We start from the raw sequence: 72,089 nt of genomic DNA, 5'->3' as shown, positions 1-72,089 counted from the left end.
TTTGCACGCGCTCTACAAATGCTATTAAATAAATAAATAAATAAATCAGCAGCCACTAGAAGATCATCAACATATTGTATTAAAGCAGAACCAGGAGGAAGTACGAAGGAATCTAACTGGCTTTTTAATGCTTGACTGTAAATGGATGGGCTTTCACAATAGCCTTGTGGAGCGCGTTTAAACCTGAAGCTTCGTCCTCCTAGAGAGAAACCGAAGATATCTCTGCTTTCTTCGGCTATCGGAATGCTGAAAAAGGCATTTTTCAAGTCGACAACCGAAAACCATGCTGCTGTGGCAGGAATCAACGTTAACAATGCAGTAATGTCTGGAACCACAGGAAACTGTGGAATCACAATTTTATTAACCTCTCTGAGATCAATTACAAACCTATATACTGGAGGTTTTGTAGGGTCAGTTCGTTTCAAAATAGGCAGTACAGGACTATTACAGACATTACCTCTAGTTTCTTCTATAACGTCTTTCTCAATCAGATCATGCACTATCAGTAGGAGCGCACGCTCACCTTCACTAGAGATTCTGTATTGTGGAATTCGTGGAAGTTTGACATTTGCTTTCAAAGTTACTACATAGGGTGGAATTTCCAATAGACCTACATCATTAGGACCAGTCGCCCAAAGAGTATCAGGGAGTGAACGCAGCTCTGGTGGGAGCGCATCCATCGACAAGTACATCGGAGAGATTATTCTTTTACCCAACGTAAGCTGTACTCCTGCTGGAGAACAGTACAATGTCGCGTACAGGCGTTTTAACAAGTCTAAACCAAGCAGATTTTCATTACAACCTGTCGTCAAAATCAGGGGTGCTTTCACGTGGCAGGGTCCAACAGAAATAGACAAAGGACCAGAAACAGGGTTATGAACAGGGGCGCCCGAAAAACCTACTGAAACGTTTGTTGAGCCAGACAAAGGTGCGCCAGGGAGTTTCGCATGTATGATAGAACTTTTTGCTGCACCAGTATCCAACAGAAACGGTTCGACTATACCTGATGTTGCTACTGCGACATAAGGCCCACTCTGATCTACTGGAACTGATACTACTCCCTCTCTTTGTCCATGGCTGTCCTAGTACTCACTTTGCTGAACTTCCTCACTAGCTTCATAATAGTCTTCAACATGATATTGTGGAGACCTATTCTGTTGGGCAGATTGTCCATTTCGCTGGTCGAAATAATTAGAAGGGCGATCACTCGTCTGCGGAGGCATAGCACCTCGTCCTCGACCTCTAGAGTTTTGCATGGAACTACCACGACCTCTCTGAGCTGCCGCAGCATTATTTTGTGCCCGAACTGGACACTCATTTTTGTAATGACCTTCCACTTTGCAATAAGCACATTGATTCCATTGGTATTGTGGCCTTTGAAAATTATAATCCGTTCTTTGATATGACCCTTGCTGCATATTAGTCTGATTCGTGCGAGGCGGATAAGCTTGCTGTAAAAGTACTTTAGTTTTTAAATCTTTCGTCTTTTTTTCTGATTTTTCCTTCTCTTCTTTATCCCTATTTTCATAGTACTGGGCAGTCGCAAGTATTTGCGCAGTCGTAGACACAGCCCACGCACTTTCAGAATTCTTTAATTTAGCACTAAGTTCTGGCAACAGATTGTGCACAAATTTATCAACAAATAATCTCTGGCCTCCTTCTGTGCTCATATCCTGACCACTATGATCCACGAAAGTCTCCTCGAATCTTGTGAAAAAGTCGGAGACGCTTTCGTCTTTCTTCTGTTTGCACGCGGACAATTTGTCCCAGTTAACGCGTAATGCTGGCATCAAGGTTTTCATTAAATCGATTATCCTACCAGGCAAATTAGCAATTAGGGGTTCTGGTTTGGAACCACCTATTTGTTGACCATCCGCTGCAATTATAGCCGCCCAGTCACCACCTAGGGCAACTGGATGATTCTCTTTACGAATTTTAGCCCAAATTGGTTGCGGTACTACATTACCAAATAGCAGATCTATGTCAGCAAGATTCAATACACAAGCGTCAACTGTTTGAGCCAACTCTTTGTAGTACCCTGCAGGATTTTTACGCGGATCTGGCAAGGCCTGTTTCACTGCTAATACTTCAGCTCGCTTCCATGGAATATGTATCCATACTCTCTGGAATTGGGCCGGAGCGGCTGCAATACCAAGGTTTGCATTAGCTTGCACAGCTTCACGCCAAATTGGTGGAACCTCTCTCATTGGGTATTGACGATTTTGTTTCGTACTGCGTTTCTCTAACTCTCTCGGTGAACGAAGGGATGAGTCGGTCCTATAACTTAGAACCAGTTCCATCGCTTCTTTTATATTTTGACCGACTATCATACCTGCAGCAAACTCTTTCTGAACATTAATTAATTCTCCTAGATTTGATTCAGGGTCATCCTCTTCCAATTCCTCACGTAGAAGGAAACACATTTCATCGAACACATATCGTTGTGTCGGTTCATTCCATTGCATAAATGTATCTAATACATCTTGTACATTATATCTTCCAACTTTCGAAACCCATCTAAGAGCAGTGGAATCTAATATTCCTCTTTCTTCAGTACTGGGAAGCTGACTACGCCTCTGTACAGAGTCAGAGGTAGGAGTCTTAATCAGAGTTTTATAGAAGGGAGATAGAATATTAGAGACAGAATCAGTGATTCTCCGACGAACAGAAAGTGGAGTCATAATATTAGCAGAGGCAGTAAATAGAGTAGCAGTTGGAACAGATAGATTAGGAACAGTAGGAGTAGCAGGAAAAATAGCTTGTGAACTAGCAGGTGTGAGCGACACAGGCATAGGTAAAGAAGCCGGCAACCCTAGAAGAGGGGTTGTCGAAGGAACATTAATATTGACCACAGGAGGTACAGGAACTTGATTCAGGGGAGCGGGAACAGGGACACCGGGTTGTCCAGCAACCGGTAATTGAACATTCGGTATAGGTGGAGCCATAGCACCCTGTGCATACGGTGGGGGTGATCGTAACAAGTAAGACAACAGGGGATCCTTTTCAGGGTCCTCTACTATCTTAGCCGTACTCGATGGTAAAGCAGGATAGCACTTGTCTATCGCTAAATTACGCTCTCTATTGGCCACCTCCATCGCTTTCTCAGACTCGTTGAGTTGCAGCTGCCTAGCAGACTGTTCTAAAGTCAATTCTTGCTCTTTCTGTTCTTTCTTCAACTTTTTAATTTCTCTCTGTTTAGATTCTTTTCGCCAATAACGGAAAGAATCAAACATTGCCGGCCGGCTTTCTTCTTAAACAACCTTCTTTCTAGATTATCGAGAACTTCAGGTTCAAAACTACCATGTAGTGGCCAACTAAGGACACCATCTTTCTCTGTGAAGCGGATCCATACCTCGTTATAAGAGATAGGGCCCACACCAAATTTGCAATATAGATCATAAAGGGGAGTTCCAATCGGAGGAACCGAACACGAGTCCTCCAACTGGGAATCACTGTTGCAACTAAAACAAGACAACATACAATTTTTCCGACTTACCATTTTATAATCCGGAACACAAAACAAACAAGACACAAACAGAAAAGATGCGCACTCGAACCAAGAACTTAGGCCTACCAGAACTGATAAACGTATCGATACCTGAACTGAACAGAATGATTATCGTAACCAGAATAACCAGTGATAATCTTACAGAACTGAACTGAACTGAGAACTAAAAGGATTATCCAAACAGGAGCAACCCTCACAAAATACTTAACTGAGGTACTGAAGACGTCACCAAGGAGAAACCCGTCACGTCTCGCCGTACTAAGGACTGCACCTCGGGTCCAAGACAGGGCGACGGTCAAGGCAACGGACCACTGCAGCCGTCTGAACGGGAACCCTCGCGGAAGAGAACGTTGGGGCCACTTTTGCGATATGCCGGGATCGATGAAGTGGGGCGCCTCCCTCTGAAATCTTCACACGAAGCTCCTCGAACTCTTCAGGCTTTTGGACCGGTACCGAATGACGTCGGGCCCCACGTTGGGCGCCAATTGGAGTTCTGGACTTTTTGGTTCCGTCCAGAGGTGTCAGGGAAAACACCCGAAGACCCCGGAGTTCAACCTGTCTCGGTGCACAAACAAACAGAAACACGGGCTTCTCGATGGTGGTGTCAAAGACCAAAGGTTTATTACTGCAGGGACACAGAAGTCACAGAAACTGCACACGGGCAGTGTCTAGGAGCCTGTTCAATTTGTACAAAGAGGGTTGTTCCTTATATACTAAATATTCTGCTCGGGGCAAATTCTTTACATGTTACCACAGTTCTAAACATTCGTGTCTTAAACAATAAATATTTGGCGTTGCACAGGAATCGTCAACAGTATCTGATGTCAAAACATTACGAATGAGGGGTTCCCACTAGTCCATCATAATCCCATGTCAATTCTTCATTCAAGACCCGGACCGCCTCATCGTAAATTTCGTTACCTCCCCCTAATAAAGGCCCAGAAGGAAAGGAGCAGAGCCAGGTGTGGAAGATAGAAAGACAGGATAAGAGATGTTTGTGGGTCGTAAATGGGCACGGTTACCAGCTTCGGCCGCCTAATCATGATCAGGCCAACGGACACAAGAACCAGTATAGCAGGACTGGCCTCAGGCTGGGGAGGCAGCTCTTGCCGAGTCATGCTGCCACAGCGTTGCTGGCCTAAGGTGCACGTGTCACTCGCAAGGTGAATCGCCGGTTAAAGCCTACGTGTCCTTAAATGAAAAGAGGTCATTGCGTGTCCATTGACTATGTGAGGGCAAGGAATACAAAATGGCTTCCGTGTCTAAGATGGATGCCATGGGTAGAACAGAAATGTGTTTGTAACAGGAGTGCTCTTGCTCGTAGCATAGCGAAAACACCAGGATATACTAAATGGATCATTTGCGGTTCACTGATACCAAAATTATGTATTTACGACAATGTTACAAACACGAGCAAAATCGTCACGGAACCTCAGGAAGAGATGAGGAAACTCCAGGTACTTCAGAATATTTACAATCAAAAGAAGAATTAATTCGGCAATTAACTAAAGGTATGGAAGCAGTAACAGTTCCAGTAACTATAGGTCCTGTTAAACCTGTATTCGATCAAGGAGAAATTAGACATCCAGGTTTGACTATTCCATTAAATGCAGAAATTCAGAAAGTGGCTGAAAATTTTTACTCAGTATTAACTGAAATACATCGAGAAAAAACAAAGATGCCTGATTTAACTTTTAATCCAGGTTCATTATGTAGAACACCAATGGGTGCAGAATCAGATACCAGAAAAGAGTGTTGAGAAAACAGATTCAAGCTCAAAGCTTGATGTCGCAAAACTTAAAGCAGATTTGGAGGATTTAATCATTGGCACAATTGGTCCTGACAGTTTAAAGCATTATCAAGATGATGAACTGTTGTTCATTTGCAAAAGCATACAATGGAAAACGAAAAATAAATATGAACAATTAGAAGAATTAGCTATAGAATTAGAAATTGATTTGAGTAAGCAGAAAAATCTGACAAAACATTACAGATTAGATTTTACTGAAAAGGATATTGGGAATTTTAATACAATGGGAAGAATTATGCATATTAAAGATTTGATTGTGTACATCAAAAATTAGGTGATTTGAGTAAATGGAGAGTGAAGTGGACAAAGAAGAGAGAGGAAGAAAGGAGAGAAAGGTGCTCGTTGACTAATCAGTACCCAATGAGAGAAATAGCAGGAGGTGGTTATGTGCATGTTCCATGGACTAGACAGGACATACTGTTGTTTACAAATGATTTTCCTAGGTTAAGGGAGAAGCCAGTGGAATGGTATCGGCAAGTAGACAGGTTTATAAAAGTTTCAAAAGTTCTGTGGATTGATCTGGATGGATTCTTTGACATTGTTGTCCCGTCAGATCTTTGGACAGAATGTAAAGTTTCTGTAAGTTGGCCAAAGGTAGAACCTGCTCGAGATACAGTAACAGGTGCTCCATCATCAGAAGTCATGGGTCTGTATGATAAGGTGATTTACTGGTTAAAAAACAAGATTCCCCCAAAGAAGTAGATTGGGTTAAAATTGACAGAACAAATCAGGAGCCAAAAGAGTCAGTACATTCATTTTATGAAAGACTACTGTTGGTTTTTAAACAGTACAGTGGTTATGAAAAATTAAGTGAAAAGGACATGAGCCATTTTATATACAGATTTGTTTATGGCCTGAGACCTGAAATTGGAGAGATGATTAGAAACGGGATTGTCGGCTGGCAATCACTTTCAGTTGATGACATACTGAGGAAAGCAAAATATTGCAGTGATGAGATAGATGCCAAGCAAATGAAACTTAAGGAAAAGGCAATGTGGGCTCAGGTAAAAGTAGCTGAACAACAAATTGCAAGCTTAGAGAATAAAAATGTAAACTTTAACCAGAATCAGGGTCAGGGAAAATTTAAGGGCAGTTACAATAAACCAAAATTTAATGTTAACATTGAAGAGCTGAAACAAAAGTTGCCTTGTTTTAATTGTGGAGAAATTGGACACTGGAAGCGTGAGTGTAAAAATCCGCCCAGAAATTTTAAAAATCAATCATTAAATCCACAGATGCAGAATGATGCAAATCTGCAGCAACAGCTACAGCGACAAATTAATGAGCTGAATCTTCAGCAACAGCTACAGCGACAGTTAGCGAATCAGCAGAGTCAAATTCCACAGCCTCTCTCCCGAGTTGTATGAGTGGTCAGAGGTATAATTCGGAAACAGGATTCAGCGAAGGTGATCAGGTAATAAGAAAACAAAGAGTGAATGTGCCAAATGTTTCTCGACAATTTTTGATGACAGAAAATGGTGGAAGTGATTCTGAGGATTACTTATGACGGTGCCTGAGAGAGGGGGAAGAGTGTGTGCTTGGAGCCACTCTTGAGGTTGACCAGTCAGGTCCATTTGTAAATGGTAAAGTGAATGATGTAGAAATCACTTTTCTTGTGGACACTGGTGCTACCCGTTCTACTGTTAGATCAGTGGAAATAGAAAACCTACCTCTCTCTGGTGAAAGCATCCAAGTAGTTGGTGTAGCAAATCAGCAGATTAAAACAAATTTAACGGAGCCTGTTAAAATTGAGATCAGCAAGTTCAAAGATAAACACAGATTTGTAGTTTGTAACAGCAGTCCTGTAAATTTGCTAGGGAGGGACATCCTTTGCAAAATGAATTGCAAAATATATTGCTCACCAGAGGGTATTGAGCTTCAAACATTAGAGGAAGACAGGCTTTACAGATTAACAATGTTAATGGTTGAAGCGGAGGAAAGCAAAATATTTCCTGCATTTGACAAAGATAATCTTCCAGAGGAGTTGAAGGAGACAGTTAAAGCTGAAATTTGGGATTTGACAGGAAGTGAGATGGGCTTGATGAAAAATGTTGATCCAGTTAAAATTACAGTAAAACAGGGAATAGATTTTCCAAACGTTCCACAGTTCAAGATGAAAGCAGAGACAACTGAAGGTGTCATTCCTGTAATTGACAAATTCATAAAACAAGGTGTTTTGAAAGAAATTGAGAGCAGTCCTTGTAATTCACCGATTATGGGGATCAAAAAGCCAAATGGAACGTACAGGATAGTTCAAGACCTGAGAAAAGTTAACCAGATAGTTGTTCCTTGTTGTCCAGTTGTTCCAAACCCAGCAGTGATCCTTTACCAGATTCCCCATGATGCAGAATGGTATACTGTCATTGATCTTTGCAATGTGTTCTTTACTGTTCCATTGCATCCAGACAGCCAGCAAATTTTTGCGTTTAGATTCCAAGGTCGCACACTAGCATGGTGTCGTATCCCTCAAGGGTATACAGAGAGTCCATCTATCTTTAATCAGTTGCTAAAGAAATCATTGGAGAATCTAAATTTACCTGGAAGATCAACATTAGTCCAGTACATTGATGACTTGCTGGTTGCAGCAAAAACACAAGATAACTGTGTCACAGATACAATTACTCTTCTGAATCATCTGGCAGATGAGGGACATAAAGTATCACCTGCAAAATTACAGTTTTGCAAACAAGAGGTAGAATATCTTGGTAACAGGATTCCAAAGGGAATTAGACAAGTAACAATTGAGAGAATTAAAATGATACAGGGAATGCAACCGCCAAAAACACAGAGACAGGTCAGAATGTTCCTAGGAATGGTTGGTTATTGTCGCCAATGGATTAGTGGATTTTCAGTAATTGCAAAACCATTACAGAGATTAACAAAATCAGATATAAAAGATCCAATTGTTCTGACAGAAATTGAGATGGAGGCTTTTGAAAAACTGAAAAGAAGCTTATGTGTAGCACCTGCTTTAGGTATGCCAGACTATGAAAAGAATTTTGAGCTGTACTGCAGTGAAAGGGAAGGGTGTGCATTGTCTGTTCTAATTCAGAGGCATGGAAATCTGAGAAAGCCAATTGCATATTTCTCAGCAGTGCTTGATCCTGTTGCAAAGGCATTACCAGGCTGCTTAAAGGCAGTAGCTGCAACTAGTGTGAGCCTTGAGCAAAGTGAAGGAATTATAATGGGATTTCCTGTAAAAGTCTATGTACCCCATTCAGTTGAAATTCTTCTTACCAGAAGCAAGACGCAACATCTCACAAGTAACAGACTTACTAAGTACGAGAAAATTATTCTGGGATCAGATAATGTCTCGATAGCAAGATGTGTGAATTTAAATCCTTCCACATTATTGCCTGATGGTGTTGTAACAGAAATCAGAAATGAAAATGATATTGATCATGAATGCTTGGATGTTTTGGAATATTGCACCAAGCCAAGGCAGGACATTAAAGATGTTCCCTTGCCTGAGTCAGATTATGTTGACTTTGTTGATGGTTCTTGCCTAAGAACAGAGGAGGGTTTTCTGAGAGCAGCATATCCAGTCTGCACAGTTGCTGATGTAGTAGAAGCATCATGTCTTGAAGGAATCCGTTCAGCTCAAGTAGCGGTACTGATTGCTTTGATTCGTGCATGTGAAAGAGCAGTAAATGTAAAAATTACCATAATAACAGACAGCCAATACGGGTACGGAGTTGTGCATGATTATGGACAACTCTGGTCTCAGAGAGGTTATTTCACCTCTGCTGGTTCGCCCATCAGAAATGTAAAATTGATTAAAAGATTGATTGATGGCATTCAGTTACCAGAAAAGATTGCTGTTGTAAAATGTGCAGCACACAAAAAGGGAGAAGATTTTATTACAAAAGGAAATGCCTATGCAGATGAGATTGCTAGGTATTGCGCAAAAAATAATTGTTCATTAAACCGGGAGAAGAAAAATGAACATGTTTTGAGTTCACTTATGCTGACATCAGTAGTTGAAACATGGCAGGGAATAAAGGATTTTACAAGATGATGCAAGTGATGAGGAGAAAAACACATGGTTGAAGGCAGAATGTAGACAGCGAGATGAAGATGGAATTTGGACTTACAAAGATGGTAGAATAGTTTTACCAAATAGCATGATTGCTGACATGGCCAGGATGTATCATGGTCAGGCACACATTGGAAGAGATTCTATGATCAGACTTTTTAAACAGACTTGGTTCAATACAAAGTTTAGGACTATTGCAGAGTCCCTTTGCCAAAGGTGTCTGACTTGCCAACAAATGAACCCTATCAGGAAAACAGTTGTGGGCACGGGAACCATAGGACGGGAGGGTGGTCCATTCACTAGGTTGCAAATGGATTTTATTGAAATGCCACCACATAACAAATTGTGTTATGTTCTCGTAATAGTCTGTATGTTTTCAAGATGGGTTGAGGCGTTTCCTACACGCCATAATGACGCAATAATTATTGTTAAGAGAAATAATACCAAGATACGGCTTTCCGGTGATTCTGGAAAGTGATCGAGGAACACATTTTGAAAACAGGTTGCTAAAATTGATTTGTGAAGCTTTACACATAGAGTAGAAATTGCATTGTGCATACAGACCAGAAGCATCAGGTGTTGTTGAGCAATTAATGAAACAATTAAGAATAGACTAGCAAAAATGTGTCTAGCTACAGGTATAAAGTGGACTGTTGCACTTCCACTTGTTTTGATGTCTCTAAGAAGTACTCCTGATAAAAAGACAGGTTTAAGCCCACACGATATTCTTATGGGAGGGTCATGAGACAGATATTCATACCAGTAGGGAAATTGATGACTATTAATGATAGCGTCATTTTGGAGTACTGCAGAAATTTGTCTGACGTCGTGACTTCTGTATCCAATCAGGTGGGAACTGAAGTTCAAACAAGAGAAAAAGAACAAGCACATGATCTGTTACCAGGTGATTGGGTAAGGACAAAAATTCATCGAAGAAGAAATTGTCTGGTACCCAGGTGGCAGAAAGCAAAACAAGTCATTTTGGTCACAACAAACGCAGTAAAGTGCAAGGGTCTGAATAGGTGGATCCATGCAAGTCATACAATTCGTGTGCCTACTCCTGAAAATTCTGATGAAGAAAGTGACACCACGGCTGATTCAGATTCTGAGGAAGAACCTGAGAGAAATCCAGATCCTGAAGATCGACAAGTAGGTCCACATCTGGAAAATTCAACGGTGAATGAAGAATTGAATGAAAAAGATTTGGAAATTGTGATTGTAGACTCTGAAAATGATGAGGATCTGCTAGGAAAAGAAGCAGAAGAAGAGTCTGATCAAGTTGTGATTCAAGACCAGGAGAGTATTGAAAAGCAGAAGAAAAACTCTGAAAGCAGGAACGGAAATCTTGAAACTGGGAAGTTGAAGGTAATTGAAGAAGAAGAAGAAGACGAATTACCAAGTACCAGCTATAAGGATAGAGTTCCTAACGGAGTGAAATTGCTGAATATAGAAGTACCTGAGTCGAAAATTCAAATTTTTGACAGTGAAACTGAAGAGAGTGATGAAGATTCTCAGATAAGAAACTTCAGAAAGAGGGCTTGGAGAACAGAGTGTAATGTGACCGAGCCAAAGAAGAAATTACTGAGAAAAGGTGATAACTGGCCAAGTGATAATGAAGGTCTGAAATTCAAATTGATAAAGAAATCAAAAGAGAAAATAAACGAAATTTCAAGTCAAAAGGATCCTGAAAAGAAAAGTGAAGCAGGGAAGAAAATAGAAGTCATTAGTGGTAGGGTAAAAATAATTGTAAATCTAAACCAGAAATATAAGTCCCCTGAGTGGACTTATATCATTATTCCACCTGTAGTGGAGGTCAACAGCAGTAGTCAGGAAGAGATAGAAGACAATAGTGACAACGATTGAAGTATTTTCTGTTCAAATTTAGGGTTTTCGTTTTTGGCGTAAGGCTGAAGAAATTGTGTTAGGTGACACAAGGTCGAAGAAATCTTGTTAGTTGGAAAACAAATTGTGACGCAAGGTCGAAGAAAAGCTGTTAGGAAGTAGGGCTTTGTTTTAAAAAAACAAAAAATTTAAATAGGGGGGTGATAGAAATTTAGAAAATTTAGACATTTTAATTTTTTGTTTTGTTTTCTTTTAAGGCTTTGTTTAAAAGAGTGAACATGCCTTATGTTTTTGTTAATAATAGTTCAAGGTGTTCCATTTTCAAAAGATGTTGTAAGATGTCTTCAATTTGTGTGATTCTAATATTTTTGCTTTGGTTAGTTTTAGCTGTCATTTTCACTTTTGGAATTGATAAGGAAAAGTATAAGGTCAATATGACAAGCAAAGCTTCAGTTAAACATGATAAACATAGTGCATCAAACAAAACTAGCAGAGTGATTGATCATAAACCGGAGATTCATCAAGATAGATCTGTTGGTGATTTTTCTAGCAATACTTTTTCAAGACTCTTGGCTGAATATGTAAAGGTCATGGAAGTCAAAGACTGTTATATATGTGTGAAATTGCCTGCTTCTGTTTCAGAGGGAGTGACATATAATATGCTTCCTCTTACTTATGGCATAACATGTAGTGTAATAGCTAGCTTATTTTATCGACTGGCCGTTTGGAGAATTATTACTTTAATTATGATGAAATTTTTGCAAACCTGAAAATTGAGAAAAGCTTAAACAAGCACAAACAAGCTAAACAGATGAGGGAATTCTTCATTGTGACAAATGAACTCACCTATGAGTATGCTTTTAGAAATAATTTGACATGTAAATTGAGAGCTGAGGAAAGGTCTTTCCTGAATTTAGTTGAGGAGAGAAGAGCAATTTATAAAATAAATGAGATGATCAAGCAGACCAAATCCAAATTCTGGCAATTAGAGGATGAAAAGTTTAATGGTAAATCATTTGAGAATGTTGCTATACACATAGACAAACCAAGTAGTGGTAAATTTTGTATTAGGAGAGATAATACCTTATTTGACAATTATTTTGTGGGAGCAAGCCATTGTGAGGACACTTATCAAATCATGGGGGGTTGGGGATTCAAGGGTGGCAAAGACCCAATTTTTCCTGGAATGTATTTTGTTTGTGGAGACAAAGCCTACTATAACCTCCCAGATCACTGGTATGGGACGTGTTTTGTTGGACTTGTTTTTCCAAAAATATTTCATGTTGACAGAAATGCAGAAGGTTCATTTGAAATTGGTAACCATGTAAATAGGTTTAAAAGAGATAGTTTCACAGAAATTCTGGGAGACATTTTTGAAGCAGTGATACCTTTAGTAGGTATAACCCTAAATGCAGGTAGAATCAGGAAATTGTCTACAATTGTTGACAGATTATCAACTGACACAGCTAGTGGTTTCCAGTTAGTGGATACTGAGGTCATTGCTATTCGGTCCATGGTAATGCAGAATCGTCTTGCTTTAGACATTCTGTTAGCAAAAGAGGGAGGAGTTTGTGGCATCTTGCATGTCTAACACTGCTGTACTTACATCCCAGATGAAAGTAAGAACATTGAAATGTATATCAAAAATATCACTGAGTTGCAAACTGAAATTGTACCCTTGGAAGAAGATGATTTTTCAGACCGTTTATACAAGAGATTTGCAGCGATCAGATCTTGGTTTCAAGAGATTGGTGGTTCAATTCTTGGCAAAATACTGACACCTTTATTAGTTATAGTTTTTGTGATACTGTTGTTAAAAATTTGTTGCATACTACACAAGAGAAAGAAATACCTGAGGGAAAAGAAACGAATATACAAGATCAGGAAGGAACAGGAGAGAGAGATAGAACTGGAAGAGTTCCGTAGAACTTAATATGAGAGTTGCAGATAAACAGCTGAGACAAGTCTTTAGAAATACTAACATAGTGAAATTGAAGCATGTTCATCTATGAGATAAAATTTTGCTAAATTTTTGGGTGTGGTTTGGTGATTTTGAAATCACCAGATGAGGGAGTTGATGGAGCGAGATTTGGAAATATATTTATTTCAACTCGCAAAATTAAACTTCCATAATAAAATAATAGTACTAATGTGATTGAAGTGAATATTACTAACCAACCTAGAGTAAAATTGCAAATCATTACACGCGGGAAACTAATATATGTGCTCATATATGTGCTTTATGTTGCAAATGCATGTTTGTGTAAAATAATAAACTAATTTTGTCTATCGATTTTGTCAGAATTAAATGCGGCTGTTTTATAATGGCATGTGCTTATTTCTGTTTGCTCATGTTTTGTTTTTCTGTCTTAAATGTGCATATTTCTGTTTGTTGCTTCATCTGCTTCTGCTAGGTAACATAGATTAATGGGTTAATAATTAGCAAGGTGGGTCGGTAACAGAATGAACTTTATTTCTCACATTAATCGGTGTTTTGTGTTTGTTTATGCATTAGTTTTGCGAGTGGGCCTAAAGAAAATGGCTGCCAGCACTGCAGCCTTCGAGACTTGACCAGAGTGAACTTTCACATTTGCGCAGAACATTTTGCTGAGCTGACAATGTTTATGCAGAAGAAATTCTGGTCGAATTGAATGTGTTCTTGGTGACATTTTCCAAGGACAGGACGGATGCTGTTAGGCCTGCCAAGATTAGGAAGTAAATGTTTCCTCCGTCAAAAGTATCGTTTTGAGGAAAGAAAGAGGATGGTGAGACTAAGAACAATAAGGGCTATGAAGAAGCCCCAGACTTGGTCAGGAGCGTGTGACCTCAGAGTGGACTGTCGTGGCTTAACCAATGAGACGTTTGGATTGACAGAAAAAATATACGATAAAGTTACTTTAGTTAGTTAGAAAGGTATAAAAACTGTCCCCCTGGGAGGGAGGGCGTTCTTGCTGCTCATCTTCTCTTGACACCAGTTGGGCGTGACGTGCTGATGGACTTTCTTGGAGCACGTAAGAATCAATAGGGCTAAAAGACTTTACTTTATTCTTTAGGTGAAGTGGGTTTAGACAGGGATGTTAGGGCTTAGGTGAGAAACTGTTTATTCTTCTTTAGAACATGCTAATTGATTTTGCTTGAAACTGTTGATCCTATTTGCTAGTCCTCAAATAATGATGCTTGAATAAAAGATTCTAATTAAATGTACTTTCCTCGAATAAATAGTTAATAAATAAGATTTTCTGAAAGACAAGCTGGCCTTGTTATTTCATAAGTCGTTACCATTAGCAGATCCTTTTGCCTTTGTTTCTTAATTAAATGCAAAGCTTTACAGATACCATGGTGAAATTATTATTCTGCAGTTGTATATAAAAGTGTATATAAATTGTGAATAGGGTTTTGCTAATTAGGTCACATGATTCAGTTGCTCAAAATATGTCATGTTAGTTTATGGGTCTTGTGAATGATTTATGATTAATGGTGAGTAATGTGAATTTGGGTAGCATTGTTTATGGCATATTTTCTATAGGGGCGCTGGATCAATAGCATTAGACTGGCCCCCTCAAAACTCTAGGTAAATATGTGGGTAATAGGGAGGCTTGTTTTAGCAGGTTAGTCATTGACGACTACTTGAACATGGATGGGGGACTTTCTATACCGTGGTTGAGGCACGTGCGTAAATCTCTAGTCTAGTTGATATGGGCCTTCCAGAATTGTTCGATGCCGCTGGCTTGATTCATAAAGCCACCCAAAAAGTGCTCAAGCAGAGCTTTGCAGGACATATTTCCCCCATACGGTTACAGGAGATCGCTAGTAAAAATCCTGTCTGCCATATTAGTCTATGTTGGTGGAGCGCAGGGTTCAGTCAATCCCGGCTCCGGCGGCAACTCAGCTCAGCACCATGTGACTCTGGGCAATAGCTCACTGAGGGCCAGATGTAGGTAGCCTAATACCGGTCGGTAACGGCCGAAATTCGGTAATTTTGGCAGTTACCGATCGGTTTTTGGAAAAGGAGATGTAGGAGTAAAAAATCTACCGATTCGGAAAATATGAGTCGGTATTTTACCGAATCGGAATTCACCGAATTCTTAGTTACCGATTTCCTATTTACCGAATCGGTAAACAAGAAATGGTAAAAAATGTCAATGGACAAAAAAATACAGAATTCCATGAAATTCGGTATTTAAGAGTCAATATTTACCATGGATTGGAAGCAGGTGGTAACCTGGTGCAGGCTATAAAATAAGGCCCCAAAATGCAACAGTGTAACCAGAATGGCGGCATTCTACGTCATAGCAAGGCGGCTACAGTCAGGAGGAGGGAGGGTATGGAGAAGGGAGGAGCAAGTGTACAGGCAAAGGATAACTCTCTTCCAATTGACTGAGCTAGAGATACTGCAAAGGTACAGGCTACACCCCAGAACCATCCTGGACTTGATCAGGGACCTGCACCCACTACTGGATCACCCAACACCAAGGGCGCACGCCATCCCACCCCATGTGCAGGTGCTGTGTAGCCTACACCTGCTTGCCTCTGGTAGTTACCAAAGTGTGATTGCTGCAGTAGGTGGTGTGTACCAGAGCTGCTTGTCCCGTTTCTCTAGGAAGTTCCTTGAGGCCATGATACACAGAATGCATCATTATATTCGGTTCCCTGACACACCTACGGAACTTGCAAAGACCAAAACAGATTTATATCAACTGGCACACTTCCCTCACGTGATAGGCTGCATAGATCGCACCCACATCCCACTCTGCCCATCTTCAGCCACAGAACACATATACAGGAACCGGAAGTCAACGCACTCAATCAATGTGCAGGTGATATGCAACGCTGGCAACATCATTACAGACATTGTGGCTAAATTCCCTGGGAGTGCCCATGATTCATACATATTCCAGAACAGTGGGATATACACACACCTTGTTGCTGGAGAGTTTGGGGAAGGATACCAGCTAGGTAAATGACTGTACACACCCTGATAGTTATAGCAGATGAGTATGTAACTAATGGCACTCTCTTTTCCACCTAGGCGATAGCGCATATGCCCTGCGGTCCTTTGTGCTCACCTCCTACCTCAATCCATCTACCAGGAGTGAGAGATGTTACAATGTGGCTCACAGATCGACTCGCAACGTTGTTGAACACACATTTGGACTCCTCAAAAGCAGGTTTCGCTGCCCCCACAAGAGCGGAGGTGCACGCCAGTATTCTCCAATCCTGTGCTGAAAGCGACCTGTGCCACGTTGCACAATCTTGAACCAAGGAAGGCACAGAGGTGGAGCTCACACATCATGAGGACATTGATGATGACATAGAACAGGCAGAGCCCTATGCAACAGGAGCAGCACCAGCAACAGATGGGAGACTGAGACGGGCAGAGATCACACGCCGATATTTCTAAGTAAGTAAGGAGACACAGACAGGCTTAGTATTTGAAGTACGTAGTTTAATTGTCACTACGGCATTTAAATGATACCACACCATGGTACTACGATGTCTATTTTTCTGACTGGGTGGTCACAGTTAACCTCACCGTGACCTGTCCTGTGGGTTCAGAGCATTTTCAATGTTTGCGCCCACGCACTACAGTGCGGGATGCACGAGGCTGGGTCTCAACGCTTTCCATGGTGCCTGAGTCAGCATATTGGCGCCTACTGCTACTAGGCATGTCAGGGACAGGAGTGCTAGAGCCACTCCTGCTTGTGGAGTCTTCAGTTTCACCAACACCTGTGTCTCCAGCATTGGCTGCCTGGTTTGTGAGCATCAGATCCATAGCAGAGGTGACTCTCCCCATATCCCTTGACAAATCCGTGCAGCAGTGCACAATTGCATCCTGCATGGCGACAGAACGCCGGCACAGCAGGGAGGTTGCTGTAGCAAAGCGGTTCAAGGCTTTTGACTGTTGCCGCATATATTGATGATTTCTGCGCCTCTTGCAGTGGTCTCTATCTAGTTTGTCGCAGAGAGCACTCATGCACTGTGTCATGTCTGTCATCCCCTTTGCCATGGACTGCATGCTCTCAGTCATGTTTCCAATGCCATGGTCTATGTTTGACATCTTGCAATTTATACTGCGCACCTGCCTGTGAACTGCTAACATTGCCTTTGCCTGCAGGCGCTGGACTTTTACCATGGTGGCCTCAAGACCACAGAAGACCCCCTCTCTATCCTGGCCTTCGCCTCTCTCCCGTGCCCTTCGGCCTCGGACACTGGCCCGCACAGCTCAAGAGGTAGTCTGATGCCCAGCGTTGTCAGCCACAGGTGGATTACTTGGAATGACACCCTCCTCATCTTCCTCATCTGACGTTTGCAGAATCCTGAGAGGGGGCACATCAAGCCTCCTTGCCCTTCCCTGCACAGATGACTGTGATGTTGGTGTGGGGGAAAGTGCTGCTGGTTCCAACTCTTGTGTCCCAAACAACAGAGGTGACTGAGGCTGTGGTGTGGTGGGTCGCTCAGGTATAGTGGCTTCCTGTGCTGTGGTGTTGTCTTTCTAAACAGCGCTATGACCGGCTCTTTCTTTTGTCTTCTCCCTCCTCTCAGTTGTCGGTGCCCTCTCCTCCCTTTCCTGTGCTTTACTGCGCGATGACTCTCCTGTGGACAGATATGGACATTGGGTCAGTGGTGCAGTTCACCTGTGTGTCATAATTAAATCACATTTCTATCACACAATTGCCTAGTCTTCATCAGCTTCTGGAAGTAGTGTGTGGCATGCCTTGCTGAATTCTATGGTGACTGCATTGATGTATGTACCTATGACAACGTCTCCATTGATGCATTGCTGGACATAAGTGAAACCTGTTCTTGAGTGTGATGCTGACACACACAGTGGGGAAGGGAGACAGGGAAATGGATGGGGATTAATGTCCATGCATCTTACCTTGTTTCTTTGCAGCTCTGGCATAGCTGTCACCGTCCCTAATCCTATGGATACTCTCCGGCTCCAGGGTGGGTTCTACCAGCTCCTCAAGGTCTGTCAGTCTTGGTGCTCTGTTTTTTCCTCTACCTGTGGCTCCAGCTTCTTTTCTCTGTGCTGCAAGTTTTTCCTTGCTGATGATCCGCAGATCGTACCATCTTTTTTTGAGGTCATCTATGTCCCTGTTTAAGACCCCAATGGCATTAACCTTGGACTGGATGTCAAGCCAGGTGCTACGTTTGACAGACTCTGCAACATGCAGAGACTGTTTTCCAATGATTTTGGTGTTGTGTTTAACCACCTCCTCAACCAGCACCTGCAGTCTGTTGGGCTGAATTTGATTTTCCGCAGCTGCATCCTTCTGGCCATCCTGGGACTCCATTCTGCTCATCAGGTAAGCTCAGGGAAACCAGCTCCTCTTTGTTTCCTCCTGCGCTCCAAACAGTTCAGTTGCTCTGCACCTGCATGGGTGTGGCCACTCTCAGGTACTGGGGAGGGGTGCTTGCATCTGATTGGTTGGTTACTCTGTGGCTTTGTTGTGGGGTGTGGTGGGTGTTCCTGATTGTTTCACAGGCTCACATGGGTTATTTTTAAAATTACTGATTCGGTATTTACCGAATCGTTTTTTTCTGAATCGGTAAATACCAAATTGGTAATTCCCATTCATTCCTATGGGCCAGGAGGACCATAGGAATGAATGCGTATTACCGAATCGGTATTTACAGATTCGGTAAATACCGATTACATATTCCGAGTGTTATCGAATCGGTAATTTTTTCTGAATTTTTTCCTACATCCCGTTTTCCGATTCTGAAATACCGATTCGGTATGAGTCGGTATTTAAGAGTCGGAAAACAGAATTTACCTGCATCTGGCCCTTAATTTCCACAACGGCCCCCAGCTCCTTGAGACCCATAAGGGTGAGTAGTTTGTGCTTTACAAATACGGATTTATTATGTTTGCTACGGGCGACATCGCTTTGTATCTTACGTTAGACCTGACCCGATGGGAGAGGCCACTCCTGTTCAGATTTAGGTCGGGTCGGTTTGGCGTCTGGTAGGCTTTTATGATTTGGAAGGGGCATGGGGTAAGAATCTGCCCCCATGCGCATGTAACGGCATGGCGAAACAGTCTTTGCTACACTTTATGTTTTTCTGTGGCTTTTACTGGCATTTTTTTCCAGTCATTCCTTAAACCGATATTTGTTAGATTACCTTTTTGGAAATGTAGGGCTGCACTAACCTATCTTCAAATGTTAGATAGTCCAGAAATGTGTCTTACTGTTTTTTTTTTTCTTAAGACCCCACTTTAAGTGGAAATACCCAAAACATTATTTGGCAATTTCCCAACACATATTTTTAACCATGTCAGGCTGACCACTGAATAAAGTTTTTGCGTGGTACACTACCTTGACATTTTTAAACTCACAATTTTTCACACCACTGTCACAAAAAAAACCATATCCACAGTATCCTGGTGTTGTAGCACACCAGGGAGGCATTTGACTTCTCCTGGTGGGCCCAATGATGAAGCATGTCACCACCCAGGGTGATGAGTGAGGGCTTTCCTGTGATGTACTAAGGTTCACTTGTCCTTCGTATTTGTGCTTACACACTTACTACGACTGACACTCTTTTGTTGTTTGATAAAAACTTTCTTAAGCCGGCCATTCACAGTAGGAACAGAATGGAGAGGACGTAACGGGGCATTTTAGTTGCTTAAGCAGGTTATTTATTATCTATGTTTGTTTCATGGTTATGGTTTTAGTATTCTTATGTATTTATTGTATAGCACTGAGACAATACATTGTGATATGGATGAATGTATCATTGTTATTGTAATATTTTATCTTGTCCTTTTAAGTTCTCTTTTAAGATGGAATAAAGATGAATTGACTGACTTGACTTACAATAAACCTCGCGCGGTAAAGCCACCTGTGGTAAAGGGATGTGCGTGGTAAAGGCACTGGCTGGTAAAGGCATGACGTGGGAAATGATACATGGGGGTCAAGGCCTGCGATGTAAAATCATGCAACCCTTCGGGACCCCCTGCTGCTGCTTCAAAAGCCCTCTCTAAGCCCTCTGTGTACCGCAGACTTACACACGGTGTCTTTGCACTGAAGGGCAGTCCAGATAACAACGCGGAGGCGTGACTGGCCTCAACCAACAGCTAAGAAATGCTTTTAATTTTAAACCGCAGAAGAAGGAAGAATCCGTCGGTAAGAGCAAGCCCAGTCACTTCCTCAGCTCCCAGCGCGCCCCAGAGCACGCCTTGCTCCTCGTCACCGAACGAACGCAGACGGCGAGATAAAAGGCAGGAGGGGGCAGATAGAGTGACGGAGAGGAGAGAGCGAGGGAAGGAGAGAGACTGATAGAGGGGCGAGAGTGCGAGAAACAGCCGGGGAGAACCGGAGAACTAAGGGAGCAAGGCAGAGAGAGTCAGCGAGAGAAAGGCACAGAAAGAGAGAGAACGAGGGTTGGAAAGGACCAAGAGAAAGAGTTATCGAGAGGGAAGGAGAGCAGGAGTTAGAAAGGGAAACTGAAAGAGAAACAGAGGCAGAGGGGAGAAATATACAGGAGAGGAGGAAGAGGGGAGAGAGAAGCAGCGAAAGAAGGAGAAGGACTTGAGAGTGAGGGGCTGGAGAGAGAGGGAGCGACAACGAGAGGGCGACGGAGAGAGGGTGAGAGAGAATTTGAGAGCTGGTAGTGATAAAGATAGAGAGAGACAGAAAAATAAGGAAAGAGAGGTCCACGGAGAGGACAGTGATCCAGAGAGCAAAGAACAGAGGACGGGAGAGACCGAGAGAGGGAGAGAGGAGGGCGCCAGCGTGAGATAGAGAGAAGACAGAGAGGAAGAGAGAGCGGAAGGAAAGAAAGATAAAAGAGCGTGAGAGACACGGAAAAGCAGAGTGTAAGGGACATCCAGAGAAAGGAAGGTCGAACCGTGCACCATGGCTGCCCCTCCCATCAGTCTGAGAGAGGACCAATGGGAAGGCTCTAAGCCTGGCAAGTTTTTCCAGAGCGGGCGCTTCTTGAAGATTGCTGAGATAGAGCAGGCCCTGAGCAGGAAGGAAGCTGCTGGTGCCGTCAGGGGATGGAGGTTCGAGTCTGACCATGCTCCGCAACATCACAGCTCAGAGGGATAATCCCATCATGCACTGCATGATGGAGAACCCAGCCTGCCTCGAGGTCTCCAGGCTGCAGCATGTCACTGGGATGGCAGGCTTCCAAGGGATCATGGAAGATGGACACTTCACAGGAAAACCAAAAAATATACCAAAAAACAACACTGCAGAATGGATGCGCATCTCATGGTGGAGCGTTGATGTCCCCAAGGAAACGATTAGCTCAATCAAAGCAGCAGGTGTCGCGGGGCTTCCTCGCAGTAGTGCGCCAGAGTCCTCGATGAAGACGATGTGCGACCAGTTCGCCAATTCCCCTGTCTTCAAGGATGGGTCTCGCTATGGGAACTTCAAGGTTTCCTTCCCGGTGGAGGATCTGGTCACCGCGTACCAGGACCAGCACTGCATTGGTGGGCCGCCGGTGTTCCGGATCCTTGGTACCTGGACCTACCAGCAGGAGATACTCCATGCCGTCCTGGTCCATGGACCACAGTATGATAGCTGGTTCCAAGATCTGCCAAAGATCACACGCGACTCTCAAGAGACGGCCTACCAGACAGAGGATGGTGTCTTCATGTTCAACTTGGAGTCCACCAGCAACACGTTCACGCTAACAATTGGCAGCCAGGGAGAAGTGGAGGAAGGCAGCAGCCAATCACAGTGTGTCTGGAACAACCCCAGCTTCGCCTTCTTTCTCCCTGACGGGAAACCTCTCAAGCTGGACATATCCAAGGAGAACCTAAGTGCCTGCAACGACGTAGAGCCTCTCATGAAAAGCACAGGGCCTAGAGTGCATATCCAATTGGCAACAGGACTTATCCAGAAACACTTTCCAGCTCGACGTGGCCGCCAAAGCACCTAGCATGGAATTTCAACCCTTGCAAGTAAGTGCACTATCAGATATCAATACGCTATTCATTTGTGTCAATCGAAGCGTGGTAATACTGTATACAACTAGGAAGACGTGAGCATACGAAAAAATCAGATATTACATTCTGGTGACCAAGAGTACAAAGCAGACCAGTTGAGAGGGAGTGGGTGCAAATGGAACCAGGTACCATACATTGATAAGAGGGAGTAAGTTCAAGAGTCCAGGTACTAGGTGCAGGTGAGAGGGACTGAGTGCAAGAGGCCAGGTATTATATACTGGTGACGCGTCAATAAGTACAAAGAACACCAGGTATCATGTATACGAGACGAAGAAATGGGTGCAGTAGCGCCCAGGTATTATGTTGTGGAGAACTGTGGCTCAATGGTTAGAGCAGTAGACCCTGATGCAGAGGTCTGGCCAGGGACCAGGGTTCAATTCCTGTCTCGGCGTGTCTCGGGCTCAATTTCCTTGGACCTGATAATTCTTGCATCGGTGCCTGTTCTAACCATGGGTCCCACGCTGCAACTCTGGGCAATAGCTTGCTTAATCTCCACAATGGCCCAACAGCGCTGGGATGCCCAGGAGTAGGCATTTCACAGGGAAAAGCCAGGAAGGATTCCACAGTGGTATACGTATAGCGCCAAGACACTCATGAGTATAAGTGTGCTTTACAAGTACGAATCATTTCATGTACAGGTGATGAGGGAATGAGTAACACAGAGACCAGGTATCATGTACAGGTGAAGAGGGAATCAGTGCATCAGTGCATCAGAGACAGGGTTTTATCTACAGGTGAAGGGTGAATGAGTACTATGCACTATGGTGCAAAGGTGTGCACGTCACACTCGGCAGTTCGATTGTGTGCCGACACTACAGAGAGAAGGAGACTGCCATATCTCTGTAGATATAACGCTTACCTGCTCTCCTTGTTCTGCAGCCCTGCCACTTTGGTGGCTGAGCAGCTTCGGGTGACCCTTTTGGTAATATGGGCTGTGGAGTGATACGAACTACCCCTTTTCCTAAACTCAGATTCTTGGGCACATTCTAAAACTGTATTTCTTCATACCCATTTTGTATTCACCTGTGCCCAGATTTCAAAATTTTTCATCATGGTTACATCACTTTTTTAGCGCAGCAACAACATCAAATGTTAGTCAAGATTTACAAAGCCACACAACGGACAATTTGCGCCCCCTGCCAGGGCTTTGTAAAAAAAAATTAAACCGACACAGCACCTTGCACCGCGCCACATTGCACTGTGTTGGGGAGGTGTTACATGGGTACAGCACGGGAGTTCCTCTGCATCCATCCATGTATTATGACGCAAATCCAGATTTATGAAAAGCAGTAAAACAGGGTTTGCGCCAAAATGGTGCTCCTGCTCAACAGAGGTGTAACAAGAAGAAACATCTTTATTTCTCATTCTTACTTCCTCTTGCCTTGTGTGTTGCATTTTGCAGCACACTCGGAATACACCTCCAAGGATGGTTTTTGTGGAGAAAGGTATCCCTTTCTGTACAAAAACCACCCTGCCCATATTGCAGTGACCCTTGCACCGTGTACAAGGTTGCCTGCGTTGGCGAGAGGCCTCTACTGGCACCATGAGAGGACAGAAGTGGAGTATATTCTAGCAGATATAGCGCCTTTCTGCTTTCTCCCTTTCACACAAGCTGCCTTGCTGTGTTGCGATGCATGAAAGGTTAGTAATCATGGCCTCAAATTTACTTGATAAATTGATGCATGGCCGAAACACAATGAAAAAGGATCGGAAGCTTTGGCGTGATCGATGGCTCTAGGTATTACCTCTTTTTGCACAACAGAGAAATACTTTGGGGCTTATTCACAAGCCCCTTGCGCCACTTTTGCATCACTTTTCTCATGTTAAAAGTGACGCAAAAGTGGAACAAGGGGCTTATAAATAAGCCCCTACATATCTTTGTACCTGTGACTGATGCCATGGTATACTATTTTTCTAAATCAGCCTTCAGTGCAAAAAGTTACAGGTGAACACATTGTCACCTATTTCTATTTTAATTCCTTACTTTCACTTTTTTTAAATTGAATTTTTAGTTTCTTTGAAATAAACAGGAGTGTTCTACGTACATGACCCCTTGCTGAATTCAGAATTTTGTCTACTTTCTAAAAATGTATAACTTTCGAGGTCCCCCATGGTTTTCACATCTCTTTCCCACAGAAGCTGCACGTTGGTAGAAACAGCCAGAATAGGAAATATTAACCATTTAGTGCAGAAGAAACCTTATGCATGTGCAGGTCTTTACTTGTAAACAAAAGATGGAAACCCAACAACAATTTAACAAGACAGCAAAGTAAAACAAATGAGCTTGCAGAGGTGATAGTAAATAGCCTAAGAATGTCATATAGACAAACAGGACTCAGTCCCTAAACAAAAAAGCCATAAATCGGCTCTTAAAACGTCATTGTTTCAGCAAAGTGAATTCATCAAACGTGACAGGTTGTTTCTGAAGTGCTAAAGAATTACTTGAGCATCATCACTAAGGAAACAAGCACTGGCATAGCCAATAGGTCTCGCCTTTGGGACCTTGTAAGTGTTTAGCCAGAGCTATTGGCAATGTATTTAAGGTATGTTGTAGAGCAGTGTGGCTGCTATGCTTCATACTGAAAACTTGGTGTTCAATTTCTGCTTAGTGTAGTGGCATGGGGGCAGTGGCACGGTGTGGAATGTAGTGGTGTGTTGTTATATAGTGTGTGTTGGTGGGATGCATGTGGTTAGTGTGTTTTGCTGGGGTGTATGTGGGTGGTAGACACATCCTTAAAAAAAATAAAATCACTAATTGTAATTAGATTAATTTTGTTTGTCTGCAAACTATTAAAAGGGCAATACGATCAAATGTGATATACATCTCCCTATGGACCATTGTAACATGTTTAGAATAGTGAACTTTTAATTGAAAACAACAAAACTACTGGCCTGTCGGTAATGTTTAAGTTTATATACTTGTAATGGCAGTTACTGATTAAGACAGCAAAGGGTTTTATAATTATAAAGTTGAAATATTAGCATATAATGAGCTGTACGCTAAAGTTGGCTGCATTGCCCTTCTAATCAACTGCTAGCAAACCGTAATAAAATAATGATAGTGCTTTATATGCAGATTACTGGCAGTGGGCCTGTAGCTTTTGTAAATGAATAAATCCCAGTAACAGGATCTTGTGAGTTAAGCATGGTCACAAATACATATTTGAAATAAATTATAAATGGTTTGGCCGTTTAGTTTGGAAAGCCATTTGAAATGTAATATTTGTACTGGTTGAGCGCTAAACATAATATACATTTTTAACAAAATTTAAATGGATAATGCTTTAAATAGAAAGTTTGCAGGAGGGACAAACACCAACTTCAGCCACACCACGCAGCCCCTCTGGACAGACCACCACTGTGTACACTTCACCTTCAACACCACCACCGCACCCAAGCCCGCCCCGCGGCCGCCATGTAGGAACTGGAGTAAGGTCACAGAGGAGCACCTCAACATCACCCTCTCCCACGACCCCCCTCCACCACGACCGAGGCTAACTCTGCTGACAAAGAACTACACCACTGGATTACCAGCTGCGCAGACAAGCTTGCACCCCTCCGCCACTCCGACAGACAATGCCCCCTGAGGGCTGCCTAGTTCACCACCGACCTCCAAGAAGCCAGGCGCTCCTGCTGAAGTCTCGAGAAACTCTGGAGAAACAGGAAAACCTCAGAAGACCTGGACACCTACAGGAACACCATGACCGAATACCACCAGAGCCATCAAGAGGACACAGAACAAAATCCACACCAACACCAGCAACGCAAAGGAACTCTTCAACGTCATACAGCAGTTCACCAAACCCCCCAGTGAAGTCACAGATGTCACACCATCCCAGGACCTCTGCAACAAGCTCAGCTCCTACTTCCACCTGTAAATCAAGGGCCTTTATGACAACTTCATCGAAAAGACTCCAGACACCACCCTCCCCTCCGCTATAGACAACCAGCCCACCCTCACCACCTGGAAACCAGCTACCACTGAAGATACCAACATGACCATGAAGAACACCTACTCAGGAGCCCCCACAGACCCCTGCCCGCCGCACATCTACCACAGAGCCACCGCCGGCATAGCACCCAAACTATGCCGGACCATTAGCACCTCCTTCGAATCCGACATCTTCTCTGACGACTGGAAGCAGACAGAAGTCAAGCTCCTCCTCAAGAGACCCTCGGCTGACCCGACGGACCTGACAAACTACCTGCCCATTTCTCTCCTTCCTTTCGCAGCCATAGTCACTGAGAGATTCATCAACGCCCAGCTGACCACCTTCATCAAAAAGAACGCCATCCTCGACTCCTCCCAGTCTGTATTCCACAGCAACCACAGCACCAAGACCGCCATTCTTGCCGCCACCGATGATATCCGAATGCTACTCGACTAGGGCCACACTGCGGCCCTCATCCTTCTAGACCTCTCCGCAGCCTTCAACACCGTCTCCCACAGCACTCTTGTCGCCAGACTCCACGACGCCGGCATACGGGGAACTGCCCTCGACTGGATCTGCTCTTTTCTCACCAGCAGAACCCAAAGGATCAGACTCCCACCCTTCCTCTCAGAATGCACAGAGATCAACTGTGGAGTACCCCAAGGATCTTCGCTCAGCCCCCCACTCTTCAATATCTACATGGCCCCCCTCACCGCCATCGTCAGACAGCATGGGCACAGCATAGTATCCTACGCTGATGACACCCAACTCATCCTCTCCCTCAAGAAGAACCCTGAAAACACCAGACTCTGCTTCCAGGAAGGAATGAAAGATGTTGCAGCCTGGATGAGCAACACCTGCCTAAACCTCAACTCAGAGAAGACAGAGGTCCTTGTCCTTGGACCCTCCCCACAGCGTGGGACAACACCTGGTGGGTCTCCACTCTCGGAAACCCACCCACTCCTACAGACCACACCCGCAACCTCAGCATCATTCTAGACTCCTCCCTCTCCATGACCTGCCAGATCAATGCCGTCGCCTCCACCTGTTTCAACTCCCTCCGCATCCTCCGCAAGACCTTCAAATGGATGCCCCAGAATGCAGAAAGACTGTCACTCACGCACTCATATCCTGCAGACTGGACTACGGTAACAACTCCCAGCTACACATGCTCCAAACCATCCAGAACACCACAGGGAGACTCGTCCTCGGAACCCCACGACATGAGCGCATGACCCTGCACCAACAAGACTTCCACTGGCTTTCCATCGAGAAGAGAGTAACCTTCAAGCCCACAAATCCCTCCAACATCGGACCCACATACCTCAACAAAAGAGTCTCCTTCCATGTACCCAAAAGGAACCTCCGCTCTGCCGACTTCACCCTGAGAGAGACCCCATGCATCCGTAGAACCAGAGCAGGAGGAAGAGTCTTCTCCTACATCGCAGCAAAGACCTGGAACGAGCTCCCAGTCAACATCAGATGCTCCCCCACTCTGCACACCTTCAGGAAGAGCCTCAAGACCTGCCTCTTCGACTGATCCGGAGCTGCCCCACCCCCCAGCGCCTTGCGACCCTCATGGATGAGTAGCATGCTTTAAAAAACCTTGATTGATTGATTGATTGATAGATAGATAGATAGATAGATAGATAGATAGATAGATAGATAGATAGATAGATAGATAGATAGATAGATGGAGTGGCATAGAGTGAAGTGGCGTTGCATGGATTGGTGTTGCATTGAGTGGTGGTGTGTGTGGTAGCACTACATAGAGGTGAGTGATAGGGATAGAGCGGAGTGTAGTTGTGTAGAGTAGAGTGTGGTGCGGTGGCATGGAGTAAAGCAGAGTGGCATGGAGTAAAGCAGAGTGGCGTGGAGTAAAGCAGAGTGGCATGGATTAAAGCAGAGTGGCTTGGCATGGAGTAAAGCTGAGTGGAGTGATGTGGAGTAAAGCAGAGTGGAATGGCGTGGAGTACAGCAGAGAGGAGTAGCATGGAGTAAAGCAGAGTGGAGTGGTGTGTAGTTAAGCGGAGTGGTGTGTAGTTAAGTAGAGTGGTGTGGATTAAAGGAGAGTGGCATGGAGTAAAGTAGAGTGCGGTAGAGTAAAGCAGTGTGGTATTGAGCAGAGTGGAGTACAGTGGAGTGGAATAAATCAGAGATGGTTAGAGTAAAGCAGGCTGGATTGGCGTGGAGTAAAGTAGAGTGTTGTAGAGGAAAGCAGAGTGGCGGGGAGTAAAGGAGAGTTTGTTGGAGTAAAACAGAGTGGCGTTGAGTGGAGTAAAGCAGAGTGGTGTTGAGTGGAATGGAGTAAAGCAGAGTGGGGTAAAGTAGAGTGGAGTGGAATAAAGCAGAGTAGATTAAATTGGAGTGAAGTAAAGCAGAGTGGCATTGAGTGGAGTGAAGTAAAGCAGAGCAGCATTGAGTGGAGTGGAATGAAGTAGAGTGGAGTGGTGGAGTGGAGTAAAGCAGAGTGGCACTGAGTAGAGTGGAGTAGAGTAGAGCAGAGTGACATGGAGTAAAGCAGAGTGGCATTGAACGGAGTGGGATGGAGTAAAGTGGAGTGGAGTAAAGCGGAGTGGAGTAAAGCAGGGTAGAGTAAGGCAGGGTGGAGTAAAGCAGAGTGGAGGTGAGCATAGTGGAGTGGAGTAAAGCAGGGTAGAGTAAGGCAGGGTGGAGTAAAGCAGAGTGGAGGTGAGCATAGTGGAGTGGAGTAAAGTAGCGTGGCGTGGAGTAAAATAAAGTGGAGTTGAGAGGAATAAAGCAGGGTGGAGTAAAGCAGAGTGGAGTGGAGTAAAGCAGAAAGGTATTGAGTAGAGTGGTGTGGAGTAAAGCAGAGTGGAGTGGAGTAGAGTGGAGTGGAGTAAAGCAGAGTGGAGAAGAGTGGAGTGGATTGAAGGAGAGTGGAGAGCAGTGAAGCAGAGTGGAGTAAAGCAGTGTGGAGCAGAGTAAAGCAGAATGGAGTAAATTAGTGTGGCATTGTGTGTAGTGGAATAAAGCTGAGTGGCGTGGAGTATTGCTGAGTGGTGTTGAGCAGAGTGGCATGGAGTGAAGCAGAATGGCGTGGAGTAAAGCTGAACGGTGTGGAGTAAAGAAGAGTGGGTTGGAGTACAACAGAGTGGCTTTGAGTGGAGTAAAGCGGAGTAAAGCAGAGTGGAGTGGAGAAAAGCAGATTGGAATAGAGCAGAGTAGAGTTAAGCAGATTGGTGTAAAGCAGAACGTTGTTGAGTGGAATGCAGTAAAGCAGAGTGGAGCACAGAGGAGTGGAATAAAGCAGAGTGGAGTTGAATGGAGTAAAGCACAGTGGCGTTGAGTGTAGTGGAGTAAAGCAGAGTGGCGTGGAGTAAAGTAGAGTAACGTGGAGTAAAGTAGAGGTGTCGTTGAGTGGAGTGAAGTAAAGCAGAGTGGCTTTGAGTGGAGTGGAATTAAGTAGAGTGGAGTGGGGTAGTGGAGTAATGGAGAGTAGCACTGAGTAGAGTGGAGTAGAGCAGAGCGGCGTTGAGCGGAGTGGGATGGAATAAAGGGGAGTGGAGTAAAGAGGAGTGGAGTAAAGGGGAGTGGAGTAAAGGGGAGTGGAGTAAAGCAGAGTGGAGCAAAGCATAGTGGAGTAAAGTGTAGTGGAGGTGAGCATAGTGGAGGTGAGCGTAGTGGGGTAAAGCAGTGTGGCGTGGAGTAACGTAGAGTGGAGTTGAGTGGAGTAAAGCAGAGTGGAGTTAAGCAGAGTGGTGTTGAGTAGAGTGGCGTGGAATAAAGCAGAGTGGAGCACAGTAAAGCAGAGTGGAGTGGAGTAAATTAGAGCGGCGTTGCGTGGAGTGAATTAAAGCAGAGCAGCGTGGAGTATTGATGAGTGACGTTGAGCAGAGTGGCGTGGAGTAAAGCAGAGTGCCATGGAGTAAAGCAGAGTGGCATGGAGTAATTCAGAGCATGGTAGAGTAAAGCAGAGTCGGGTGGAATGGAGTAAAGCAGAGTACTTTGGATGAAATTACAGTGGTGTGGAGTAAAGTAGAGTGAAGTGGAGTAAAGCAGAGTGGCGTTGAATGGTGTAAAGCAGAGTGGAGCAAATTAGAGTGACATGGAGTAAAGCTGAGTGGTTTTGAGGAGTGGAGTAAAGCAGAGGGGGTTGGAGGAGTGGAGTAAAGCAGAGTGGTGTGGAGTAAATTAAAGTGTGGAGTCTGCATTCCCAGACACTCGAAGTAACTCAGCATGTTATTGACGTCAGTACAGGGTTTCAGATGTAAGGTAAACCATTGCTATTACGGCATCAATCAGGGAGACAAGGGTGGAGGAAATAAATAATGTGCTGATCCTGCAACAAACTTCCAGTCTTGTGATTAAGGTTGCCAGCTCATTCTCTTGACGTCCCAGACCGTACACAAATAAGCAGTCACCTAAAGCCGTACTTTCAGCACTGTCTGTGCATACTTCGAACAGCAAACATAAATAGAAAGAACTTTTATTGTGTTCTACGTCTGTCTGATCCATGGCTGATAATTAAAGGGAACAAAGACAGAAAGTCACATTTCAAATGAATGCATACTTATTTATTTCTAACCCTATTTAGTGTCAAGACGAGGTCTTTTCAGGCTCTTTAAACAACACATGGCATTTTTCTTTTGGCAACCCTACTTTATATTCCTTTTCATGAAATGCATTGTCACACTACAGCAGTACCTGTAAAATACAAACGTAAGGAATGGGCAGAGTGGGGGCCCAGGGGGACTGGAGCCAGAAAAAAACGAAGCCTCGGTAAGCAGTTTACAAAGGTTTGTAAATACACAAATGGTACTTGAAAGACCTGTGAAAAACTCGGGTGTGCGTGCTGGAGATAAGACTCCAGACACTGCCCGGCCGAGCCCACAGCCCGGGCTGACACTCACGACGCTAGGGGGGCTGAAGCCCTTCTAGCCCTATGGGCGTTGAACGCCTAGGTGAGGGGCTCCTTCAAAGTTTAGAGAAATGAACACATTCCAGAGTTCGCCCATCCCAGCTAAGAGATAATGAGCAAAGCTTTCTTCATTCTATAAATCTGTTTCCCGTGCCTACCATATAAAATACGATGCAAGGTGGTCAGGGGCTCATTGAAAGTTAAAAGAAATTAACACATTTTGGTCTTCTGCTCAGCTAAGAAATAATGAGCAAGCCTTTCTTTGTTCCAAAAGCAGTCTAAAACAGAAAAAAAAGTGCAAAAACGAACCAAAGTAGAGGAAGGGGGAATAATAATTGGAAGAGGGTCAGTCACCAGGGAGAGAAACCACCCACTAAAAGGAGGGACAAATGCAAAATTTAGCCACTGAAAGGAAAGGAATTTAAACAGCCACACAAAGGCGCTAATGGGGAGTGAGAGGTGTAATTAATGTCACTGGTGAAGCTACCACCAGCCTGGCAGACCAGCGCATGCGCTCCTAGGCTCGACCTAAAAACAAGCGGGACAAACTAACCATCAACAAGATGTCATGACCTTGATGGACAGCCCATTCAACCAATGGCAATGCATGAGGGTTAGCTCCTCCCTGATCTGCACGAGGGAGGGTCAAGCCTGTTGTAGCATGTCCACGGTGTGTAGAGTCAGGAGGATGTCTCTAGGCTGTCTCTTATTTTTCTCGGAGAAGATTTGGCTTCAAGTTTTCCCTACTTTTCCACTTGTGGGTTTCAAGCCTGGTGATATCTTGCCACCTTGTGTCGCGTTCACTGCCAGAAATGGTTACCTTTTAACAGATATTTTTTTGGGGGTAGAGTGTAGCTGCTTTGTAGGTGATTTTAAGATGAAGCAGGCTTGGGGGCAGCATGCGTACGACCTCTGGTAATGGCGTTGTAGAGGCAGGACCTTTGGCAAGGAGGGCTTTGTCCGCATCAGGAGAGGACCTGGGCTTGGACGGTCATTCTACAGCCTGCTTCAGGGAGCTGGGCTTTCCACAGCCCTGCGCTGCCTGTAATCCCTCTGCAGCGCCTGCGGCGTCAGGGGTGGCTGAGGATGAGATCTGAACCAACCTAGCTTCATGCTAGACAGCTGTTCTGGCATCTGAGCTTGTCTGTGGTTGGTTTTATTGGTAGAAATTCTGTTTTGGTCGAGTTGAGCTTTGGGCCGTTGCTTGACATGTGGTTCTAATGACTGACAACCATAATTAAAGTTTTTTTTTTTAATGGGAGCCTGCCTTGGAGGCAAGTGTCTGTATGCAATGGCTCCCGACTACAAATCCCACAATGCAATGCGTAGGACTGGGTGAGCGGCTCAAAGGTGGAACTGTGAGACTAGAGAGCTCAGTAATAATTGTGCTTTACATCCATCATGTCACCTTTGAAAGCATCTAATGTCCTGGCTTGCATTTTTATAAGCAACAGTAATGTTCTCCTCTCCCCTGCTCCCTCCCCCTTCACCATGGCACATTCCAGTCTTTCCGCCTACGCTGGCGTCGATTTGGCTGCCTAGCGCCAACGCATGCACCCTTGCACCATGGTCCAAAGCTGTCTGCATTGCTTGAGGATTGTTTTTGTGCAGGAGGGCACACCTTTCTGCACAAAAACAATCCTGAGAGGCAAATTCCTCTTTCTATGTGTGCTGCAGAAAGCAGCAGGCATAGAGAGAAGAAGTAACTAGGAGAAATAAAGACATTTCTACTCACTATGCCTCTCCAAGGAGGGGACGTTTCTTTTTGGTACACTCCCAGATCTACCAGAGATGGTAAATCTGGGAATGCGTTATAATCCATACGAGTTGGGTGGGAATTCCAACGCAAAGTCCATGGAATGCCTTCTCAGAGCAGAGCAACGTAACGCAGCGTTTTACGATGCATTGCACTACTCTGGATTTTTGAAGCCACTCAGGGCCATACAAGGTGGCCTTGCACAGTCTAATAAATGGTATTTTAGGGTTTGCATCGCGCAGGCACCACATTGCATGGTGCAGACGCAACACAAACAGGACACAAACATTTGATAAATAGGGCCCTAAGTTACTAAGGCAACCAAGTGGCACCAAGAAGTTCAGATTTGTTAAATCACACAGACCACACAGCAGCCAAATGGATTTGAAAACAGAAATACCAGGAGCACTTGTGACCCCTGTGCCTCCTGGATGACACCCTGAGTACTTAAGGGTATATTTACAAGGAATTGGCATAGGGCAGCATCGCAAATCATTTTACTGCGCTGCCCTGCGCCAATTCGGAAGGGCAGGAATGCACCGTATACGGTGCATTCCTCTCCTTTCAGCCAGCTGCGGGGCACATTTTGCAGCCGTGCGCCAATGCAGGCACCCCCTGCACCATGGTGCAAGGGTGTCTGTGTTGTTGGCACAATTGTTCTTGTGTAGGGAGGGGCACCTTCCTGCACACCAACAATCACAAGAGGTGTTTTCCTCTTTCTATGTGTGCTGCCGATTTTAGCACTGCCCCAGGTTCACAAAATGTTGTAAATCTGGGGCAGTGTCAAACTCCATGGGTGTTGAGTGGGAACACCCGCAGTAACGCCCATGGATCTCCTTCTGAGGGCAGAGTAAGGCAACACAGCAACTTGCGCTGCCTCGCCTTACTCTATGGTCCATGAAAAGCCACGCCCTGTGCGCTGCCGAAATGTCACAAAAAGTGACGTTCCGGTGGCGCACACAGCTTGTAAATATGCCCCTCAGTCCTGAAACATCATGCGTGCTTGGTTAGGTAGCAGGCTCAGATCAGCGCCTAGAAGCCTCCTTGGAAGATACAGCCAACTGTACAATTGTCAGCCATTAAATCAACCAGTCAGGATATTGGGGACACTAACGCACAAGGAAGAAAAGAAGAACAAGCATTAACAAAGACAATAGGCCCGCCGTTGACTGCCGGCCTTCTGACAATTCTTCTTTTGTTTTAGCATGGTATTTGCAATTCTTCATTTGTTGGGCCCTCAGCAATCTAAAAAAATCATTTGCTGCAGGCAAAATAGTTTTTGGGTCTCAAAAAAATTACATGTTACCACAGTACTCCCAGGCACCATGGGTAACTACTTAAAAAGTCAATCAGTCTGGCATTGGCTGCCAGCCTCTTGCCTTTGAGAAAGAAATAATGAAAAAACAAAAAGGAAACAAGAAAGAAAGAAAGGAAGAAGGAAAGAAAAAGAAAGAAACAAAGAAACAAGGAAAGAAAGAGAGAAGGAAATAGGAGAGAAAGAAAGAAAGTTAGAGAATGAAGGAGCAAGTAAGTAAGAGAGAAGGGAAGGGAAAGAAAGAAGAAGAGAAGGAATGAAAGTAGCCAAGAATGAAAGAAGGAGAAAGAAAGAAACAGAAAGAAAAAAATAGAAAAGGGAAGAGAGAATGGAAAAAGGGAAGAGAGAATGGAAAAAGGAAACATAGGGAAAGAAAAGAAGAAAGAAAGAACATAGGAAAGAAAGACAGAAAGAAAGAAAGAAGCAAACAAAGAGAGAAGGTAATAGGTGAAAAAGAAAGAAAGAAAGAAAGAAAGAAAGAAAGAAAGAAAGAAAGAAAGAGGAAGAGAAGGAAGGAGCAAGTAAGTAAGGGAGAAGTGAAGGAAAGAAGCAAATAAGTAATTAAAGAAGCCATGAATGAAAGAAGGAGAAAGAAAGAAATACAAAAGAGACGATAGAATGAAAAAAAGGAAAGAAAGGGAAAGAAAAGAAGAAAGAAGGAAAGAAAGAAAGAAAAAAGGAAAGAAAGAAAAAAAGTTAAAGGAAGATAACTTAATACAGAGTAGTTTCAAATGAGCACAATTTAGTATGCTGTCAAATAGCAAGTCAGAAAAATAGACCACTTGAAAAGGAATGTATTACAGCTTTGGTAAGAGATGGGACTTTGAAAAAGAATGAATAAAGAAAGAAAAAAAGAAATAGAAAAAAGAGAGAAAGAAAGAAAGAAAGAAAAAAAGAAAGAAAGAGAAAGAAAGAAAGAAAGAAATGAAGAACCTGGATAACCCACTTACTGGGTCTCGGCGGCGGGGGAACCGCCCAAATCTTCCATACCTTCCATACTTAGTAAAAGGAGACACAGGAGCTTTCGTCTGCAGGAGGAACCCAGATTTATTTCAATAGCCCTGGCTATGGAACAGAGTCCCAAGCTAGTCAGAGACAAAACCCAGGAGGCTGCTACTTCACTCTGTAGCTTACAAGCCTTTTATACATTTTTCATCCCAGTCTTTTGGCTGTCAGACCATTGTTTAATCAGGGCAGTGTTTACAGTTGATAACCAGATCCAGACGATGTTTGTAGTTAGTGACCTGGTCAAGGCTTGGTACACAGATCATTGTTCACTCAGCTTTGATCAAGGCTTAGTTTTTCAGGTCTTTGTTCAATTGCCTTGATCAAAGCCCGGTCCTTCAAGTCATTGTTTCATCACCCTGATCAGGGCCCAACAGTCAGACCATTGTGTAGATAACCTGATCACGGTATCAAGGATGTTTACCAGGCTGGGAGCGGGAGATGGAAAACAAGCTTGTTTACGCAGGGCGTGGGTGTCTCATGGCTTTCTGTTGAACTTCAAAGAACAGGGGGTTGGGTGTGCGACAGTTCCTGGGCAGAAATGCAGGCTGCAATATGGTTTTTGTCGTGTCAGTTTAGATTTTCCTCAGGCATCAGCAAAAATGACCAGGTGGGTCGTGTGGAAGTGTTTGACGCGAGATGGCAATGAAAAAACAATGGAGTCCCGGTACAGATGATGCTAATCAGAAAAACACTTTTCCTCAGACCTCCTTTTGCCATTTAGTGGCAAATACTTTTAAGAAATGTCAATGTTCATAAGACCATCTCTTTCTTGTTGGAGCATCATCATCATCATATTGGTGTTGTGAATGTTAGAGGGTGTAGGCTTGATGGTCTGGACACACATTGTACAGTGCACTGGCAGGCAGTGAAAGCAAAAACAGCAGGAGACCAGGACAGCTACTCCCAAGGCAAGGAAAATGAGGACCCTCCAACCCCACTGGGAAAGGAGGCCCCAGATCCAGCCAGTGAGGGACCATCTGCCTTCATCTAAATGAATTTCGGAAGAAAGGCGATGCAGATGTCGGATGGCATTGTACACTGTAGGTGCGTTGTCTGGGATGTACACGCAGCAGCTGGAACCGATCAATTTACATACACCACCACAATCAGCAAGGATGACGTCGAGGACCATGCGGTTTTGGAGCGTTATAAGGCAGTCGGCCTGTAGCTCTGCAGTGATATTGGAGAGGGCACCAGCTGTTACTTTGATGGTGGCCTCAACGACCCTGGTCAGTCCTCGTACAGCCCGACTGTTTGCCATGGGGCCCCAAAATGGAAGGAAATCTTTCAAGAAGTCCCCGGCTTCCCGGCCCGCTGTATCCTCAGCTGACATGATGCCTCTACTTGAGCGGCGCAGGGCGCCCTTCATTGACTGGTGGTAACCTCCATGGGTAGAGTATGTTGGTGGAAGGAGGAAGGCCAGATAGCAGGTACCAGACCAGTTACGGGGGAGCCAAGTGTAGGCGGCAGTGCCACAGATGAAATAGGTGTTGGGGGATGCCACCAGCTTCGGAGGAGATGTAGAGTTCAAAGCTTTTGTAATTTTTACACGTACTGGTACCAACTTTCTTAGTCCCTAGGCCATGGATGCAGACACGGCCTTGCACATTTATGACATTCACAGTGTCTCGTTCATCAGGCAGTATCATTCTTGTGCGGAATCTGGAAAATGTTCTTCGAGTGGTTGAGTTGAATACTACCATTTCACTGAGTTCATCTGGTGGTGGTAGCAATGTGGACGAGCTGGTCGGGCAAAAAGGAGCATTGGCATTGCCAGATCTGTTCCGCCAGGAGTCATCCCGAAATGTCCCAAGGATAGAACTGGCAGTACCATTGACAGTGTAGGCCTCCTGCATCAGCATCCACCATGCAAGACAAGACCCAGTGATGGAGAAGGGGTAAGGAAAGAATGGAACAGGGTGTATCATGGAATGCGGCATCAGTCCACAAACCCAGCAGTTGGAAGTGTTCATGATCAGCTGATGATGATGCAACATTTGGATGAAGGTGTTGTTGAAGAATTCTGCACGGCGGGGTAATTCGTGGGCTGCTAGCGTGTAATACTGGTGTTCTGCAGGAGTCGGGGTAGGAGTTGGTGAGGTAATAGGATGGCAGATTAGTAACAGCCAACCAAGGATAGACAGGATGAGGGAGACAAACAGCGTCACCACGGTGGCTATGAAGCATTTACTATGTCGGAGACTGGCATCTTGTTTCTGGATTCGGGCATTTTGGAGGGTGCCATCGTGCTAAGCCAGGGACCACTAGCAGCTGTTTGTGATTGGTGGTTGCTTCACTGGGTGCAGGTGCCAAGGAGCCCTATGGCATACCTTAGTCCGGCACACCAGCTTTACTCTCATCTGGGAAGATCACAGCCCTACAGCATATCGGCACTTGGCAAAGTCAAGGGCAAGCCTTCCCTCGGGGCGCAAGTTATATCGGTCGGAAGTAGGAACAGTATGGTCGGGAAACAATTGTTCTTGGTGTTGAGCAGAGTTAGAGGAATGTTCCACGCTTCCTTTCAGTATGTTGTCACTCTCTGCTTCCGTAGATGTAGAATGCAGTCTGGCATCGCTGAATGGGACAAACGTCAGAACTGTTTCTGTTTCTGAGTCTCCTTGTCCTTTCCTCACCCACTGATCATAGGGGAGGGGCAGAGGCACACGCCGGCAGTGAGACGAATGAACCCAATTCTTCCGACCTTCTACTTTCACAGCGGTGCGGGTGGCCAGTAACACATTACGGGGCTGTGTCCAGTGGGGCTCGAGGCTCTTAGTCCGTTGAAAGTTCCGGATCAGGACATATTCTTCAGGTTGGATAACGTGTCCTGGGCCCTCGCTTTTGTCAGGTATGGCGAAAGGTATTAGTTAGACTGTACAGATAATCAGTTAATACAGGGTATTCAACATCAGACAGTTTCTTAGGCCGTGGGACACCCCAGACATTGGCAGGCCTCCCGAACACGATCTCATGGGGGGATAGCCCCATCCAGGTGTGTGCCGTTGTTCTTGTAGACCATGGGTACTCACAAACTTTCTCTCTGGGGCCAAATTTACAGTGTGGTTTGTGTCCGAGGGCCGCACTGGTGGGGGCGGGGGCAGGGCTAGAGCAACAAAAAAACTGTGACCATGAGGTTGATCACAGGTCCTTGCAGCAGACGTCTTCATCCACTGAGCCACCAGACCTGGCATACACACATCTCTCTATCTCTCTCTGTCTCCCTCCCTCTCTTTCTCCATATCCCTCCCTCTCTCTCCCTCTCTCTGCCTCCCTCTCTTTCCCTCTCTCTCTCTGTCTCTCTGTCTCCCTCTGTCTCATTCACTCTGACTCTCTCACTTCCTCTCTTCCTCTGTCTTCCTCACTCTCTCTGTTCTTTCTCCCTCACTCTATTTCCCTCTCCCTCACTCTATTTCCCTCTCCCTCGCTTTATTTCCCTCTCCCTCACTCTGTCTCCCTCTCTCTCCTTCCCTCTCCCTCCTTCCCTCTGTCTCCCTCTCTCTCCTTCCCTCTCCCTCATTTCCTCTGTCTCCCTCTCTCTCCTTCCCTCTCCCTCACTCTGAGGTCTCCCTCTCTCTCCTTCCCTCTCCCTCACTCTGAGGTCTCCCTCTCTCTCCTTCCCTCTCCCTCACCCTGAGGTCTCCCTCTCTCTCCTTCCCTCCCCCTCACTCTGAGGTCTCCCTCTCTCTGAGGTCTCCCTCACTCTGTCTCCCTCACTTTGTCTCCCTTGCTCTGTCTCCCTCGCTCTCCCTCCCTCACTCTGTCTCTCTCACTCAGCCTCCCTCGCTCTGTCTCCCTTGCTCTGTCTCCCTCGCTCTCCCTCCCTCACTCTGTCTCTCTCACTCTGTCTCCCTCACTCTGTCTACCTCACTCTCCCTCCCTTTCCCTCCCTCCCTCGCACTGTCTCCCTCACTCTCTCCCTCACTCTCCCTCACCCTCCCTCGCTCTCCCTCCCTTTCCCTCTCTCCCTTTACCTCCCTCCCTCGCTCTCCCTCCCTCCCTCCCTCCCTTTCCCTCTCCCCTCGCTCCCCCTCGCTCTCCCTCTCCCTCCCTTTCCCTCCCTCTCCCTCCCTTTTCCTTCCTCACTCCCTTGCCCTTACTCTCCCTCCCTCTGTCTGCCTCCCTTTCCCTCCCTCCCTCGCTCTCCCTCCCTCTCCCTCCCTTTCCCTCCCTCGCTCTCCCTCCCTCACCCTCCCTTTCCCTCCCTCCCTCACTCTCCCTCCCTCACCCTTCCTTTCCCTCCCTCCCTCGCTCTCCCATCCTTTCCCTCCCTCCCTCGCTCTCCCTCCCTTTCCCTCCCTTTCCCTCCATCCCTCGCTCTCCCTCCCTTCTCCTCCCTCCCTCACTCTCCCACCTTCCCTCGCTCTCCCTCTCTCTCCCTCCCTTTCCCTCCCTCCCTCCTTCTCCATCCCTTTCCCTCCCTCAGTCTCCCTCCCTCTGTCTGCCTCCCTTTCCCTCCCTCCCTCTCCCTCCCTTTTCCTCCCTCCCTCGCTTTCCCTCCCTCCCTCGCTCTCCCTCCATCTCCCTCCTTTTCCCTCCTTTCCTCTGTCTCCCTCCCTATGTCTGCTTCCCTTTCCCTCCCTCCCTCCCTCCCTCTCCCTTTCCTTCCCTCCCTTGCTCTCCCTCCCTCCCTTTCCCTCCCGCCCTCTCGCTCTCCCTCTCTCTCCCTCCCTCCCTCTCTCCCTCTGTCTCCCTCTCCCTCCCTTTCCCTCCCTCTGTCTCCCTCCCTCTGTCCCCCTCCCTCTGTCCCCCTCCCTCTGTCTCCCTCCCTCACTCTCCCACCTTCCCTCGCTCTCCCTCTCTCTCCCTCCCTTTCCCTCCCTCCCTCCTTCTCCATCCCTTTCCCTCCCTCAGTCTCCCTCCCTCTGTCTGCCTCCCTTTCCCTCCCTCCCTCTTCCTCCCTTTCCCTCCCTCCCTCTTCCTCCCTTTCCCTCCATCCCTTGCTTTCCCTCCCTCGCTCTCCCTCCCTCTCCCTCCTTTTCCCTCCTTTCCTCTGTCTCCCTCCCTATGTCTGCTTCCCTTTCCCTCCCTCCCTCCCCCTCCCTTTCCCTCTCACCCTTGCTCTCCCTCGCTCTCCCTCCCTTTGCCTCCCGCCCTCTCGCTCTCCCTCTCTCTCCCTCCCTTCCTCCCTCTCTCCCTCTGTCTCCCTCTGTCTCCCTCTGTCTCCCTCTCCCTCCTTTTCCCTCCCTCTGTCTCCCTCCCTCTGTCTCCCTCCCTCGGTCTCCCTACCTCTGTCTGCCTCCCTTTCCCTCCCTCTCTCGCTTTCCCTCCCTCCCTCGCTCTTTTTCCCTGTCTCCCTCTCTTTCCCTCTCTCCCTTGCTTTCCCTCCCTCCCTCGCTCTCCCTCCCTCCCTCTCCCTCCCTCCCCGTCCCTCCCTCGCTCTCTCTCCCCCTCCCTTTTCCCTCCCTCCCTCTGACTCCCTCCCTCTATCACCTCACCCTGCCTGTTTGTGCCCGGGCTGTGACAGCTTCCAGGCGCACACACACAGCTGCACCCGAGCATTTCACAGGTCTTTAAAAGACCATTTGTATGTTAATGAGGCTTTGTTCACCTCTCAACGCCCCTGCAGCCCCACTCTGACTATGGCGGGAATCACCCGGCCCCCACAGAGCAGCAGAGTCTCTGTGTCGCTCTCTGGTTGCAGACACTCTTTAAAAACAAAAAAAACAAAAAAACTCGGTACGATGTCTGCAAGGTCCCCGGGCCGCCAAGGAAGGCTTGCCGGGCTGCCAGCGGCCCACTGGCCGTACTATGAGTACCCCTGTTGTAGACAGTAGGGCTAGGGTCAGAGCATCAACCCAAGTGACACCTGTTTCAGCTACTATTTTGGCCATTTTAGTTTTTAGGATACCATTGTACACCTCTACTAGACCTGCTGACTGGGGGTGGTTAGCTGCATGAAATTTTTGTTTTATACCCAATGCTATACAGACATATTCCATAATTTGGGCTGTAAAGTGGGTCCCGTTGTCACTCCAGACCAAGCGGGGCAAACCGAATCGTGGGAGGTGTTCTTTTAATAGCACTTTGGCTGTAGTGATAGCGGTGCAGTCTTTGACGGGGTAGGCCTCCACCCATCGGCTGAAGGTACAGAGCACCACCCGGAGATATTTTAGATTGTTACATCTGTCCATCTGGATGTAATCTATTTGGAGGACTTCAAAATGGAAGGTAGGAGAGGAGAATCCTCCTTCAAGAGTAACTGTGCCTTTTATTGGGTTATACATTGGGCAAATCATGCATGTTTTCACCAGCTTTTCAGCATCTGCTGGTATCTTAGAGTTGTACCACGTATGTTCCAACAGCTTGCATATCCCTTTTGCACTAATGTGAGAAGGACCATGGGCCATCGTAACTACTGGTGGCACGTGACTGTCAGGTAACATCCATTGTCTTTCCATAGTCGTACGGACCCAGCAACCATCAATTCCCTCCATTGCTAATTGCTCCTTCCACACCCTTAGTTCCTCAGGAGTAGCATGGGACTGAATATCAATCGCGCTTTGTACTGTGTTTTCAACCATGCCCTCATCTGTCACCCACCTAGCGGGACCTCCTACATACATTCCTTCTCTTTTCCTAAGAGCTGTTTGTCTGGCCGTCTGGTCTGCCAGGGCATTGCCTTTCCCAACATCATTTGTCACTTTCTTATGGGCCTTACATTTCATAATGGCCAACTTTCTGGGGAGTGTCAGGGAGTCTAACAGTCTGTGAATTAGGGGGCAATGTTGGATCTTAGTCCCATGGGAAGTAAGGAAATTCCTTTCTTTCTACAATCTCCCAAAGTTGTGGGCCACCCCAAAGGCATACTGACTGTCAGTATAGATATTTACTGTTATTCCCTTGCTTATCTCACAGGCTCTAGTGAGGGCCACTAATTCTACTGCCTGAGCAGAGCACCGCAGAATCTGAGCTGTTTCTACTACTTGCCCCAATGTCGTGAGGGCGTAGGCGGCTGAGGTGTTACCATCTAGCCCTCTGAGACATGATCCGTCCACATACAGTGTACCTTCTGGTTCTGCTATCGGGGTATCCTGTAAGTCAACCCGTCTCTTGGTCTCCTCCTCTGTCCTTAATATGCAGTCATGTGGGTCTAAGAGGGCATCCTGAGTATCCAGTGGGAGGAATGTGCCGGGGTTCGGTACAGTGCATCTTTTGATGTTGATGTGGCTGGCAAAGAGTGTCAGTTCATATCCTGTGAATCATGCGCTAGTGAGGTACTGTTTCATTAAGGAGGGTATCTACAGAATGGGGGACCATCAGAGTCAGGGGGGAGTTCATGACGATTCCCGCACTATGACAGACCATGAGGGTGGCCGCAGGGGTCACCCGTAGGCATCCTGGGAGAGCCATTGCAACAAGATCTAAGGTGGCTGAAAAATAGGCACATGGCCGTTGATGACCTCCAAACATCTGGGCCAAGACAGCGCATGCACAGCCGTCTGTGTCATGTACAAAAAGAAAAAATTGATTGCTATAGTCAGGAGTACCGAGGACTGGAGCAGTACACAGATCCCTCTTCAAATCTTGGAAGGCCTGCGCATGCTCTGTAGTCCATGGAAAGGAACTGTTTGATAGGTCCTTAGTGGTGAGGGCAAGAAGAGGTTTGACCATGGCTGAAAAATTGGAAATCCACTGTCTACAGTATGAGGTTAGGCCTATGAAGGCTCGCACCTGCTTTTGTGTTCGTGGGGCCGTCATAGCGTTGACAATGGCTACACGATCAGCGGTGAGCTGCCTTCCCTCCTTCGAGAAGAGATGACCTAAATAGGTCACCTTCTCTTGACAAAATGTAAGCTTTTTCAAAGAGACTTTGTGATTATGGAGGGCCAGGTGGCGTAACAAACAGAGAGTAGCTTCTTTACATGCTGGGGAAGAATTTGCAGCAATGAGGAGGTCATTTACATATAGTAATAGTGTGGAATTATCAGGGAGTTCCAAGGAATCTAGTTGACTTTTTAGGGCTTGACTATAGATACTGGGGATTTCAGTGAAACCTTGAGGGGTGCGTCAGAATCTAAAGCTCCGCCCACCAAGGGAGAAACCCAAAAAATGTCTGCTGTCAAGATGTATAGGAATGCTGAAAAAAGCATTCTTCAGGTCTATGACAGAGAAGTGCGTGGCGTCAGAAGGGACCATCGTTAAGTGGGCTGTAATATCAGGGACAACAGGATATTGGGAGATTGTTATTTTGTTAAGGGCTCTTAGGTCAATCACAAATTGATATATATTAAGGGAGAGAGCATTTCCATTGGTCTTTTTAAGAACAGGAATAATGGGACTGATACAGATATTGCCACGTGTCTCCTCCACTACACCCTTGTCCATCAATTCAGATATTATTGTCAAAAGGGCCATTTCTCCTTCCGCGGGTAGTCGATACTGTCGGAGGCGGGGGAGAAGTGCACCTGGCTGGATGCGTACCACATGAGGGGGAATGTTGAGACACCCTACATCAGTGTCTGATGATGCCCAGAGGGTGGAAGGTAAAGACTGCAACTCTGGTGGGAGGGGACCAGAGAGATACATGTAGGAAGCTGCGGTGGGAGAAATTGTTAGGGATACACCTTGGGGATTACATGATATGGTCACATACAGAGCTTTCAGTAAATCCATGCCTAACAAGTTTTCACTGCAACCTGTAGTAAGGACCGAGGGAGCGTCAACATGTGCAGGGCCAATATCGAGAGGGGGGGGGTTCAGAGACAGGGCTGGTCACAGGTGTTGCTGAAAAACCCAAGGAGACATTCACATTGCCAGAAAATCGGTGCCTCTGGGAGTGACAGACGTGCAATAGAAGACCTGGTGGCCCCAGTATCCAAAAGAAAATTCTTATCGTTCCCCACAACTGACATTTGAACATACCGACCCCCTTGATCCACTGGAATTTGCACTCTGGTAATACTCCTTTCCTGGCTGTCCTATGCTTGGTAGGATCCTGTCTCATCAACTTCATCATAATCATCATTGTAATAAGTGCGTGTTGCTTCGTACCCATCAAACCTGTTAGCCGGGCATGGCCGGACGGGAGTGTCATCCCGGGGGCCTACGTTCTTTATCCTGTGGATGGGGCAGGCCATGGTCCCTAGTCGGCCTCGCTTCCCTAGGAGCGCGAGGCCGAGTCTTCCCTATTCGGATGTTTTCAGCTAACACGGGACACTCATCTATCCAATGGCCGTACCCCTTAAAATAAGCACACTGATCTATTTGGAGGGCTCCCGTGCGTTGAGGGCTGGAGGTGGTAGACTGGCGAGCCCTCGGAAGGGGTTGGAGTTGAGGGCTAAAATTCCCACGGGCATCAGGACCTTGGGGAGGGTAAGCCTGCTGCAGAAGTGCCTTAGTCTTAAGATCCCTAACCTTCCTACTTTCCCTGTCTCTATCTTCATTCTCCTTATTCTCATGATATTGTGCCATAGCCAAGATACCAGTCATAGTTTGGGCAGACCACGTACTTTCAACTTCCTCAAGCCTGGCGGAGATCTCAGGTAGCAAGTTGCTGACAAACTTATGAACAAATACTGGGCCAGAACCTGGGATCCGGGGATCCAAACCACTGTGTCCCTTGTATTCTGTCTCAAAACGGGTAAAGAAGTCAGCCACATTCTCATCTTTTTGCTGCCTACAGGCGTTTATTTTATCCCAGGTAATGACAGTTTCCGGCAAAAGTGTTTTCATAAACGTCATTATTTTACCGGGCAAAGTCAGGATGGCAGCTTCTGGTTTAGTCCCTCCTACCCTTGCTTCTTCCATAGCCTCTAAGTCAGCCCATTTACCTCCCAATGCCACTTCATGGTCAGTATGTCGAATCTTGTCCCAAATTTCAGTGGGGACAACCGTACCAAAAAGTAAATCTATATCCTCAAGAATGAGAGTACCTGCAGATATAATCTGACCTAATTCTCCGTAAAAGGCAGCCAGATTCTTCCGGGGATCTGGTTATTGTCCTTTTAACTGCATTACTTTTGACCTTTTCCAAGGAACATGAACCCAAAGCCTGCGCCAGTGTGCTTCAACAGCCCCTCGCCCATTATTTTGGGCATCGGTAAGTGCGTTAACAAAGACAGGAGCTGCCTCTCTCCTTGGCATAGCTGTTTCCAGAGGGGTGTTGAGAAAAGCAGTCATATCACGGTAAGCCATTATAGCAGACATAGCGCCAAACATCCCCTCTCCCTGAACATCGCCTCTTTTTATTTGTGACCTAAGGTCCATTAATCCGGTGGGTACCTATTTAAGCGCATTCTCAAATCTTTGCATGACCAAAGTACACATATATTCAGCCCAGGTGGTCTGTTCCATAATCGTCCACTGAGAAAAGGTGGACCATATTTCTTTAAAGGTATAAATATTCCTGTTATTTATCCAACATTCACACTGTTGGCTCTGTAGGTCATTTTCTCGAAGGGACGAAAAGCTGACTGCAGAGCGCAGGGAGGCCAGTCGGGAGGAATTCAACAATTTATATAAATCCTGCTTAACTGTAGACCACGGGGAAGTAGGAAAAGGGCGGGTAGGGGTAAGGCCGCAGGGGTTGGGCGGATGGAGACTTGTTGTCATTCCCGCAGCGAGGACAGGGTTAACGGGCGTGGTTGGTGTCATAGAAAAAGTCGGGAGGGTCGGTGTGACAGGGAGAACAGTAGGAGGGGCAGTGGGGGCAGAAGTGGGTTTTGGCAGGGGGTGCGGGGTGTGAGGCGTCAGGGCAGGGTACATTGGGGCATATGCAGGAGGGCTTTCTAGCATGGCATCAAGCAAGGAATCACCTTCTTCTCCCCCTTCAATATGGCCCTTTCCTTTCTCCTCACGAGCTGGATAACATTTTTGTAGCCGTGCCCCATGCTCCCTATTGGCTATTTCTTCTGATTTTGTCATTTGATTTTGTAAATTTTCTCTGGCATGGTCGGCCATTGACATACGCTCCTGTTTTCTTTCTTGAGCCTTCTGTTTTCTAGCTCTATCTCTTTCCTCCAAAATTGGACAGAATCAAACATAGACGGGCGCGTTTTTCTTTTCATTAATTGTTCCTCTAAGTTGGCGAGAACTTGGGAATTAAAGGAGCCATAAAGTGGCCACTGTAATTCCGCGTTACTTTTTTTGTATATTTTACCCAGAATGAGGAAAACATTATGGCAGAAGGGCCATGTTTAACATACATCGTATGGCCAGGGGTCCCTTCTGGAGGAAGCGGACAGGCCGCCTCCAACTGGGAGTCCTGCGTACACATACAACAACATATTCTCTTGAACTTAGTACTGACTGGCATGCTTAAAAACAGATAACAGACACCAGCGGGTTTTTTAAAACTCAATAACAACTTGGCTTTTGCGAAAGTCAATAACAGAATCATACAGACTTGGTGGATGATCAGTCCACCCTTACCTTACAGGGGTAGTTCACGCGGTCATGTGGCCCAGACCGGGTGTGGAGGGACAGCGGGCGAGTCGTTCGGTCTACTGGAATACAAGAATCCCTCGGGTAGGGCGCCTCCGTCGGAGTCTCTCTGTGCACCTCCTCACATCCACCGGGCCTGACCTTCGTGCTCGTGGAGTACCTGTTCAGGTGCCATTTAAAGAACCGGGACAACACACTTACTGGGTCTCGGTGGCGGGGGAACCGCCCAAATCTTCCATACCTTCCATACTTAGTAAAAGGAGACACAGGAGCCTTCGTCTGCAGGAGGAACCCAGATTTATTTCAATAGCCCGGGCTTTGGAACAGAGTACCAAGCTAGTCAGAGACAAAACCCAGGAGGCTGCTACTTCACTCTGTAGCTTACAAGCCTTTTATAACTTTTTCATCCCATTCTTTTGGCTGTCAGACCATTGTTTAACCAGGGCAGTGTTTACAGTTGATAACCAGATTCAGACGATGTTTGTAGTTAGTGACCTGGTCAAGGCTTGGTACACAGATCATTGTTCACTCGGCTTTGATCAAGGCTCAGTTTTTCAGGTCTTTCTTCAATTGCCTTGATCAAAGCCCGGTCCTTCAAGTTATTGTTTAATCACCCTGATCAGGTCCCAACAGTCAGACCATTGTCTAGATTACCTGATCACGGTGTCAAGGATGTTTACCAGGCTGGGAGCAGGAGATGGAAAACAAGCTTGTTTACGCAGGACCTGGGTGTCTCATGGCTTTCTGTTGAACTGTAAAGAACAGGGGGTTGGGTGTGGACAGTTCCTGGGCAGAAATGCAGGCTGCAAGATGATTTTTGTCGGGTCAGTTTAGATTTTCCTCAGGCATCAGCAGAAATGACCAGGTGGGTCGTGTGGAAGTGTTTGACACGAGATGGCAATGAAAAAACAATGGAGTCCCTGTACAGATGATGCTAATCAGAAAAACACTTTTCCTCAGAAAGAAGCAAAGAAAGAGAGAAGGGAATAGAAGGCGAGAAAGAAAAAAGGGAAGAAAGAAAGGAAGGAACAAGTAAGTAAGAGGGAAGGAAAGGGAAGGAAAGAAGAAAAGAAGGAATAAAAGACGCCAAGAATGAAAGGAGAAAGAGAAAGAAAAAAAAAGAAAGAAATAGAAAAGGGAAGTGAGAATGAAAGAAGGAAAGAAAAGAAAGAAGGAAACAAAGAAAGAAATAAGTAAAAAGAAGAAATCGTAATACAGAGCAGTTTCAAAAGGACACAATTTAGTATGCTGTGATATAGCAAGTCAGAAAAACAGAACACTTGAAAAGGAATTTAAAACAGAATTGGTAGGAGATGGGAATGATAAAGATGCAGTGTGCATTAGAAGCACCCAAACATAAAGGCAACACTAAGGTAACTATTAAATATAAACAAAAACAGTGGCATTAAAGGTAGCTACCTTATGCGCGGATGTACTCCAAGTGGAAATGGAAAAATGCAGTCACTCAAAGGGAAGTTAACCAGTGGCTGAAGTAGGCGGAGCCGTTGCATCATCCTGTATGTTGTAGTGGGTGGAAGCAAAATTTGACTGACACAACAACAGACCAATGGATGAAGAGGGATGGCTAAAAGCCCCTATTTTTAATTATATCACACATATTTTAGTAAAATCGAAAGGTCTTGCTAACGCCAGGCCTATCGAATGGAGAATAAAGAGACAGCCAGACTTGAGACAGGAGGGCCATCTCTTGTCAAACTCGGAGGGAGTGCTATGTGAGGAGCACCGTATGTTCACTGTTTGATCCTCTGGTTGATTCCGGCTCCTGGACACCCAGAACCTGGCCCCTCTCAGGGGCAATGTTCAAATGTCCACCTGTGACAGAGACGCCATTGTACACTAAAGTGTCTCATCTGAACATGACGTCATAATTAACATTTTTTTCTGGTGTTTTATAGAGGGCAGCTCTCGGGAGGTGCGGAGTCCCGAAAGAATACGCGAGTGAAGCGACCATCAGAGCGCCCAGACCGCAAGACGGCAAATAAGAGGCTGTTCATTCCATGTGATTCTCAGAAAAAGCACCCTGCGCCTCCTAGAGACAGTCATGAATTATAATAATTGTTTAATTTGAGCCAGTGGTATGCGGTGCTCGGCACTGGCACTCAATTGTCAATGCCGGCACTTATGACAGGTGCCACATTGTCTAATAAAGAGATGAGCAGAACAACAGTTTATTATTAATATAATATATATTTGAAAAATAGCCAACTAATAGCTGTCTCCAACGCCATTCTTTCTAGCTCTGGGGGCTTGGGATTGTCTGAATTTTGATTGGTAGCGCTGGCAGGGGCAATGGGTGGAGCCAGCTGCAGTGGCCTCCTCCCATTTTTACAAATTAAGCACTGATTATAATGAAGCTTAAGGGAATTTTTTAGTAATCAATGAAAGTACCTCAATGAAGTAGATGTTTGAATGGTTCGGAGTCTGATTTCTCACTCATCTTCTCTGTCAGCGTTGGTTACTGTGCCTGTTTCATCTGGCACCCTTGGTGTCTGTGCCTGTCTCAGCTTTCAGCGTTGGTGATTGTGCCTGTTTCATCTGGCACCCTTGGTGACTGTGCCTGTCTCAGCTGTCAGCCTTGGTGACTGTTTCATCAGGCACCCTTGGTGCCTGTCTCAGCTGTCAGCCTTGGTGACTGTGCCTGTTTCATCTGGCACCCTTGGTGACTGTTCACCAGGGTTGTCTGGGCAAGAAAGGTTTTATGATTTTGTGCAGGGAAAAAATTCCAATCACGAACTGATTTTTGTGGTGTAAATTGTTTATGAATGAAACTTGGGTATTGACTACTATTAATGACCACGATTAGGACTAGCATTATGCACTAAGAAAATCCTAGGACTCCTTTGACTCTAAGACTCAGGGCCCGATGTAGGTAATCCCAGATTACCGATTCTTAAATACCGAATCATACCGATTCGGTATTTAAGAACTGGCAATCGGGATGTAGGTGATTTTACCGAATTAATTACCGAATCGGTATGATTCGGTAATTAATGAATCGGTATTTACCGAATCTGTAATTGCCATTGATTCCTATGGGCCTTGAGGCCCATAGGAATCAAAGGCAATTACCGAATCGGTAAAATTACCGAATTTGCAAGGGGACAGGGTGTCACTTTGACACCCTGTTGCACCCCTGATTCTGGCTTGTGGCACACATACATGCCCTAATGCATGTATGTGTGCCACAAGGCACAGGTGTACATGCACAGATGTGCATATACACAGGAATCCGTTATTTACCATGATATAGTATGTCATGGTAAATAACAAATTCTTAAGGGCTGGTGGCACTGTTTTCAGTGCCACCTCCATCACAAACTTGAGATTCTGTAAATTTACCGATTCGGTAATTTACAGAATCGGTAAATTTACCGATTCTGTAAATATACCAAATCGGTAAATTTAAGGCCCCCTACATCTCAATCACCAAATACCGGTCGGTATACCGACCGGTATTTGGTGACTTACATCTGGCCCTCAGTCTATATTCTACGTTACTAAAAACGCCCTGAGGAAGCCCATGTAAGGGGGCGAAACACATGTTGGCTGATTCTCCACTCACTCTTAAGGATAGAGTGGAAGTTTCATTCATAAACAATTCACACCACAAAAATCAGTGCGTGATTGGAATTATTTCCCTGCAACAAATCATATAATCTTTCTTGCCCAGACAACCCTGGTGAACTTTGTACGTATTAGGGGGTTAGGGATTTCCCCCTGTCAAGGGCAGGAATCTAACAAGCGAATTTTTGCTCATCTTGACCGTTCACCCCTTTTCTCCAAAAACCCTTGGTGACTGTGCCTGTCTCAGCTGTCAGCCTTGGTGACTGTGCCTCTCTCAGCTGTCTGCCTTTGTGACTCTGCCTGTTTTCATCAGGCACCCTTGATGCCCGTGCCTGTGTCAGCTGTCAGTCTTGGTGACTGTGCCTGTTTCATTTGGCACTCTTGGTGACTGTGCCTGTCTCAGCTGTCAGTCTTGGTGACTGTGCCTGTCTCATCTGTCACCCTCAGTGACTGGGTCTGTCTCATCTGTCACCCTCGGTGACTGTGCCTGTCTCATCTGTCAGCCTCGATGACTGGGTCTGTCTCATCTGTCACCCTCGGTGACTGTGCCTGTCTCATCTGTCAGCCTCGATGACTGTGCCTGTCTCATCTGTCAGCCTCGATGACTGTGCCTGTCTTATCTGTCAGTCTGGGTGACTGTTCCTGTCTCATCTGTCAGTCTGAGTGACTGTTCCTGTCTCATCTGTCAGGCTGGGTGACTGTGCCTGTCTCATCTATCAGTTTTGCATTTAATTATATTCATACCGGCAATAATTGTTTAGAGTATTATGAATAAACATTGTTAAAAGCAAATAATTAAGGATGTCAATATCGAGCATTAAAAATATTTTTAAAAGACTAAGATGTGTCCCTGTGGAAGTGATTCACTGATAGACACCGGAAGTTGTTTCCTGCCATGTTCTGGGGTGGGGGCTGGACAAGGAACCTCACCTCGGTGTGACGGCTGATGATCATTCTCCTTTGAAAGCGCTGATCTTTGTCCGTTCCTGTTGCATTGAACTTGGAAATCGCCGTACTCAGACCTCTGATCACAACAATTGTGGGGGATAAAGGGCTCGGAGGGGGCTCGCTGCCTTATTAACACCACTCCAAAATAAAACATCCATAATTAACCCAAAGGCCTGAAAAAATCGTTTCTTCCAAAGCTTGCATTGCGCTGTGCACTAAAACCGACAAATTAAATGGTAAATGGTCACTTTTTTTGACAGACTTTCAGAAAACCTCAGAGGAGCACTCCTGGCCAGCTGATACTCCGGTGAATAAGTGACAGCAGTCACCGGAGAAGCAGTCTCCCTTTAAAGAAGGGGACCGCCCCAGCAGCCTTCCATCAAACAAGGGTTACCTCCCCAGCAGCCTTCCATCAAACAAGGGGACCGCCCCAGCAGCCTTCCATCAAACAAGAGGACCGCCCCAGCAGCCTTCCATCAAACAAGGGGACCTACCCAGCAGCCTTCCATCAAACAAGGGGACCGCCCCAGCAGCCTTCCATCAAACAAGGGGACCTCCCAGCAGCCTTCCATCAAACAAGAGGACCGCCCCAGCAGCCTTCCATCAAACAAGAGGACCGCCCCAGCAGCCTTCCATGAAACAAGAGGACCGCCCCAGCAGCCTTCCATGAAACAAGAGGACCGCCCAAGCAGCCTTCCATGAAACAAGAGGATCGCCCCAGCAGCCTTCCATCAAACAAGGGGACCTCCCCAGCAGCCTTCCATCAAACAAGAGGACCTTCCCAGCAGCCTTCCATCAAAGAAGGGGAATGCCCCAGCAGCCTTCCATCAAACAAGGGGACCGCCCCAGCAGCCTTCCATCAAACAAGGGGACCTCCCCAGCAGCCTTCCATCCAACAAGGGGACCGCCCCAGCAGCCTTCCATCAAACAAGAGGACCGCCCCAGCAGCCTTCCATCAAACAAGAGGACCGCCCCAGCAGCCTTCCATCAAACAAGAGGACCGCCCCAGCAGCCTTCCATCAAACAAGAGGACCGCCCCAGCAGCCTTCCATGAAACAAGAGGACCGCCCAAGCAGCCTTCCATGAAACAAGAGGACCGCCCCAGCAGCCTTCCATCAAACAAGGGGACCTCCCCAGCAGCCTTCCATCAAACAAGAGGACCTTCCCAGCAGCCTTCCATCAAAGAAGGGGAATGCCCCAGCAGCCTTCCATCAAACAAGGGGACCGCCCCAGCAGCCTTCCATCAAACAAGGGGACCTCCCCAGCAGCCTTCCATCAAACAAGGGGACCGCCCCAGCAGCCTTCCATCAAACAAGAGGACCGCCCCAGCAGCCTTCCATCAAACAACGGGACCTCCCCAGCAGCCTTCCATCAAACAAGGGGACCTCCCCAGCAGCCTTCCATCAAGCAAGGGGACCGCCCCAGCAGCCTTCCATCAAACAAGAGGACCGCCCCAGCAGCCTTCCATCAAACAACGGGACCTCCCCAGCAGCCTTCCATCAAACAAGGGGACCTCCCCAGCAGCCTTCCATCAAGCAAGGGGACCGCCCCAGCAGCCTTCCATCAAACAAGGGGACCGCCCCAGCAGCCTTCCATCAAACAAGGGGACCGCCCCAGCAGCCTTCCATCAAACAAGGGGACCTCCCAGCAGCCTTCCATCAAACAAGAGGACCGCCCCAGCAGCCTTCCATGAAACAAGAGGACCGCCCCAGCAGCCTTCCATCAAACAAGAGGACCGCCCCAGCAGCCTTCCATGAAACAAGAGGACCGCCCAAGCAGCCTTCCATGAAACAAGAGGACCGCCCCAGCAGCCTTCCATCAAACAAGAGGACCTTCCCAGCAGCCTTCCATCAAAGAAGGGGAATGCCCCAGCAGCCTTCCATCAAACAAGGGGACCGCCCCAGCAGGATCCATCAAACAAGGAGACCTCCCCAGCAGCCATCCATTGTGGTTCTGAAAAATATGGATCCGTAATAGTACCGGACTCGAGAATAAAAAACTTCGTCGAAATAGGACGAATTTGGTATCAAAAGACCGGAAATGACGAGTACATCAAGTACATGTATTTTCGGCATATTCGAGTGACAATTTCACCTCGAAATCGTCATTTACCTTCTGAACCCTTAGTTGCATGTTGCCCTCTACATAGGCCTTAATCCAGTCGAATTTGATTCCACAAGGACACATACTCCTTAATCGACTTCTTCCTGACCCCAGTACAAGTTAGAACCATTGCCCCAGGCCGAGCTCGTTAGGTCAGTTCCCTCCCAGTGGCCAAGCAAGATAATATCTAGGCCCAACCGGCCATAAAGCCATTTCAGCACGCACACCTGCCATATCTCGCTCACATCTTTCTTCACTCCTTTTTCTCTCTTATTTTATGGTGGGGAGGTGACCATTTTTATTAGGGGTCCAGCGATATCTGATGAAATGTTGGGCCTTGCCGGATGATTTGTTATGGGCAGCACGACGTGAAATATGTACATGTCATCATGACTCTGCTTTCTTTTTGTAATCAGTAACCATAAATGAAATACCACGCACCCAAGGAATGTTTCGCCAAAGGGTAAATATTGTGTATAAGAAGAGAAGCCTAACTTTGTGAAAGTGTGCAGTCTCCTGAATATACTTGTATCGTACTTCTAGGACCCTGTCACCTTGGTTGCAGCCAATAAACGAATCTTTGACTTCACCTGGAAGACTCTGAAGTTTCTGTGGGTCTGACTCAGGAGAACCCGAGGTCTTTGGTGTGTTGATCCCCTGGCACCGCTGGGTTACCGGTTCGGTACCGGTTCTTAAAAACCCAGTACCTCATTTGGCGCCCAGCGTTGGGGCGATTCCAGTGGTACCAATCAGCCTGAAGATCGTGAGGAGCTTCATGTGAAAATTCCGGAGGAGGGCCCACCACCTCATCGACCCCTGCATGTCGTCGTGGTCCGAAGGTCTTTACTGCGAGGTTCCCCGCTTCTCGACGGCTACAAGGACTGCTGCCCTGGCTATCGCCCTGATGTTGGACCCTTGACATTTTCGGTAGAGCGAAACGCTGAGACGAGTCTTCTGGTGAAGCCATCGATAATTTTCAGTTAAGTATAAGTGGAGCGTCTCCTAGTCCTTAGTTGGACTTACTTTGTGATATCTTAGAGATACATAAAGGTTTTTATTGGTTCTTGCAAGCACCATAACCGAAGGACTCGTGTTTTCACGAGCAATATCGTAATCGATAACTCCTTTGAAGTTTTGGAACTAGACTAGAGAAGAAGGATGCCTAGTCTTAGACTCGGGAATTTGTTTTGTCTTGGTAGTAATAATAGGGACTCCCGATTGGAGGACTCATGTCCGGTTCCTCCAGTTGGAACTCCGACTTACGAGCTGTACGCTAAACATGGGGTAGGCCCCATCGTTTACAACGAGGTATGGATTAAATACACTAGGAAAGACGGTGTTTTGAAATGGCCCCAATATGGTAGCTTTGATTCTGAAATCTTAGACAACCTTGAAGTTAAACTCTTCAAAAAGAAAGCCCGGCCGGCGATGTTTGACTCTTTCCGCATATGGCGCAAAGAAGCCAAACAAAAAGAAATTAAATTAGCTAAGAAAAATAAGAGAGAAGAGGGACTTTCAGTAATGCAAGCTGCCGTGCAGTTTAAAGATAATGAGGAAGAGCAGATAAATGAACAATTGCACAGGCAACGTAAAATGGCAATAGATAAGTGCTATCCAGTTTTGCCGTCTCTTCAGCAAGGGACAGCAAAAGAGCGTGAAAAAGACCAATTAATGTCGCAATTGTTAACTTCACCACCGCCCTATGCGCAGAATGCTACAGCACCCCCGCAACCTTTAGTTGCACAAGCTGCGCCTCTGGCTCTTCCACAGCACCCACCAGCTGTTCTTCAGCTGGCTCCTACTTCTTCGGTGCAGCCTCCTCCAGGCCCACCGACCACTTCTGTTGCCCCTGTGTTTTCTACGATCTTGCCTACTGTACTTTCTACAAATGCCCCTTCTATGATTTTGCCTAGTACCACATCTATTATTCCTCATACCTCTTCTGCCATCTCTGCACCCGCTTTACCTCACCCCGTTCTTTCATCTGTTTGTTCTTCCGTTTCACCTTCCTTTCGGCAGAAAATGGCCAGTACTGTTACTAATCTTCTTTTACCACTTTTCGGGTCGCCTGCTACGACCCCTAACATAGGAAGAAGACAGTTGCGAAGTCAACTGCCCGATTATCAGGAGAGAGATTCCCTGAATAGTTTAGCTCGGAAATGGGTCATGGACACTGCAAAATATGATTTACAGTCTGTCATGGAAGTTTTCCATCAATGGGAAACAGCGACACAGAGATATGTGTTCGAACAGATGTGTGTTTTTCTTTGCGAGGATTTAGAAGACAATGATCAGGATTGCCTCCCACAAGAGATGTGTTGTATAAGGTTTAAGTTTAGTCTGGGTATGATTGTAGGTCCCGATGTAGAAGAAGCAGTTGAAATGCTATTATCACATCGAAGTAAGGGAAGTAGTTCTGGGTCACCATCAGAATCTAGTGCATCTAGTAGGAAAAAGGCACGACAATACCCTATGAGAGAAGTTCCCCCACAGTGGAGAGAGGGTGACGCGACAGCTGTCCCACCTGTCCTGCCCCACTTTCACCGAGTATGGGTACATGTTCCATGGAAGCGAGCAGAAGTTTTAGCACTCAAACAAACACTACCAGACCCGCGTAAAAATCCTGCAGGCTACTATAAAGAATTGTCGCAAACTGCTGGATCATGTATTATGAATTTAGCCGATATCGATATGTTATTCGGGAACGTCGTTCCACAGCCTTTATGGGGAAAAATTCGTCATGAAGATCATGACCAGGAATTAGGTGACACGTGGGCTAATATTACTGTTGCAGACGCACGACAAGTTGGTGGTGCCAAGCCTGAGCCCCTGATAGCGGAACTACCTGGTAGGATAGTAGATTACATGAAGACAATAATGCCTGCGATACGTGTAAATTGGGATAAGTTATCTGCATGCAAGCAAAAGAAAGAAGAAACTGTGTCAGATTTCTTCACCAGATTTGAAGAAACATTCATTGACCACAGCGGTCAAGATATGACCACAGAAGGTGGCCAGAGATTGTTTGTCGATAAATTTGTGCACAATCTGCTTCCAGACTTGTGTAGAAAATTGAAAGATTCAGAAAGCTCTTGGGCAGTCTCATCTTCAGCCCAGATATTAGCTACCGCACAGTACTACGAGAATAGAGACAAGGATGAGAGAGATAAAGTAGAGAAGAAAACTAGAGAACTCAAAACGAAGGTTTTGCTACAGCAAGCCTATCCTCCACGTGGTGGTGGTAATAAAAATAATAATGGTCCGAATCACTACCGGAACACTTTTCAGCAGCCTCAGAGAAACTTGCAGAGATTCGATTACAATCAAAACCGCGTAGGTCCCAATCAGTGTTTATACTGCAAACAAGAAGGTCATTACAAATATGACTGTCCTGCCCTGCCACAACGAACAAACGAATTTTCTGGTGTAAGAGGTCGTGGTAGTCAGCAAGCGCCTAGAGGTAGAGGGCGTGGAAACACCCCTCAGGACGCACGTCCCCTTCCACCACAAAACTCTATGAACAGGTTTGACCAGCAAAATAACGTATCTGACAGGACAGCTCAATACTACGTCGATGAGTATTACACAGAAAATGAGCAGTGGGAGAATAACGATTGCTAGGACAGCCTTAGACGAAGAGAGGGAGTTGTTTCAGTTCCAGTAGATCAGAGTGGACCTTACGTTGAGGTGATTACATCGGGTGTGTCAGAACCTTTTCTGTTGGATACTGGTGCTACAAAGAGTTCTATTATGCACTCCAAACTCCCTGGCGCACCTTTGTCTGGCGAAATGAACGTTTCCGTAGGTTTTTCTGGCGCCCCGGTTAGAAATCCGATTTCTGACCCTTTATCTCTTTCTGTTGGTCCTTGTGAATTCGAAGCACCCCTTATTTTGACAACAGGTTGTGGTGAAAATTTGCTAGGATTAGATTTGCTAAAACGATTGTATGCGACTTTGTACTGTTCTCCCTCAGGAGTACAACTGACTTTAGGTAAGAAAGTGGTTTCTCCCATATATTTGTCGAGAAATACGCTTCCAGCAGAATTGGCACTTCTTCCGGATATTCTTTGGGCTACTGGTCCGAATGATGTCGGTCTTTTAGAAATTCCACCATATGTTGTAACATTGAAGTCGAATGTCAAAATGCCACGAATTCCCCAATACAGAATATCCAATGAGGGCGAAAAAGCTTTGCTAGCGATTGTTTACGAGTTAATTGAGAAAGACGTAATTGAGGAAACACGAGGAAATGTTTGCAATAGTCCTGTTCTGCCTGTTTTAAAACGAACTGACCCTTCTCAGCCACCTGTGTATAGATTTGTGATTGATCTTAGGGAAGTAAATAAGATAGTGGTGCCACAATTCCCAGTTGTCCCCGACATTACAACATTATTGACTATGATTCCAGCATCCGCATCCTGGTTTTCGGTGATTGACCTGAAGAATGCTTTCTTCAGTATCCCGATTGCTGAGGAAAGCAGGGATATTTTTTCCTTTAGTTTAGGTGGTCGCAGTTTCCGCTTTAAACGCGCTCCTCAAGGCTACTGTGAGAGCCCCTCAATATACAGTCAAGCTCTGAAAAGTCAGCTTGACGCAATGGTTCTGCCCAAAGGTGCCACTCTCGTACAGTACGTGGACGATTTGCTCATAGCCGCGGATACTGAGAAAATATGTAAAATGGCCACATTGGCACTACTGCGTCATCTATGTGATCTACATCACAAGGTGTCACTTTCCAAGCTCCAATATTGCCGACAAGAAGTGACCTACTTAGGTCATCTCTTATCGAAGGAGGGAAGGAAACTGACCCCAGAAAGAATTCAGGCAATAGCGAAATTAAATGTGCCAAGAACGCAGAGAGAAGTACGCGCTTTCTTGGGCATTACATCGTACTGTAGACAGTGGATTCCAAATTTTTCGTTATTAGCCAAACCCTTATTGGCATTAACGTGTACAAATACACCCAATCCCATTCCTTGGTCCGATGAGTGTCAGAAAAGTTTTCTCGAATTACGCACAGCATTATGTTCGGCCCCTGTGTTAGGTAACCCCAACTACAGTAAGCCTTTCACATTATATGTCCACGAGAAGGAGGGCTGTGCATTGTCTGTGCTGACTCAGTTATACGGGGATAGACAACGGCCATGCGCCTATTTTTCGTCAACTTTGGATCCGGTAGCACGAGCATTGCCAAGTTGTCTAAGGGCCACAGCAGCAGCAGCTGTTTCTATTCGACAGTCTGCAGGTCTAGTAATGAATAATACACTAATCGTGATGGTTCCGCATGCAGTAGACACATTGTTAAATAGGACTAAGACACAGCACTTAACTAGTGCTCGACTGTCCAGTTATGAATTGACGCTACTAGCAAGCCATGTGCACATCAAAAGATGCAGTACTCTGAACATAGCCACATTGTTACCAATTGCTGAGGAATCGGATGTTTCAGAACAGCACGATTGTTTCCTCAGAACGGAGGAGGAAACCAAAGGGAGAGTTGATCTATTCGATACTCCTCTCGCTGAATGTGATGATACATTATGGGTGGATGGGTCATGCTTTAAACTCCCAAATGGTAACGTGACTACAGCATATGCTGTCACAACTCTGCACACAATCGTTGAAACTGCGCGAATACCACATGGTTCGGCTCAAGCCGCCGAACTCGTGGCGTTAACAAGAGCATGTGCGTTATCAAAAGGAATGAAAGTGACTGTCTATACCGACAGTCAGTATGCTTTTGGAGTGGCTCATAGTTTTGGTCGATTATGGAGAGAGCGTGGGTTCCTGACTTCGCATGGAGCTAAGATTCAGCATGGTCAGCTGGTGAATGAGCTTCTTGAATCACTGACGTTGCCCCTGAAAGTAGCAGTTGTAAAATGTAGTGCACACAAGAAAGTGATCGATGATGTTGGTCGTGGAAATGCATTTGCTGATGAAACTGCTAAAGAAACGGCAAAGAATGTGATGAGCCGAATGTATGTTGCGAGCCCAGAAAGATGGACTGGTGATGTTGGAATATGTGAAGACACAATAGAAAGTGTGAAGTCCATCCAAGCTGAGGCCACGGAGAAAGAGTTAAGCATGTGGAAAGAAAGTACAGGGAGAATGGATGCAAATGGTTGTTGGATTGAATCTACAGAGCAACAAAGATGGATGTTACCCGATGCATATGTGCCTGCAGTGGTTACAATGGCTCATGGGATGGCCCATATCAGCGAGAAAGGGATTTGCGAGTTGTTGGCCCCAGTGTGGAAGAATTCAGGGAGTCCCAAGTGTGCAGAGAATGTTGTCAAGAATTGCATGGTATGTCTGAAACACAATCCTGGTAGGGGAACCCCAACTCCAGCTGGTCATTTCGCACCTCCTACGTATCCGTTCGAGGTTTTGCAGCTAGATTTCATACACATGGAGAGGTGCAACAACTTAAAATATGTGCTCGTGGTTGTTTGCGCCTTCTCAAGGTGGGTAGAAGCCTATCCCCTAAGGGACAATACTGCCTTGTCCACAGCGAAAGCCCTTGTGAAAGAGTTCTTCCCCAGATTCGGAATGCCTAGAATGGTCTGGTCGGACAACGGAAGTGAATTTGTGGGTTGTGTGATGAAACGAGTGTGTGAAGGGCTAGGCATTAGTCAGAAGTTCCACGCTGCAAATCACCCCCAATCAGCTGGATTAGTGGAATGTTACAATGGCACGCTTAAACTTAAATTGGCCAAAATCCAAGCGAGCACGGGTCTTAAATGGCCCGACGCTCTACCCTTAGCACTCCTATCCACCAGAATGACTGTGCATTCGCGAATGAAACTCAGCCCCTATGAAATAATCTTTGGTCGGCCAGCCAACATATGGGGAGTGCCTAGGCCCACGAAGTTTAGCGAGCTGCAACACCCCATTTTGCTCGACTATCTGTATGAATTGACGGCTAAATTGCGTGTTTTATATCAACAGGTCCACAACACCTTGCCTCCGGTTTCCGAGACACCGGGTCACTCCATTGACCCTGGCTCCTGGGTTCTGGTCAAGAATTTCCAGAGGACAAGAAACGACCAGCCCAGATGGACCGGACCGCACCTCGTCCTCCTGTCTACAAGGTCGACTGTTAAAGTGGAGGGAAAGGCCAATTCGGTCCACGGGATCCACTGTAAGAGAATACCTTTCCCTCTGCCACATGACCAATGGGTCCGGACAGGAGGCACTGACTCAAAGCGTACAACTGATGAACGTGTCAAAGAAGTTAAACGTGATTGTGACAGTAAGGACATTTTTCAAGAAACTACGCCGCCATCAGAACAATTGAACTCTGTGGAACCTGAGCTACTATTTCCGGACCAGACAGCACCCGGGAAAAGACGCTATAATTTCCGACCGAGAAAAACAGACTAAAGTAAAAGTGATTCATTTTTTTTGATCCGAGAGAAAAACCTGTGGACTAATAAAATAATAAGTTTTTCCTTCCAAAATGCTATTTTGAAAATGCAGATTCTCCCATCTAGGTAACTTGCTTATTTTTGTTTTTTTTGAACCGCCATCCGGGTTCCGCTGCTAGGGTCGCGGTTGATTAAAGACTTTTGGGTGCAGCTGACAATAGGTTGCTGGTTCCAGTTGGTCGAAGGGAGCCACCCTAGACTGACGGAAGCATCCTTTAGCAGAAACAACCTACCGCCGCGGGCAGCACCTTAGAGAGGATGGAGTTTCCTGATGTGGAGAGAACTGCCAAACAAATGAACTTTAAGCAGAGACTTTTGAAAACAATGAGAAAGAAAATTTTTATAATGATGTGTATTTTTATGCTATTTAGCGTAATGGTGTTTTTGATAAGCTATGTTTTATTCTCTTCTCATATGACATTCACGCCTACTACATCGCCCATACCTCCCCCTACTGTTTCCTCTCATTCTTTCCACTCTTTGCCTGACCACGAATCAAATAGGAGATTAGAGTTCATTAATAACTCCTTCGTTCAGCTATTACACCAACACCAACTTGTAATGAACACAACCAACTGTTGGGTGTGTGGTCTCATGCCCCACACCACGGATAGAGGTATCCCCTATTTGGTCCTGCCATTTAGTCACAATGGGTCAGTATGGGCATATAGGACAATGTTCATATATGCACGAGAAATCCAACCCCTACGTTCTGTAAAAGACAACCTCAAGACTAGCGCCCTAGTGAAGGGTATAGTTGACATGATCAAGGAAGTGACTTCTTACGAAGATACCCCAGATGATGAGATACTTGCATATGTAGGTTGGAATGTGACCGGATATGGCGCTACATTGAGTGAGAAACAGCAAGCCAAGAGATCGTCCCCTATCTGGATCGTACCCCATCAAGGTCACCTGTGTCTGCAAGGTATTGGTAGGAATACCAGAGCTCAGCTAGGGAAGAGTGTCTGCACAGAAACGTATGTTTTTGGATCTCAGACTTCCCCTGCCTTCTTAGCCGCAAAGGGTACTTATTTCATCTGCCACGATAGAGCCTATACATGGTTGCCCCCTGACTTCTCGGGCTCATGTTTTGTTTCATTCCTGTTACCCCCCACCTACACAGCAGCGGCGGATTACCATCGGACAAGGGTAGTTAGAGGTGTTTTGAGTAAAGAAGACACTGCGGGTCAAGAATTTGGTGACTTTGCAATGGGTATTCTGCCGTTCTGGGGAGCCATGGTTAACAGCAGAAACATAAGGCAATTGACAAGGGTAGTTGAATCCACCGTGATTGAAACTGCCGGTGCCCTTAGTAACCTGACTGCTGAGCTCCAGTCGGATCGACTGATGACCCTTCACAACCGGGTCGCTTTGGATGTAATACTTGCGGACCGGGGTGGAGTATGCAAATTGATCCAGTCCAGTTGTTGCATTTTTATTCCAGATAATGCTCCAACAGTGTACAGGGCCATCTCCAAACTACATAAGATTTCCGAATCTATCCATGTGGACAAAGGAGATTGGTCATTAATGGGATGGTTCTGGGGGCTGATATCTGCCTGGGGATGGAAAATTCTGATGGTCATTGGGATGGTCTTAGCCATTCTTTTCCTGTTCTGTCTATGCATACAGTGTGCTCCTGCAATATGTGGCCTCTGTGCTACATCATGTGTAAGGAAGCCTGTGTCAAGACACGAACTCAGCACTAGAATGATGTTGCAGCAACATCTCAATGACTTTAGGAATATAGATCTGGACTCAGATTAACATGAGGATAGATTAATTGCCTATGTAAGGGCAAAAGGAGGGTCTGTGGTTCTGAAAAATATGGATCCGTAATAGTACCGGACTCGAGAATAAAAAACTTCGTCGAAATAGGACGAATTTGGTATCAAAAGACCGGAAATGACGAGTACATCAAGTACATGTATTTTCGGCATATTCGAGTGACAATTTCACCTCGAAATCGTCATTTACCTTCTGAACCCTTAGTTGCATGTTGCCCTCTACATAGGCCTTAATCCAGTCGAATTTGATTCCACAAGGACACATACTCCTTAATCGACTTCTTCCTGACCCCAGTACAAGTTAGAACCATTGCCCCAGGCCGAGCTCGTTAGGTCAGTTCCCTCCCAGTGGCCAAGCAAGATAATATCTAGGCCCAACCGGCCATAAAGCCATTTCAGCACGCACACCTGCCATATCTCGCTCACATCTTTCTTCACTCCTTTTTCTCTCTTATTTTATGGTGGGGAGGTGACCATTTTTATTAGGGGTCCAGCGATATCTGATGAAATGTTGGGCCTTGCCGGATGATTTGTTATGGGCAGCACGACGTGAAATATGTACATGTCATCATGACTCTGCTTTCTTTTTGTAATCAGTAACCATAAATGAAATACCACGCACCCAAGGAATGTTTCGCCAAAGGGTAAATATTGTGTATAAGAAGAGAAGCCTAACTTTGTGAAAGTGTGCAGTCTCCTGAATATACTTGTATCGTACTTCTTGGACCCTGTCACCTTGGTTGCAGCCAATAAACGAATCTTTGACTTCACCTGGAAGACTCTGAAGTTTCTGTGGGTCTGACTCAGGAGAACCCGAGGTCTTTGGTGTGTTGATCCCCTGGCACCGCTGGGTTACCGGTTCGGTACCGGTTCTTAAAAACCCAGTACCTCACCATCAAACAAGGGTTACCTCCAAGCAGCCTTCCATCAAACAAAGGGACCTCCCCAGCAGCCTTACATCAAACAAGGGGACTTCACCAGCAGGCTTCCATCAAACAAGGGGGCCTCCCCAGCGGCTTTGCTATCAAACAAGGGGACCTCCCCAGCAGCCTTACATCAAACAAGGGGACTTCACCAGCAGGCTTCCATTACACATAAGGGCCTCCCCATCAGTCTTCCATCAAACAAAGGGACCTTCTCAGCATACTTCCATCAAACAAGAGGACCTTCCCAGCAGACTTCCTTCAAACAAGAGGACCTTCCCAGCGGCTTTGCTATCAAACAAGGGGCCCTCCCCAGCAGTCTTGCATCAAACAAAGGGACCTCCCCAGCAGCCTTCCATCAAACAAAGGGACCTTCTCAGCAGACTTCCATCAAACAAGAGGACCTTCCCAGCAGATTTCCATCAAACAAGAGGACCCTCCCAGCAGACTTCCATCAAAGAGGAGGACCTTCCCAGCAGACTTCCTTCAAACAAGAGGACCGCCCCAGCAGCCTTCCATCAAACAAGGGTTACCTCCCAGCCGCCTTCCATCAAACAAGGGGACCTCCCCAGCGGCCTTCCATCGAACAAGGGGACTGCCCCAGCAGCCTTCCATCAAACAAGGGGACCTTCCCAGCAGACTTCCATCAAACAAGAGGACCTTCCCAGCATACTTCCATCAAACAAGAGGACCGCCCCAGCAGCCTTCCATCAAACAAGGGGACCGCCCCAGCAGCCTTGCATCAAACAAGGGGACCGCCCCAGCAGCCTTCCATCAAACAAGAGGACCTCCCCAGCAGCCTTGCATCAAACAAGAGTTACCTCCCAGCAGCACTGCATCAAACAAGGGGACCGCCCCAGCAGACTTCCATCAAACAAGGAGACCGCCCCAGCAGCCTTCCATCAAACAAGGGGACTGCCCCAGCAGCCTTCCATCAAACAAGGAGACCGCCCCAGCAGCCTTCCATCAAACACGGGACCTCCTCAGCAGCCTTCCATCAAACAAGGGGACCTCCCCAGCAGCCTTCCATCAAACAAGGGTTACCTCCCAGCAGCCTCCCATCAAACAAGGGGACCTCCCCAGCAGCCTTCCATCAAACAAGGGGACCTCCCCAGCAGCCTTGCATCAAACAAGGGGACCCCCTAGCAGCCTTCCATCAAGCAAGGGTTACCTCCCAGCAGCCTTGCATCAAACAAGGGGACCACCCCAGCAGCCTTCCATCAAACAAGGAGACCACCCCAGCAGCCTTCCATCAAACAAGGGAGAGGTTTTTTCTGAATTCTGTTTACTTTTTTTCCTCCTGCTAGATTCCGTCCTCCAGTTTATTCTTTAGGCTGTTTCATCCTGCTCATAACTGTGTCTGGTGCATTCTCAAGACTAGGAAGGATGCAGCATGGCAGTTAAAAAACACACCCTACACAAACACATTGAAAAAACACGTTGCAAGATGATGGCATGCAGAAGGACCAAACTCTGGAGCCACCAAGTTCTCCAGAAGTAGCTTTATTGGATATTTAAATAGAATATCGGAACCTCAAATATTGTGGGGCAAAAGATTGTGTAAAAACTATCGAGGAGAAATACATCGAGAAGGTAAGTTTCTATAGGTAAGCAAAGATTTCGTATATATAACTCCACATATATGTACCTTTATGATATACTAGCAGCCCGTCCCGACGTTGTCCGGGTATGAAATAGAATGTGTGTAATGTGTGTATTTGGCAAGGGCAATTTATTTTAAAATCTCGCGGTAGACAACATTTTTTGTTTCATTAGAATAGGGACGGAGAAGGCCCAGCTGCAGCCCTGGTTGATGTTAGCAGGTGGGTGTAATTGGTGTAGTGATCCGCCGCTTGAGCCTGGCTACAGCCCTGTTTGATGTTAGTAGGCGCGTGTAATGTCGTTGAATGAGAGAGTTATCAGCCGCGGGTAAATCCATTTAATGAGAGAGTTGAGTGACAGCGAGTAGGAGAGGCTGCAGTAATTGTCCCCGCAGACACGCTCATTTGCGTGTTCTCCCGCTTGAGGCCCAGATGCAGGCCTGTTTGATGTTAGCAGGCGCGTGTTCCCCCACTTGAGGCCCAGCTGCAGCCCTGGTTGATGTTATCAGGCGTGTGTAATTAGTGTACTGATCCGCCGCCTGAGCCCGGCTAGAGCCCTGGTTGATGGTAGCAGGCACGTGTAATTTCGTTGAATGAGAGAGTTGAGTAACAGCGCGCAGGAGAGGCTGCAGTAACGTTACTTACCAGGCCTCCAGGTGAACGCATTTGTCACGCCCCCAGCAAACGGCCACAGCAGACGATCTTCTGATTAATGTACGACCCACATGGCATGAAGGGCGGAACATAGCACACGCCCCCAGCGTTTCTCACGCCCCCCAGCATGCCCCTTGATGCGGTGCAATTGCGTTCACATGGCATGAAGGCCGGACACACGCCCCCCAGCGTTTCTCACGCCTCCAGCGTGCCCCTTGATGCTGCACAGCAACGTAATTGCCGCTTGTATGTACGAATCACATGGCATGAAGGGCGGACACATGCCCCCAGCGTTTGTCAAGCCCCCAGCGTTTGTCACGCCCCCAGCACGCGCCCACAGCCCACGATGTGATGGCCGTACCACACGCCCCCAGCATTAGTCACGCCCACAATGTGGGACTACTTTGCTGGCACGGTTATTTTACCTTTTAAATATATAGAGGAGTTGGCCTTAGGGCTAAGGCGCTCGACCTCGGACCTGGGGATCTGGGTTCGAGTCTTGGTAACGACGCCAAACATCCTGTGATTCTGGACAAATCACTTAATCTCCCCGTGCCTAACAAAAATGAATGTGTGTCCTCATGTAACGTAACTGGTGCTATGTAAAGCGCTCTGATACCTGATTCAGTTTGGGTCAAGTTCGCGCTATATAAAACTCTGCAAAAAAACAAAATATATGGTGGCCGTCTGCATAGCCTATGTCCTTCTGCTGCAACTGCCTTTTCCAACGCTGTATTTGGTGTTGTGATTGGTGCTGTGGTTACTGAGATTACCCGCCTCAAAGGTTTGGGCCCTCTCTTTATATTATTAGTATGGATGCATCTTCAGGGCATGTAGACGTGGAGTTAGGAATACTAAATCTATACTTACCCATTTGCACTTACCTTCTCAATATTTTGGTTCTCGAAATTTTTGACACAATGTACCGTTTATACAATATTTCTGTTCCCCATATTCTGTCAGAGACCCGTAATTTTGAGCCATAACATGGAGTTCTAAAAGAGCACAATTCTACCTCCCAAGCTTCCCAGCTACTGATACTATGACGCAATTACATTTCCTTTTATTCTTCCCATAACATTCCAGCTCACACAAGAGGCAGAACTGAAAGACAACACATAAGAGAATAAACATTCCACGCAGGGGCGGCTGATGGAATTTGAAACTGGTGGGGTGTAAGCAGAAAGAATCAATGTATGCGAGCAAGTGTAGCGAGCGAGCCTGGCAGCAATAAGGGAGGTTCGGGAGGGTTCGCCCCCGTGAAGAATTTTTTTCAATTGCCATCTTTTTGGTGTGCTTTTGAGCACTATTTCTGTGATAAATGGACTAAAAATCCAGTTCTTCCAGGTATTCATAAAAGAAAACTCATACATTATTTCAGAGAATTTCTGGGTTGCAAAGCAGTACTAAGAGGTTTGCATGGCTACTGATTGCTGAACTAATTTGAATCAAAGACTACCTCTATGGAAGCAGAGGTAAACTGTTAGACGTGAGAACTTAAGGAAAACACGTATCCTGTAAATTGTTCAGTGATGCCCTCAGCTGTTTTTTTTAGACATCTTTCAGAAGCTGTGTAGGCCGGAAGAGTTTCATCATCTCTGCTGAAAGGTCAAGTAAGATCTTTCACATTGAGACTGGTGTCTACCACTCAATAAAATGCTGGTCTCTTTCAGAAGTTGTGGTGTTTTTACTGAGGCATCTGTGTTGGTTTGCCACAGTGCAGGGAGAGGAATCCTTTCCAAGTAATATAGTGCATGGTTTCAAACTTAATGATTTTTTTGCCCGTGGCACGTTTGTTTAGTGCTAATGGGTAGCTGGCATTAGTTCAAACAGAAACCTCTTGCCAATTCTAAATGGAGTACTATATTTACATAAGTAAAAGTATATAATTATAGTCTAGCTACAACAATATTTGGCATGATGGGGCAGAGGCAGTGGATAACTTTGTTTTCACTTTAAATCAGTTGTTAGTGCTAAGCCTCGAGTGCAAACATTTTCAGAAAATTTAATCTTAAATAAAACAACTTTAAATTCCCTATAGAAAGAACTGTGCACTAAATTAAGAGTCATGCAGCTGTCTGAAAAATGTAGATGCCAAAATGGCATTTTTACATTCACAAAAAGGTCTGAAACTGTCTTGTTTCTGGGTCATGGAGTATTCGTGACATTTAGCCTTCTAACTATAGATGTGCTACCAATCACATTACTTACAGTAGGCTACTTCAAAAACAAGAGTCCCTATAAGCATTCCACCATGCATTATAAATAGGTTGGATTTACTCATGAGTTGTGCTCGATTCTGATGCAAATGAGACTTCATGGGAAGTCCTCTTAAGTCAGTGAAATAATGCTTTAGAAATGACCTTTCCCTACACAAACTGAATCCGCAATGCTACTAAAGTTTACCGAACTGTGCGGCTGCTCAAAATATCATCTATTTATCTCTGATTTCAACGTTCAAAGTTTCACCACACATATCATGCTTCCCTTTATAATAATGTAACTTGCTTTGTGGAAATTTGAATTTCTAGACAATATTCACATTTATTTAAGTAAGATATTTGTGATTAAAGTCAAACTTTTTTAAAAATGGGCTCCTTTATTAATGTTGCAATAGTTGATATGATTCAAACCATAACAATAGTATTGGTGAATACATTGGGGCAAATATAAGTAGCAATGGATTGGTGCACAAGCGGTGAATGTAAAAATTAGGGTAGAAATGTATGTTTTCTACTAAGTTTTAAAGGGCTGTTTAGGTAGCATCAAGATACACATGCTACTTGAGACTTGCCTATTACAGTGCTTTTATAAACCTACTATTAAACTATTTTTACCACGATTCAGGGTTTTGCAGGTTTAGTAACATTATGTGGACTTACTTAGCAAAAAGATGTTTGTGTAAACTGGGCAGAATAGGTTCCGCTTAGACTGAAAAAAGAAAGCAAAATAGAATGCGTAAACAAGTATCAGTAAAAGTTGCATTTACATAAGAAATTAAGAGTAGGCAGACTAATACAGTGTGAAAAAGCAACATAATGCAAAGGACTATCCTTCAAACAACAGAAAAACGCTAATATAGTCTGGCACAAGTAAACACATAAAAAACTTCCAAACGCAAAACTAAACTTTGACAGAACCCAAAAAAGTACAAATCGAAAGTCCAAAAAACATAGAAGATAGGACAGCAAAAGCCCCTAACAAGGAAGAATTAACTTAAATCACCCAGACAATGCACAGCCCAATTATGCAATACATAGAAATGTCATGTAAATGTGACAAAAGTACCTGAAAAAATGTCTGGGTACAGGAAGGAGTGCATGAACTGAAACATCAGTAAGCGTGACCAGCAGTGGCAAAGCTATCAATGCTGAAACCAGTGTTGTGGTACGAGGGCTAAGAGCTGAGCTGTCTGGGACCCATTGCACCGGTGGCTCTACTGTATTGTATGGGCTGCTGCCTCTGATCTCCACTAGCTGCTTAAGGCTTAGATCTTCTTAACCCTGCTTCGATAAAAACTGTAGCGAGTTGGATTGTCTACCACAACTACAGACCAGCATTACAGTGCAATGTGAACACGGGAACTCTCGCTACATGGGAAACCTGGGTTTATTATGTGAATGAACAAGCCCAGATGATGATAAAGCGAGCAAGGGGGCGACCGGCAAGCCTTATAATTATCATCTGCTTTCCCCTCTTTTGGCAAAGAAACACTACATCCATTTGCAGAAATCGCCCATGGAAACGTTACATCAAAACTAATCACAACTATTAAAATCAGCTTTTTGTACACGGGGAGAGAGAGGGAGCAATAGCAGGTTGGAGTCTAGAGCGAGCCTGATTCCCCCCCACAGACAGGCATCGAGAGCAATCAGACACAAACATATGCTACATAAAGATATCCATACTTTTTAAATCAATCCTTCATGCCACCCCAGTCCCTCCATGCACCTACACCACACCCCGTGCCCCGCAGGATTCTGAAAGCTCACAGTTCTCTTGCCTCCCACAGAAATGGGCCTGTTGGTCTGGCACATAACTTTGAGAGGGCTGTTCCACGTAAATTGTGCCACCTTTTATCATCTTGTTCAAGTGCAGCACAACTCTAAAACATTTTCCAGCACACAAGAGACATCTTTCATTGAAAAATAACAATCAAAGACGCGTTTAGTCGTGTTCTTGATTTTCATTGTGATGCACTAGTAATGACGCAAGTAGTGTCAAGGTGATGAATGTGTTTAAGCAGCAGCCACAAGTCCATCCATGACATAAGTGATAATACCAATTTACAGGATAAGGCAAATAAACAAACCTCCCTGTTAGAAGGGGCGATCCCAGGGGGGACAGAGGTCGTTCTCCTGACCACCCCATGACCCGCCTCTCCCAGGAACGCTGCCAAGCCCAGGCGCGAGGCCCTACAGGAGAGAGGGCTTTGTATTTAGGATCGTACACGCTGAGATTCCAGAACTCTATAAATGGACAACACACGAAGATTACTGATAAAAAGGTTCTTTATCAAGCAGTAGTTATGAGGTACTTTCAGGTCAAATAGTCAAATATTTACATTTAGGTCGAGGGTTCGTAAGTTCTTGGTTGCAGGGGTGTGGGAAGTGGGACAGTCACAGTACTGGGGCCAGCACGACGCATATCTGCCGCACGACTCTCAATCCTCGAGCCGGGGATACGGGTTGTTGTAGGCGTCGGTCGCACTGGTTGCTCCACTCACCCTCCTCAAGTTACGTTGTATTGGTAGCGTCGTAGGTCCAGCCGGACCAGAGTACTCCTTGAGCCGCGACCAGGTCAGCAGGGCTCGGGCACGGGTGAACGGAGTGTCCTTCAGTTCTTGGGGAACCGCGACCACGTCAGCAGGGCTCAAGCAGAGGTTGTTGCAGCGTCGTGAGGTTTCAAGGGAGCCGCGACCAAGTCAGCAGGGCTCAAGCCGAAGTCGGTAGATTTTAGGGAAGCCGCGACCAAGTCAGTAGGGCTCATGCCGAGGTTGTTACAGTTCGAGGGAGCCGCGACCGAGTCAGCAGGGCTCACTAAGGTTCCAAAGTTCGAGTAGCGATCTTTTCGTGAGATGGTTGAGCCGCGACCAGGTCAGCAGGGCTCTCTTCTTCCAGGATTCAACTGCCCGCTAATTCCAGAGCGGCCCTGGTTATAGTCCTGTTCCCCTTTGAAGTGCGAGCTCTCGCAGGCGGGTATCTGGTGCCCGGGGCTGATTGTCAGGGTTTCCTGCTATCCGGCCCTTTGATCCTTTGAAGATGGGTCCGGGGGTTTCCAGACACCCAGCAGGGAGTGGGGACCGCTCTCGGGGAGGCTGGAGGGGCAATCTAAACCAGCCTTCACGGGGAGGCCAGAGGTGTGATCGAAACTACTCCACCCTATCTCACTCAGAGGAAGCCCTCTACCCCCCAGCCGGACATGGCGCGTCTGGTGCCTGGGTTTGGCTGGGCCAGGGTCATGCAGGTGGCCATGGAGTTAGGGATCTTAGGGAAGGGTGATGGCTACCGGAGGCCTTTGGGGTTGATGCGGGTTGGGGGCGTCCAGTACCGGGGAGATAGATGGTGGGATACGGGGACGGTCGTCCTATCGGTAGGGTCATGGAGGGAGCGGGGGCGGACAGAAGATGGGACGACCGGGGGTTTCTGCTGTAAAAGGGCAACTATCGGGGCGCTGAGGGTTGGGGGGTACCACACCACGAGGCCAGGTCTAACACGCGTCCTCCCCAGCTGAAAGGCAGGGAGAACTACCCATCCCCCTGGGGGTTCTCTTCACTGAGGCGGAAAAACCCGGACAGGCCGTCAGCGTTGGCGTGGTCAGCACCGGGGCGGTGATCTACGGTGAAATCCATCCCCTGGAGGGAAATAGACCACCGCAGCAGCTTGAGGTTCTCTCCTCTCATCTGCATTAACCATCGGAGGGGACGATGGTCGGTTTGGACCCGGAAGTGAGTTCCGAACAGGTATGGCCGCAGCTTCGCATAACTAAAGAGGAGATGCCCAGTCTAATATAAGGGGAACCGGAAAACAACTGAATACTGAAGAAGTGTGAAGACCCAGTTCTGATAGTTTGTCCACCACCTGGCTAGATTAAAGAGTCCATCGGCCCACCCTTACTGGCGGAACATCGTCATCTGGAACTCAAGGAGATGTAGGTCTAGGACCACAGCCCTGAGCCATCTTGCCCTGCTGGGTACCTGGCCTCAAACTCCTAGACAACTCATGCCAAGGTGAGTGTTCAAACCGTATGTGACTCTAGTGCTGTGCAGTGCTAGAGTGTGTGAGAATTAAAAATGGCTACTTAGACAAAAAATATATTTATTAGGGATTGTCCAAGTGCCACATTTAAAATAACCTGATAGTATGAGAAATAATCACTATCTCCTGGCTACAAATTAATATGGTCGACATGTTTCAGCCGTCATGGTCAAATTGACCCGTCTTTCTTCAGGACCTAGATGCTAATATAATATGAGCTACTGCAGGAAAAAAACTTCGTGATGAATGCAAAAAAGTGTAAGAAACAAAATATTAAGGTAAAGTTGTGGCACTTGCCACCCTACCCGACATGCAAAATATGTTTGCTGATAAGAGCTACCTCTTCTTTCCTAAAAAGAAAACG

The 72,089-nt window shown here is 46.0% G+C and overlaps 1 pseudogene; it reads left to right on the top strand.

Moving 5' to 3' along the window:
* The first annotated feature begins 20,804 nt into the window (after window positions 1–20,804).
* On the top strand, window positions 20,805–51,289 carry LOC144774079 (uncharacterized; annotated as a pseudogene).
* Window positions 51,290–72,089: the final 20,800 nt, after the last annotated feature.

This window comes from Lissotriton helveticus, chromosome 8 (genome assembly GCF_964261635.1).
Source record: "Lissotriton helveticus chromosome 8, aLisHel1.1, whole genome shotgun sequence".
NCBI lineage: Eukaryota > Metazoa > Chordata > Amphibia > Caudata > Salamandridae > Lissotriton > Lissotriton helveticus.
This window is presented reverse-complemented; position numbering and strand designations above follow the sequence as displayed.